The 72,089-nt window shown below is 42.8% G+C and overlaps 1 protein-coding gene and 1 long non-coding RNA gene across 9 annotated transcripts; one reads left to right on the top strand and one right to left on the bottom strand.

Annotated features, from left to right (window-relative positions):
• Nucleotides 1–28,226: 28,226 nt before the first annotated feature.
• LOC121280413 lies at nt 28,227–51,961 on the bottom strand. Its single transcript, XR_005943612.1, has 4 exons — nt 51,759–51,961; nt 49,384–49,505; nt 31,026–31,171; nt 28,227–29,511 (listed from the first exon to the last, which is right to left on the bottom strand). It is a non-coding gene; the product is annotated as an uncharacterized LOC121280413 (long non-coding RNA).
• On the top strand, nt 38,725–48,646 carry irx6a (iroquois homeobox 6a). 8 transcript variants are annotated; one of them, XM_041192379.1, is made up of 10 exons: nt 38,725–38,930; nt 39,455–39,525; nt 41,932–41,973; nt 42,896–43,075; nt 44,864–45,127; nt 45,294–45,403; nt 45,595–45,905; nt 46,276–46,857; nt 47,376–47,484; nt 47,939–48,646. In XM_041192379.1, exons 5-10 carry the CDS (start codon nt 45,032–45,034, stop codon nt 47,946–47,948), a joined length of 1,218 nt encoding a protein of 405 aa, XP_041048313.1. In that variant the 5' UTR covers nt 38,725–38,930; nt 39,455–39,525; nt 41,932–41,973; nt 42,896–43,075; nt 44,864–45,031; the 3' UTR covers nt 47,949–48,646. The 8 variants fall into 8 exon arrangements, with proteins under 8 accessions (XP_041048313.1, XP_041048311.1, XP_041048309.1 ...); XM_041192377.1 differs by lacking the exons at nt 38,725–38,930; nt 39,455–39,525 and adding an exon at nt 41,239–41,835; XM_041192375.1 differs by lacking the exons at nt 38,725–38,930; nt 39,455–39,525 and adding an exon at nt 41,239–41,835 and having other exon boundaries at nt 41,932–41,979.
• Nucleotides 51,962–72,089: the final 20,128 nt, after the last annotated feature.

The raw sequence follows: 72,089 nt of genomic DNA, 5'->3' as shown, positions 1-72,089 counted from the left end.
AGACCTCCCCGCCAGAACAGGCAAACTTAGATGGAGGCGGCAGAGGGAGTCAGTGACTGTGGGGGTCATCCAAAAGACCTGCTGCCACAAGAGGCTTAAATGCTCTGTCCTGCAAAGATGAGTAACAAACCTAACTCTCAATGTGGACACAAACCTATGGGAGGGTATGCGGGTGGTATACATGGGAAGTGGATGCCATGGAAATGGGTGAGCAATTGTGCGTAGCCAGAGTGTGTACTCAAGGAGCCTCAGCACCCTACCTGGATTTGTGGGAGGGATTGGGTTGTTGGGGTTGGAAAGGTAAGGTGGCATGCAAGGAACACTGCCATGCAGAAGAGTGAGGCACTATAGGTTGCAGGCCCTAACCTGAAGGTTTGGTCGCTCCAGGTATGAAACTCATCATTGTTACATTGTCTTCACAAGAGAAGAGGACACATGTTAATCAGGATAGGATGAGGACTGGTGGGGGAGTCCCCAACATGACAGTGATCTCAGATGGAGGGGACATCCTGCAACTGTCCTGAGAGACGGGGTGCAGGTCCACTGGCTATGGGGAGGCTGGAGTTCATGTGGAGAAAGTGAGAATCTGAGGCACCATTCCTCGGACCATTGGGGTGGGAGTGGCGGGTGCAGGGGGTTAACTATGTTGCTTTGGCAGTGGAAGGGATGAATGAGTTTAGACTAAATACCCTTGGGGACAGCGACCTTTCACTTCCTAGTTTGACCCTCCCCTTTTAAGGATAGTCTGTGTCTTTAGGCCCCCTGAACTATGACTCTCTTCTAAATCCTCCTATGCAGTGTAGCGCATTGGAAAGTTGCCCCAAGATCCAAAAAGCAAAAGCCCCTCACCTCTAGCAGCAAGCTCAGCTGCTGCCTTTACCTTCTCAGGGTGAGTTCTTCTCCAGCCCTTATATCATGCCAGTTTGCCACCCATGCAAACCTGTCAAGATTTATTCCCCATGTTTGATGTGTGCACTTATTGAAAAATTGCATGGCCCACATAAAATTTCAGCCCATTGGCACTTTAAGGAGCAATGGAGATGGCGCAATGCTGGGCAATACCAGATGATCATTATGGATGCTGAAATAGCTGAAGGCCCAATGACATCTTTCTTGGCCTGGGGTTTCCAACTCCACCTGAATAAAGCAGGAAAACCTTGCCTGTATCTCGCAATTAGGCATGGGTCAGATAACTATAAAATTTTTCAGTTCAGAAGGGGGTCATTTGGTCCATCATGCCTGTACCGACACTTTGAAGAAGCTGTTAAATTTTGTTCCACACCCCAGCTTCTCCCCCTGTAACCCTGTAAATTATTCCTCATCAAGTACCTGACCTTCTAAAAGTTTTTTATGAGATCTGATTCTACCATCCTTTCAGGTAATGCCAACCTGAATAACAACTCTCCGTGCAAAGAAATTTCTCCTTGTTTCTCTTCTAGTTCTCCTTTGTGCACAACATGCAATAAAATCATAAAAATACTCTTCATAATCTGGATTATAATTTTGTTACACAAAAGCCCAGTTTTATGGTCCTGACAAAAATTGAGGCTGCACATGCCCATAGCTCAGACACACCTCTATCCTTAGCATCAGCAGGTACATAGCACTGAAACTTGCAGACTTAAACCCACTTTCCAATTTGAATAAGCTTCAGGACCAGGAAAATCTTCCTGAGGACAGTTAGGGCTGCTGCATATACTTGACTGAGGAGTCCACAATCCAGTAAAGGAGCAGTTCTTAAAGCTCTGGAGCTTGTCATAAAAAGAAAAATTGTGGTGGTGGCAGAAAAGAGGAGCAATTGATTACAATGACGTTGCAGAGGTATGTAGGAAATACCATGCTGAACAATTAGAGGTTCTTTTGCAGGAGGTGCACCAAGGCCCGTCTGATATGTAGTGACAGGCGTGATCAAACTATATCAGAAGTCATTACAATTGAATTCATTGGCCCTTCACACACTCAGCTTCTTCACCTCAGAAACACACCACCTTCAAAACACCCAATGGAATGTCCGTCTTCAGTGCCTTCTACAACGTAACATCAAAGTGAACAGGGACCAAAAACAGTAAAGTAGCAGATAAACTGGCAGATAGAGAAAAACAAAAAACATCAAAAAGACAGTACTACCTGCCAAAAACAATTAACACATGGAGAAAAATGCAGCAAAGGAATAATGTAAGCTCACAACAATTAGAAACTCATCTTCTCCACTTGAGAAAATAGCTTCAGCAAATGAGGTCCTGGGTTTCCTGTTGAAAATCCAGCCTCGAAAACAGAAGGTGCTCAATTTTCTGACCTGCACCTATTGTACATGAGATCCTGCGCAGCCGAGAGGGCCTTACAAAATTTACAGTACGTTACACAGAAAAATAAATCTTCTGTTATGGCCTGTATAATGTACAAGGTCACCCTGGATATTAGCCCTTATCTGAAAATCTAATTATTGAGAGCTCCTAATTAGCAAAGATAACTGGCCATCTAGACAGATTTAGACTCCGAGCGAGTCACAGGCATCAGAAATCCTAAACGTTGGCAGAAATCATGGTGCCTTACAAGACAAACACAGTAAGAATGTACTAACTTGAGTTTCCTCATTGACTGGTATTTAATCTGGTTACAATAACATTCATATTTACTATAGGATATTAAATGGGGTGCCTACTTCATACGACTTGCCCATTTTATAAAAGAGCACTAATTATAACCATCTCCAATTTAAGGTTAACCCAGGGAAGGAAGAATTTTCTCATTTTATAAGAACTTCTAAGCCAGGTCACTGAGGAAAGCAGTGAGATCCCAGAAAATGTAAAGTAAGCCACCAGAGGAAGGTGAAAGGAAATGAGGGCAATGATAATGAATCATGTGTTGAAACAGAGAAAATAGATTGACGAAAGGTTTAACTGAAACTCACTGTTCTGTAACAGCTTCAATATTTCTTATCTTCTGAACTGCTTTTTCTTTGCAGTAATATATTCAGTGGCATGGTTGAGATAGTTTTCTTCAATTACCAATCCACAAAGATTTTAAGTCTGATTTTAAATCTGGTGAATTCTTAAAGGCAGGAATTTTGGACTATATCTAGCTGGATTACAGTAGCACTTCTTATTATCTCATGTGACAGCTGTACTTGATATAAAGTAGCTGAGTTGCTGTTAAATCCCTTCAATTTTTCAAATATTTTCACAATGTTGTTCAAATAGGATAATACTTATTGACAAAATATTAGATAAGTTATCCAACTAAAGTCATCTCTTAAAGCTTTTCCTCCCAATCCAGTTTTTATTCTTTTTGGGAATTTTATAAAAATTCATTTACAAGATGTGGTCATCACTGGCTAGGCCAGCATTTATTGCCCATCATTAACTGCCCTTGAGAAAGTGGTGGTGAGCTGCCTTATTGAACAGCTGCAGTCCCTGTGCGGTGTAGGCACACCCACAGGGCTGTGGGCATACTAGTTCATCTTGTTTCTGGGAAAGGTGTTTTCTTTTACCCTTTAAATATTATCCTATTGTCTTTATGTTATTGTTGAAAATTCTGGCCTTGGGAAATTATTTTGTTGTTTTGAATATCTCCCAAGTCTTTGTCAGAACTAACACCCTAATATTCTAAACAAATCCAACATTATGTACTTTCCCATTAAACCATTTTGTTGGCCATCTAGTCTTCGCTCAGGTTATTCTGCTGTCATTGATGTCTCATGATTTGGTTCTTTTTCCATCACCTCAGACATTTCCCATGGCTCTGTACTCTTTCCCAGTTGGTTCCTTCTTCAACCAGTGATGTTCTGCACTCATCAGCTGATCCAATTCACTCTTTGTTGATTCTGTTTGAGATTGATTGACCTCCTTCAGGTCACCTTCTCTCAGAGTTCACAACAGCAATCGGTGGCTCCTTTGATCATGATCTCCTCTCTGTCCTTCAACAAGGCTATGAAAACTTTTTTTTCCTTTAATTTTTTCTGAAACATATTTTATAACATCTCTTTCACAACTAATCAACAGTTGCCACCTCTTAACTTTACTGGCTCTGCCATTCCTCTCTTATTTATCCACATTCTTCATCTCGTTGTCACTTCTAATCTAAAATGAATGAAACTCCCACATCTCTATGAACAGTACTTCTCAACTCCATTCCATTGCTTATCATTGCAGCTTTTCTTGCCATTCACTTTTTTTATTGATACTATTCTCATGAGTGCTGCAATGAAATTTTATCAATTCATCTTTCTAGGATCTCTCCAAAGATATGATTCCTCCTTGTTGCATTCCCACCACATTGAAATCAAGTCTCTGCCTCTAATTAATTCATTTCAAAGGCCTCAAAACCATGGAACTCCTAATCTTGCACACTTTCTTTCAGTGAAATCTTCAGAGGGATGACTTTCAGTCGCAGCACAGAGTGGTGGGTAGTGAGTGAAACAATTGCCTGTCAATTGAGAAAAAAGCTCAAACCATTTTCACAGCTGGGCCTTAATGTAATTGCCAAGTTTCCAGCTCTCAGCAAATATTGACTGGATCACTGATTAGGGGAGGTGACGGAGTGAGATTGGCTTATCAACAGATTTGAGGTGGAATTAATGGCTTAAGGCAGTAGGAGGGAGGAGCACACTCAAGCAAATTGCATTGGAATAAAAACAATGATGAAAGGTCACAGACCTGAAGCTTTAACTCTGTTTCTCTCTTTCTCCACAGATGCTTCCAGACCTGCTGAGTGTTTCCAGTATTTTCTGTTTTTATTTCAGATTTCCAGCATCCTCAGTATTCTGCTCTTGTAAATTGCATTGTAGTTCTAAAAATCCAGGTCATATGCTGGTTAAATTTTTTAATAAGACTCCTTTAATAATTGTAAAATACTGGCTTGACATTCAATGGTATTACCATTACTGCATCCCCCACCATTTACATCCTGGAGGTTACTACTAGCCAGAAAGTGAACTGGTCCAGCCATATAAACATTGTGCTACATGAGCAGGTCAGAGGGTAGGAAATCTGTGAAGAGTAACTCACCTACTGACTCTCCAAAGTCTGTCCACCATCTCCAATGCGCAAGTCAGGAGTGTGATGGAATACTCCCCACTTACCTGCATGAGTGCAGCTCCAAGAAGATTCAAGAAGCTCGACAACATCCAGGACAAAGCAGCTTGCTTGATTGACACTCATCCACCATCTTAAGCATTCCCTGCATCACCAATGCACAGCAGCAGCAGCGTGTACCATCTACAATGAACTTGTCCAACTGCGGACCGGATTGTGGGCCTATCAGCAGAAAATGTGGGAGAAAAAGAGTTTGTGATTGGAGAAGCAGTGAACACCGGTTGCAGTCAGTGAGTTTATTGTGGAGAAAGAGTTTTTCTTTCGGGAGAGTGTGAGGGAACCAGAGTGCTGGGTGCTGGGATTGGTGGAGGCAGGGAAATGAAACTACCGGGGCCTGTGGGCTAGAGTGCCAGGGCCCGGGGTTAGGACCAGACTGCTGGGGACTGGGGGGTGGGGGGGTTGTGGGCGGTGGGGTGACAATATGGGAACCAGAGTGCCGGGGTCCAGTGGGGGGACCACAGTGCCAGGGCCTGGGGGCAGACAAGGCTACCAGCTGCCCCAGGGTGGAGAGGCTTCTGAGGCCCTGGGAAGGAGTGGCTGGCTGTGAAGCCTGGGACTGAGACAGCACGGAGCCTGGGGTCAGAGGAGGGGAGTGGGGAAGAAGCTCGCTGTCATGTGTGAGAAACTGAGTGAGTGATTGAGTGAGTGAATGAATGACTGTGAGACAGAGTGATGGAGTGAGAATATGAATGTGTGTGTGTGTGTGTGTGTGTGAGTGTGTGTGTAAGTGTGTGGGAGTGAGAGAGCAAGTGAGTGTGTGTGTGTGTGTGTGTGTGTGTGTGTGGGGTTAAGTCAGTGCATATGTATGTGAGGCTGAGTGAGTGAGTGTGCGTGTGTGTGTGTGTGCCTTGGGTGGGAGTGAGAGAGTATGTGGGAGTGAGAGAATGAGTGAGTGTGTGTGGTGTGGGAGTGAGGGAGTTAGTATGTGTAGGTGTCTTGGGTGGGAATGAGAAAGTGTGTGTGTGTGGCAGTGAGAGGGTGAGTGAATGTATGTGTGGGGGTGGAGCGAGAGAATTTGTGTGTGTGTGTGGGGCGGGTGCGGGTGGTGTGAGTGTCTGAGTGTATGTGAAAGTGAAAGAGTGAATGTGTATGCGTGTGTGGGACTGAGAGAGTGAGTGTACGTGGGGGTGAGAATATGTGTGTGTTGGAGTGGGAGAGTGAGTGAGTGTGCGTGTTGTGTGTGGGATTAAGAGAGTGAGTGGGCAGAATATTTCCCTTGGCGGGCGGGCTTGGCAGGGGCGGGCGGGGGTGGTCAGGAAGCCAATTAAGTTTCACCTAGTATGAAAGGCGGCTGGGGAATCTGCGAGAAGTGGCGGGCGTGGACGGAGCATGATGCTCACCAGGTCCAAAGGCAACCCGGCGGCCAATTCAAAAGCGGCCCAGGCAGCCTCTGGGGCAGTTGGCCCCCGCATTTCTCGGACTGGCTGCAATGGCACTGCAGGTAGAGAGTGGACTACTCAACGCTCCTTTACCCTTTCAGGAGAAGACATCCCATAACAAAGTAGAGAGGTCGTGGACTGGTGGGGGCCCTCACACCTCCTTATCCTCATGAGTTATGATCTGGAGAGGTGCCATGTACCTCGGTCAATCGGCTGCGGTGAGGTTGGGGTGCCAGAGGGAGGTAAGAGTGCAGTGCACTGAGGTGAGAATGTCAGTTATTGCAACCTTTCCAGTGTTGTCTCTATATTGATGTGAGCCTCGAACCTGGAATCCCCATCGAAAATGGAAAGATGTGGGCACCATGATGTCTCACTAGGGTGCCTGGCATGCACAGTGACAGTGTCATGACTTAAACTAATGACATGTCCTTCTTCTCCCTTTTAGGCTCACCAGCGGGCACTCGCAATGAGGAGCCTGAAGGCCCACCCCTGACCCCAGAGACCACCAAGCTCACCATGCACCTGTGTCACGCCCTCTCTGTCAAGCAGGCACCAGCACCTCATTGGACATAAGATTGCTGTGTAGTATCTCGGTGCACATTGGCGAGGACATTTCACACTCGCTTGAGGTGCAGGCGGAGGCAGAGAGTGCCCAGGGCGCTGACAGTCAGAGAACTGCTGGGGACCAGGACAATGCTCAATCAGTGGCTGATGATGGGCCTCTGGAGTCATCCATTAGGTGGCAGATGCTGGAAGTCCAGTGGGGTGTGCGGGAGGATCTGGTCTCCATTGTGGAGGAATCCCTGTGGAGCATGACCACTGCATTAGCCGAGTGTAATGCCTCCTCCGTGGAGGGAGTGGTGACTCTAAAAGAGAGGCTACTCCAGAGACTCAATCAGGGGTTCTTGGGGATGCGCTCGGACCTGTAAGCCCTCACACCGGCAATTACCCCAGCTGATCAGTGTCAGTGTGGGAGATGGATTGGGTACCCAGTATCCCAGCTAGGTGCCCATCCATCAATGGTGAGCAGGGAGGTCCAATGCGACCTCACGTTGGCGCACAAGCTGCACGTCCTCCCTGTGGGCCCTTCTCAGAGCACTCTGGAAGACAGCAGCAGCTCATCCGCCCCTCTGCCAGTGACTGTGGCATCTGATGAGGCTGCAGCAACTGGGGAGATGGCCGCTCCCTCCCAGGCAGGTTCCACGGGCCAGAGAATGACTGCCAAGGTCATCAAGGCCAACAAGTCAGCAGAGTGAGCAGGCTGCCTCCAATTCCAGTGCCAGTGACAGGAGAGCAACTTGACATAGCACTCGCAAGCGTAAATGTAAAGGACCTTAAGCACAAGACAGCCTTATCACGGGTGATATTTTGTTCCCCCATTTTGCTTTAAATTTTTTAATGCTGATATTAAAAACACTGGTTAATGTTTATTTCAGCTATGTTTCATGTTCACAATTAAATGAGATGTTATTTTGTACTCTTGGAGTCTGTACATTTTATTTGTTCTGTAGGTGCAGGGAAGGCCATTATGCAATGATGGATCTGTGTCTCCTGAAACTTTATTGCACAGGCACACGTGTTGGCCAAGGAAATGGTCCTGTCAGGGATTGAGTATGGAGCCTGCAGCCCTGGCATGTGTTGGTCGTTCTTACTTGGTAGCCTAGCTGAAGGAGCATTAGATCAAAGTGTCCTGGGTGTCCCTGCCTCCCTGGAGGTTACCCAGGTCTGCCTCCATGCCCTCAGCATTCTCCTCACCTTGCTCGTCCTCAGACTCGCTACTGAACCCATCATCTGTTGCCTGTGCAGCTGCATCAACATCCTTTTCATCCACTGGGCCCCCCTTGCCAATACCAGATTGTGGAGGGCGCAGTGACACACAATCTGGGGGGTATTGTAGTGCCCCCCTGAATGATCCAGGCATCAGAAGCACATCTTGAGTAGATCTATGGTTCTCTCTACCACCACCCTTGTTGAGGCATGACTCCTATTGTAATGCTGCTCAGCCTCTGTCCTTGGGTGGCAGAGAGGCATCATAAGCCACCTTTTCAACGGATAGCCCTTGTCACCCAGTAGCCATCCATTCAGTCGGGCTGGAGCACTGAAGAGCCTAGGCACCTGGGAGTGTCTCAGGATGTAAGCATCATGGGAGCTGCCAGGGTACCTTGCACAGACTTGCACAATCTGCATCTTGTGATCACACATTATCTGCACGTTCATGGAGTGGAAGCCCTTCCTGTTGACAAAGGCACTGGGCTCACCCTCTGGCGTCTTGATGGCCACACGTGTGCAGTCAATTGCATCCTGGATGCGGGGAAAGCCAGCAATCACTGCAAAGCCTCTGGCTCGCTCTGCCTGACTGGCCTCGTCCACACGGTAATGAATGCAAGTTAATACCATCTCAACAGACCATCTGTCACCAGCTTGATACAACTGTAGACAACTGATTGGGAAACTCCACAAAGATCCCCCACTGAGCCCTGGAAAGAGCCAGAGTTAGGGAAGTTGAGGGCCACTGTGACCTTCAGAGCCACTGGCATGGGGTGTCCACCCACATAGCCGGAGCTGATCTCAGGCCCAATGGAGGTCACTGTCTTCCTTAAGAGACGGACCCTCCTTCGGCATTGCACGTCATACATATTGAGGTAGCTGCATCGCTGCCTGTAAACCCTGGCAGCAGGATAGTGGTGTCTTCTGCGGCACCTTCCACCTTGGCCTTCCTGTTGGCCCTGCGCCCCTTGTGCCTGTGCCTCTCCTCTCACAGGTGTCTCCCCTGAAGCTGCACAAGGACACCTCTCCCTTCTGCTCCTCTCTTCCTCCTCAGAGGAGGTGCCTCCAGCAGAGACCACCATCCCCATTACCAGGGTTATGGAACGCTGTCTGATACCTGGAAGGGCCCACATGGTCTGAATTCTCCGGGGGCCTGGAAGGCATCAGTGAGTCCTGAAATGAAGCCTAGAAATGCTCTTTAGAAATTACTCTCAGTCTCAGGTTTCCCACACACTCATCATCACACATCAACACAATACACACACCCACTCATAGAGGGTGAGGGTGAGTGAGTGAGCACACTGAGACTGGGAGTGAACCTGGCACACACACTCTAACCCTCTCAAAACCTGGTCATTTTTATTAATTACTGTTTTTTTTAGCTTAACAATTTATTGCTATGACATTGCTTTAGTTTTGCTCATCAGTTGTTTCTTTTCTTAATACCTCAACTTTTTTTTTTGAAATTCAGTTTAAAATTGTAGCAAACTTTATCTTTCCCTAAATTTTCTCATGGGCCCCTTGAGTGAGAAAAATAATGGGAACATGACCCCCTGCCCCAAGCAAGAAGGTTGATCTACAAAATGCACTGCAGCAACTCACCAAGTCTCTTTTTGAGAGCACTTCCAAATGACTGACCTCTATCACCTAGAAGAACAAGGCCAGTAGATGCATGGGAACACCACCACCTGCTAGTTTCCCCACAAGTCACACACCATTCTGACTTGAAAATATATTGCTGTCCCTTCATTGTCGCTGCATCAGAATCACGGAACTCTCTCCCTAACAGCACTGTGAGTGTACCTACACCACATGGACTGCAGCCGTTCAAGAAGGCAGCTCACCACCACCTTCTCAAGACCAGCATTTATTGTCAATTTGGTGGTCCAGCCAGCAGTGGCCATATCCTGTGAATAATAATTTAAATATAAATATTTATATTTATATATCATATATATGTATGTTGGAAATTTGAAATCAAAACAGAAAGTGCTGGAAATACTCAGCAAGTCTGGCAGCACCTGTGGAGATAGAAACAAGAGTCAGCATTTTGAGTCAAACATGACTCTTCTTTGGAAACTTACTAAGGTTTAATAAATCTTAATAAAGCTTCTGCCTGTCTTAGGCATGTTCTCAGGCTGCCTATTTCAAGGAAAGCTCAAAAGTCGAGTAGGGTGGGCTTCAGGTGACCACATACAGGAAAAACATTCTTATTTCCCTCTCGTTCCAATTTACAATGTGAATGGGGCAATTAGCAGAAGAAAATAAATCCACCAGCCCCTACCCCACAACACCTTAAAACTCAAGTTAGTAATACTAGTCACTACTTCCTGACTTCGCTCAAATCTTTCACGCTTTTTAGCCACAGCCCTTCACTTTGGGTTTTCAGTTAAAACAAAATAACAAAATAAAGAAACCAAAAGAGAAGCAATGTTAAATTTACAAGATGGTTCCAGTAAAACTGAAAGGAAAACAAGATAGAACACTTCAAAAAGTACACTTATTAGCAGTCCACATTTTAATAAATGACATAGAAATTTTGAATCAATGCTTAATTTTCACAGTGAAATACCAAACAAATTTGACAAGAAACAGCAGCTGCTTCATGGATCAGGCTACCTTATACTTGCATTTCTATGATGACCTTACATCTGTTTTTTTTTCCAAATAAAACAAAACCGTAACATTTATAAAGTGTACCGCAAATTATGCTGTGATTTGACCAGGAGGTTTTACACAGTATAATTGAGCTGATCAATTTTATGCTACTACAATTCTGTAAATGCTCATGTAATGTATTTTATGCTTGCTAGTTCAATATTCCAGAGCATTATGTCGTGGTTGTTGAGTATCCATAAATTTGACGAATTATCTAAAGTACGCAGTATGCTTTGTAATTGTAAATTTTGGTGGAATTCTTGAAGCTACATGTAGAGATGGTATTTTTCTCATTTAACAATTCAAATCAAACTCTACTATAAAATTCTGAATTTTGATTTTTAAATTATTAAAAAAAGATAAGTTTTTTGTGACTTTTGCACTTGACAATTTTGTTTCCCACTTCTAGGGGAATATAACTATTTTCTATTGGCAGCCAATATCCACATTAAGCACTTCATTATTAGATCCAGTGACAAAAATTACAGAGTAAACCAACTTTTAATGTCAGCCTTGATTCAGTGGTGACACTCTTGCCTCTGAGTCAGAAGGTTTTTACTTCAAGCTGCACTCCAGTGTTTGAGCACATAATCTAAGCTGACACTTCAATGCGGTGCAGAGATGGTGATTTTTGGATGAGATGGTAAATTATGGCCCCATGTGCATGTTGAGGTAGACATGAAAGATTCCATGGCACTATATGAAAAACAGGAGAGTTCTGCTGCCATCTTGGTCAAAATGTTTCCCTCAACTAATATGTTAGAACAGATCATCCAGTCATTTATCTCATTGCAGTTTGTGGGACCTTGCTGTGTTTCTCCACATTAAAACAATGATTGCACTTCGCAAATAGCTAATAGGTTGTGAACTGCTTTGAGATAGCCTGAAGTGTTACATAAATGCATGCTTTTCCTTTCTACACAGCCCAGCCATATACTAGAAATACAGTTTTGAAAAACATTTACAGCATTATCAATCTAAGTAAGAATGCTAAGTTGCACTAAATTGTGGGTAGTCATGCTGTGGAGTAATTCCAAATAGGAACTGGATTGCAATTGCCTGATCTAATTTCACTTGGAAGCTTTATAGTCAGCAGAGAGAGCCTTTTAATCTATCAATCTCACTGGGATTTGATCCCAGGACCCAGAGGTGAAAGGACATTTCACTGTCTAGTCTTCAACATTTCTGGGCAAAAAAAACTTATAGGAAAAGTTGGAGAAAATGAACTTTCTTTCATATAAAAAAATAAAATATTTATTATGTATGGATTAAGCTTGCATTTTCCCACATTGTTACAGTAATATACTGTCAAGAAAAACAGTAATACATTATTTATCACTCCATTATTTTCTCTGTACTGTAGTAGTTTTACATGCTTAATTTAGTCAGCAAAACTTTAAATAAAACATGAAATAAATAGACAGTAATATGGAAATTATTGAGGTTCTTTCAATAAAACATGCAAGCATAAATATCTGACTTTTTAAATCTCATCTTAGAGTGCAATTCGTTAAAAGTCGACTGGACAGCTTTAATTTATCTATTAAGGATGAAGAATTTCCCACTGAATCGTCCTAAAATCTCTAAATGTTATAGTGGGATATATTTGCACATTTCCTAATGCATCTCAGTTGTCCCCTGTTCTTGTACGAACTACTGGGCAAAAGGTATCCTGAGAGGAAATATTCTGTGCAAAATTCCCAGGTGTGAAATCATGAATAGGAAAAGTGGTTGTGGTAACACTCTTGTCACTGGAGCAGAACTTAATGATAAAGAAAGAGCTCTATATAAAATCTCCAAGGCTTTCTCTAACCAGCAGCTCTCTACTGTAAGATGCTGTAACAGAAAACAACTGAACAATATCAGTAAGTGTGGTGAATCATCAGGGAGCAAATATGAATGACAATTTGAGTTCTTAATTTCTCTTCTCTTTAGTCATTCTCAATATAGTGCAATGCAATATGCTTTTTTAGTATCTATCTATTTGGTGAAGCAATGTGTTTTATTTGATTGGATTTCTAATAGGACCTTTTGAAAGTTGATGTAATTGAAGTGTTAGTCCTAAATTCCTAAGAGAAATACACATCAAGCAACCTTGTGAACAATATGACCCTACATCCATGTATCAATCTCCTTTGACAACATCCAATGTTATTGTAGACCAGTGGCATGAATATTAAGTGAAAACTTTGCATTATGTAGATGTAACCTTCAATTAAGAAAGAAGTGCAGCATCTTCTTGTATCATTCTAAAATGTCAGTGCAGCAATGGAGAAAGATTTACTTCAAAGGTCTTGTCAACTGCAATGGACATGATACTGCATCATCAAACAGTCACCACGACCTGCTATTTGGCCAAAATTTAGTATCAGAATCACCAGAATTTTCCCCACTGTTACATTGATATGATCTGTAAGCTGTGTGTTGCTCTCAATTGTCAGTTAAAAAGTTACAGCAATAATCCTCAATGAATCAAGAGTCTCTGATAGGGAATAACATCTTGGTGTCATTGAAGACTCAGCTCTGAGCTATATCTGATGAGTTGCCACCCCAAATTTAAAATTTCTATCCATTATTCTTTGGAAACTGTGAAAATTGTCCTGGCCCAATTTTGTCTTCATGTCATTTGTCCTCCAACTCACACTGCCGCAATATCATCTACTTCTAAAAGAAGAATTAGAATAATTTCCTTAATTATGTTGATCTTTGCAAGCAGTCTGAAGGACAGCAGTCCACTAAAGTAAATCAATTTATCTAGAAGAAAGTATTATTAATTCTAAGAATAAAAATGTTTGTCTTGCAGAATGATTTGCCAAGAATTATCAGAATTTTTTAGCTCAGTATACTTTATATGGCTTTATTTGTTCACTGTAAAGTCATCTAATATTAAATAAATATCAAGTTGTATTTACAACTGCAAATATTAAGATGATTGCTTTCTAAGTAGCTGTTATATGGGCACATCATTACACAGTAATGGCACAACATGTTGGATACTGTGCAATTGAATTATTTTCATTTTCAAAATAAATATTCGAAGTGATACTCGGACAGACCCATTACCGTCCGTTACTGCTCTTCTGACTGAAACAACCTGTTTTAATCCTGTACTACATCCACAGCATGTGAAAACTGGAGGAGAGTTTTAGTTTAATGACAGCTAGGAGTAATGAGGTACAATAGCATGCACAGAAACTGAAACTAATGCAGTACATCTAACAGTAACTTTTTAACCCAGCCAATACATTTGCATTGGTCAGTTTCCCAGAATCACAGAATTGTTACAGTGCAGAAGGAGGCCATTCGGCCCATTGTATCTGCGCCAGCTCTCTGTATGAGCAATTCCCCTAGTTCCATTCGCCTGCCTTTTCCCCATAACCCTGCATATTCTTCCTTTTCGGATAAGGGTTTAATTCCCTTTGAATGCTATGATTGAATCTGCCTCCACCACACTGTCTGGCAGTGCTTTCCAATCACCTAACTACTCGCTGCGTGAAAACGTTTTTTTCACATATCGCTCTTTTGCCAATTATTTTAAATCTGTGCCCTCTTGTTCTCGATCCTTTCACAAGTGGATACGGTTTCCCTCTATCTACTCTGTCTAGACCCCTCATGATTTTGAATACCTCTATCAAATCTCTTCTCAGCCTTCTTTTCTCCAAGGAAAACAGGCCTAACTTCTCCAATCTATCTTCATACCTGAAGTTTCTCATCCCTAGATCTATTCTCGTGAATCTTTTCTGCACTCTCTCTACTGCCTCCAGGCTCTTCCCAAACTGTGGCACCCAGAACTGGATGCAATACCCCAGCTGAGGCCGAACTGGTATTTTACACAGGTTCAATATAACTTCCTCTCTCTTGTACTCAACGCCCCTATTAATGATGCTTAGGATACTGCATGCTTTTTTAACCGCTCTCATAACCCGTCTTGTCACTTTCAATGACCTATGCACATATACATCCAGGTCCCTCTGCTCTTGCGCCCTTTTAGACTTGTACCCTTTATTTTATATCACCTCTCCATGTTCTTCCTACCAAAATGAATCACATCCCGTTCTCCACACTGAACTTCATCTGCCATCTGCCTGTCCATTCCACCACCTTGTCTATGCCCTTTTGAGGTTCTACATTATCCTCCTCACAGTTCACAATGCTTCCAAATTTTGCATCATCTGCAAACTTTGAAATTGTGTCCTGTACACCAAGGTCTATGTCATTAATATATATCAGGAAAAGCAGGAGTCCCGACACTGACCCCTGAGGGACTCCACTACAAACCTTGTACCCGTCCAAAAACATCATTAACCACTGCTTACTGTTTCCTGTCATTCAACCAATTTTGTATCCATGTTGCCACTGTCCCTTTTTTGCATGAGCTTTGCTTACAAGTCTGTTGTGTGGCACTGTATCAAATGCCTTTTAGAAGTCCATGTACACCACATGAACAGCATTGCCCTCACCAACCCTTTCTGTTAGCTCTTCAAAAAACTCCAGCACGCTCGTTACACATGATTTCCCCTTACGAAATCCATGCTGGCTTTCCTTAATTAATCCACATTTGTCCATGTGACTACTAATTTTGACCTGGATTATTGGGCCATAATTTCTGAGCTCCCCAGCATCATATTGGGGGGTTCCCAAAAGAAGCCTGAAGAATCCCCTTCAGAGGTTCCCAAGTAAGGTTTGTACAACAATTGCCCGGAAGTGCAAACTTAACCTGGGCAATTGCCCTGCACGGAGCACCAACCAAAAATGCAACTTAAGTTGCAAACTTTGGACTGTTCCAACTATCTTACAGCAATAGTTACTCAGGAAAAGTTAGGAGAATTAACATCACTTGTAAATATTGTACAGACCCAGACTGACGACCCACGGGACTCCCCACACACCCCCAGCCCCTTCAAGGGGATTCCCCCACCCTCTGACTATCCCACCCAATGGACTACCCCCACACCAGTGACACCCCCAGGGGATTCCCCCCATTCCCCAACTACCGACCCACAGGAGTACCCAGTTGCATGGGACTCCTCTCCCCCGCTCTGCAGCCCAGCTCTCAACCCCATCCCCCCACCAGGCCCGACCAGACTGAATCCAAGGCCTGGTGTCCCGCACCCCACTCCCCTTGACATCCTCTCCCCCACACCCACAGATCAGACTACACCCGACCCGAGGCATTCCCCCCCAACCAAGGCCCAACGCCCTCAACCCACATTGGCCTGACCCAACCGAGGCCCCCATACCTCCCCCCCTCCCCCACTGAAGGCCCGACCTCCAGACATGACCTGATGCAACCTGAGGACCAACCCCCATGATTTCTAACCCCTCTACATCTGACCCTACCCCCCCAACCTCCAATGCCCCCGACTTCCTACCACCCCCCCTGACCTTCCCCCATATCCCTCTGACCAACCCCCTGCCCCGACCCCCGCAACATTTCTCCAAGCCTCCCACCACCCAAATCCTTTTCACTTACCATGTGTTCCCTGGCATGTCAAGGAGCTTGAAATTTTATTGGATCTTTAAACTTACCTGGCTTAGGGCAGCTAGTGCCATAAAAATGGGTGTGTCCTCCTTCACTTCGACTGAGCTGGACTTTGATGCTGGGCCCTGCCTGGATCTCTCCCGGCCTGAGTCCGGAATGTGTTGGGCGAGATAGGATCAGAAACAAATTAAGATAAGAAATTGGGCACAGAGTGGCAATCCGACGCTGACTGTCACTCTGAGGAGGTTCAGGCCCATTGTTTCTAATTTGCAATTCTCCAGTCCTCTGGCACCACCCCTGAATGGTAGACTGAAAAGTTATGACCAGTGCCTTCAAAATTTCCGCTATCATTCCCTCATTACCCTTGGGTGCATCTCATCCAGTCCTGGTGCTTATTGACTTTAAGTACAGGCAGCCTACCCAGTACCTCCTCCTTATTAAATTTAAAACTTTATAGTGTCTGACTACCCCCTTTATCAGCATGGCCTGGTTAGTACTCCTTCTTTTGTAAAGACAGATGCAAATTGTTCATTTATTACCTCGGCTATGCTCTCTGCCTCCATGTGTGAATCCACCTTTTGGTCCCTAATCAGCCCCAGTAAACCCGTTTACTATGTATATGTCTATAGAAAGCTTTGGGATTCCCTTTCATGTTGGCTGTCAGTCTATTTTCATTCTCCCTTTTGCTTCACTTATTTGCTTTTATGCCTCCCCTCTGAGCCTTCTATATTCACCCTGGTTCTCAACTGTATTTTCTACCTGACATCTGACATAAGTACACTTTTTCTTTTTTTAATCTTAATTTCTATCTCTTTTGTTATCCAGGGAGCTCTGGCTTTGTTTGCCCTACTTTTCCCTTTCGAGGGAATCTGACTGTGCCCAAACTATCTCTTCCTTTAAGGTAGCCCATTGTTTAGCTACCATTTTTCCTGCCAACTTTTGACCCCAATTTATTTGGCCCAGATCTGTACTTACCCCACTGAAGCTGGCTTTTCCCCAGTTAATTATTCTTACTCTGGATTGTTCTTTGTCATTTTCCATAGTCAGTCTAGTCCTTATGATATAATGATCACTGTCCCCTTAATAGTCTCCTACTGACATTTGATCCACTTGGTCCACCTCATTACCAAGAACCAGGTCTAGCAGTACCTTCTTTCCCAATGGACTGGAAACATACTGCTGTAGAAATGTTTCCTAAACACACTCTAGGAGCTCTTGCTCCCCTTTGCCCTTTACACCGCTATTATCCTGGTCTATATTCAGATAAAGTCCCCCATTATAACACACTAAAATATTTGCACCTCTGTCATTTCCTTGCAAAATTTGTTCCTCTGCATCCTTCCCACTAATCGATGGCCTATTGACTACATGAGGCACTGTAATTGCACCTCTTTTTGTTCCTTAGCTCTAGCCAAATAGATTCTGTCATTGACCTCTCTGGGGCATCCTCTTTCTCCAGTACTGCAATCTCTCCTTAACTAATACTGTCACTCCTCCTTTTCTTCCTTTCCTATCTTACCTGAATACCTTGTATCCAGAAATATTTAACACACAGTCCTGCCTTCTTTGACCCAGGTCTCTGTTATAGCTACAGCATCGTATTTCCACATGGCAACCTGTGCCTGTAACTCACTAATCTTATTTAACACACTCCATGCATTCACATCCATGCACAGTAACCCTGATTTAGACTTTATTACTGCTGCCTTACTCTGACCTTAATTTACTTTGCCTTATTTTAGTGTTATCTATCTTTACCAATAATCTGTGCAATTTGGTATTCCTCTCTGAGATTATCACCTGGTTCCCATACCTCTCGAGTTAGTTTAAACCCTTCCCAATAGCAACAGCAAACTGCCCTGCAAGGAATTCAGTCCCGGCTCTATTTAGGTGCAAGCCATCCAGCCTGTACTGGCCCCATCTCTCCCAGAGCTGGTCCCAATTCCCCAAGAATCTAAAGCCCTCCCTCCTGCACCATCTTTGCAGCCATGCACTCATCTGCTTTACCCTCCAATTTCTGTACTCACGTGTGTGTGATACTGGGAGTAATCTGGAGATTACTACTTTTGAGGTCATGTTAGCTAATTTCCTACCTAGCTCCCTAACTTCTGAATGCAAAGATTTAGAATTTATGGAGAAAATTAGCAAACTACTGATCTTTCAATGTGATAACAATTTGCATGAGTTGATATGTAGGATAAAAGTAAGTTTTGTCAGGGAGTTCCAATGCACCAGTCTGTGTCTTGCTTCACTGAATGATCCCTGGACTTAAGAATGCAGCCTGTAAAGGCCTGCAGGAAGAAATTCTCCCCCTGCTGACAGGAGAATGAGTCCTGCCGTTAAAAGCAATAATTTGTATCTGGTAATTGATCAGACAATGAACAGCAGAGGGGTGAGATTCAGTGCTCTTGGACACAGCGCCAGAAGTGTTTTACTGACACAAGCAGGACAGGAAAAGTGAGAACAACAGCACATTCAACTGCATCCTGATGTGTGTTATCTCCCTCACTCTGCCATTCCAAACCTACTCCAGCACATCACTCCACAGACCAACCTACCTTACAGGTGTATCATTTCCTCTCTATCCATGCACTTCCTTATATTCCCATCTGTCCATCCATCACTGAAGCTTACCCTCATCTCTATGCAATGTCATGCCTCATGATGTCCATTAATCTTCTCAATGCATTCCATTCCTCTCTCTCATAGCCTCCAAAGCACAGAACATCCAGGAAAGACAGAGAACTGGAGGCAATCCTCCAACAGTCCCATTTGTGACATCTGCAGAAGTTGAGGCACTGGAAATCAATGATCAGGATGCCTGCATCAGAGATAGGGAGCTCCCATATATCTGGTGACAAAACTAAATATCAAACAGCCACAGGGCAAACAAGAATCACTCACGTTGATTTGATGAATATGTAATTTCATGATTCATATAACTTAGGAATATGACTTCTTGTTTGGGGGTTAGCATTTTTTTGAACATAGGATAAATGGAAAAACCTGGGTTGACAAGCTGGCAAACAGACCAAAGATAATTACAATTCAATGAATGGTCAAGGTTTACTTAATGGGTTAGAGTTAGTGGTGTGAAAACAATAAAAACAGATGGTCCTCTTTTAGCTTCATGATAGAGCCAGAGAATCTGGTAAGATTGCAGTTTCCCCATTAGAGATATAAATTATATGTGTGGGTCCCAGAATCAAAGAGATGCTTTGGAAAGTAAAGCTAATTAGTTTAGATATCTATCTCAGACATCCCAGGTGTCCTTCCCACCACCCCCATTGCAATAGAGATAAATGATACAGGGTGAGACCCTTTGGAGTTTGGGGATTGTCTCTGTGATGTCTCACAGAAAGGTAGTTGAAGTCAGCTCTGAGACAAGCAGAGAGAGAATCTGCCAGGAGCTGTAGACCAGTAGCAGAGGACCATCAGAAACCAAGTGTGTTTTCAGATTTGGAGTCACTAAACAAGAATGCAGTGAGGTGCATGCTTGAGCTGAGGGAGTCCACAATTGTGAGTTGCTTATGGAGAGTTGGAGGGTTACCTAGCCAGATGCTAGTGAAAGGGCCCCAAGAAATCTCATATCTCGGAGAGTGGGGGGGGACGACTGAGGAGAATCAAAGTGAATTCCTGGAAGCTGTGGCACACCTTAATTTGGTTGCAGGAGAAGCGATGCGATCCTCAAGATCAGAGAGATCAGGAGAACTCTTGGGTGGAAATAAAAGTAGAATGGAGGGTGTCCTGTTGGGGCATTCACACTTAAAGAATTGGGTGGAATTTTCCATCCCGATGATGTTGGGCATACTTGGTGGCGTGAGCAGACAACATGATGAGAAGGCCAGAAATTGGTCTCACAACGTCATGAAACCAGTTTGCGATTGTCTACTCAGCCTGTCGTTGGCAGGCCACATTTTCCACCATCAGACATCGGGAGCCTCATTGTAATATATTTGCATGTCATTATAAGGCCAGTCCACCAGAATCTATTCCCCCCAATCAACTGGATTGTCTGCCCACATCAATGAGATTGCATGACAGTCCAGAACATGTCTTGACAAGTGTGACATGCAGAAGTCAGGTCATACCACCAGGACCTTGCCCACATCGCAGATATCCGTGGAGCCAAAGATATTGGAGCCCTACAGCAATGGCACACTAGAGGAACATCCATGGCATGCTGGGTGGATCCTCATGGACATGGCTTTGCTGTGAAGCAGCTCAGGGAAGGTGGAAAGTTATCATTGAGGGTCTGCTCACAACAGATGATGTTCAAAGGAGTGGAGAGGAAGATCCAGCTGTATTTGGAAGAGGATGATATAGCGGGAGGTGGGAAAGGAAGGCTAGGATTGACTGGGAGAAGAAGTAGTGTCAGAGGTGAGGGTGAGGTTGGAGGGAGACAAAGGTGTTGGGGGGGCAAGGTTGGGAGGGGGAAGGGACTATGGGGGAGGAGGAGGTAATGGGGGAGAAGACGACAACTGTGGGGGTAGGTGTAAGGGGGGGTTGGAAGGTATGAGGGGAGGTGTTTGGAGGGTGGAAGGAGTGCTGAAAGGGGAGGGAATCCAGGGGGAAGAAGGAGCGCGAAGAGGGGAGGGAGCAAGGCTGGAGGAAAGTGTTGGGAGGGAGGGTGTCTAAGATTGGCAGAGTGGCAGAAGAAGTAAAAGTGTTTGAAGGAGTCAGGAAAGGGGAAGGACTAACCGGGGCAGGACTAAGGGCAGGGAGTCCGGGGGTGAAGGGATTCCAAGTAGGGAAGGGGTTCTAAGAGGGGAAAGGATTCAGGGGGGTGGGTGGCGATGTCCAGGTGAACATGCAAGGGAGGGCTTTGGTGAGTGCGTGACTACCTCCTAGGGAGCGAACTAAGGGCAGTTGTGGTACAATGGAATAGTGAGAATGACCAAGGGCAGAGTGAGGCAGTAGGGTCGGAGGGTGAGGATATGACGGTAGTGGTAGAAGGGATGAAAGGGTGGTTGGTGGGGACTCGGAGGCAGGGACAGACCCTGGGATGGGAAGGAGGAGGTCAGGGAGGTGAATGTGGACGGGGGTGGGATTTTTAGGAAGCAAGATAACATGCACTTTCACTTGGACATCCCCGAAGGAAAAGTGTTGTGGCTGGTAGGTCACAGAAGGGAGGTGGAAGGAGATGCTGGGGGTTCAACAGTGATGGGGGAAAGGAAATAAATGGGTGATTGGGGGAGGGGAAAGGATGGGGGAGTGAATGAAAAACGGAATCACTGCCAAACTGCCGAAATGGAAAGTGAAATGAGAGTCTTAGTGGACAAGATCAGGTGCTGCATGGGAATGTGATCAGTGGGTGGGCAGAGATGCAGGTCAGCTCAGATGGACAACTGAAAGCGAACCCCAGCAGGCAGCATTGCTTAGGACATTGCAGTGAGTGTGATAGGTGAAGGATCTGTGTAAGTGGGAGAACGCTTGCACGAGGCTCCGAAAGGCCCTGCCACACAAACACTTCCCCCTCCAGAATCACTTGTTAGCCAGCTGATCCCTCTGCGGTGATAGAAGACAAGGTTGAGAGGCTTACAGGCAAAGGGGACTCGGAGGCAGTGGGCAGCCTCTGAGATTCCTGAATGGATGACCCAGGGCTGTCCAGCTGCTGCTCCTCCCCCATTTGGATGCCAGGGGGCCCTGGCCTGACTCCTTGAGTGGAAGTAGCACCTGCAGGGACATCGAGGTGCCCCGTTTCCCTCTCGTGTTGCAACCGCAAGAACTCACCCGTGGCTCCCGCAATGGAGTGCAGGCTTTGCACACATCTCTGTGTTCTGCTGGACCAGGGTCTCCATGACATCTACCATCCTTCCCATGGAGACCTCCATATTTGCACATCTTGACACCACTTCATCAGAGAGCAGGCTGAAGTACTCCGATTCACCAGCCACTCTGTTGAGGGCTTCCAAAAGCTCTGTGTGATATTCCCCCACCTTCTGCTGACTCTCCAGGATGAGTTGGGAGGCCAAATCCAGAGGCTCATCATCTGACTCGGACCTCATAGGTGCCTCTTCCCCAACAGTCCTCCGATTGCCGGGGAGCTCGGCTGAACCTGCCTCCTCCTGCTGCAGACATGTGTCAGTGCAGTGACCACCAGGTTGTGAGCCCGAGCCTGCCCTAGATGTAGGCCCCACCAAGGAGTGTGTCTGCGCTGGTGCAAGGTGTGGGTAAGCGCTGTGACGAGTCTTCCAGGCTGCTTATTTCCAGCTCTTCAATGGAAGAGGAGTCCCCTTATCTAGAGATGAGGATCTGAATGGAGTTGAGTGACTGGCTGGCTGAGGGTGTCGGTCACTTGGCAGAGGTCCCTGTGAATCAAAGTAGAGATGATTAGTGCATGGCAGCAGTGTCAAAAGCGGGAGAGGGAGCACTCAACTTTGTGTTGAGAGAGGGATGATGTGGCACAGGATCCTCACCAGGGTGTTTGCCACCGACCTCACCGTCACCACAGGCACAGTCCATGCCCTCACCAGTCAGCGTGATGGCCCGCTCCCCAAAGTGAGTGAGGGGCCTGAAGTGGGCTGCTCCACCCCCCCAGTCTGGGACCTTTCCCTGCTGATATGAGCCAGCTTCTCCTGTATGAAAACAGGTGGGGAGAGTGTGAGCAGGACACATGGCACTGCCTGGAATGTTTATGTGGTAAGAGGAGCCATGGACAGAGTGAGGACATGAGCTTGAGAGAATATGAACCCAATGGAGATGTGAGGGTGTGTGTGAGAGTTAGTGATGTTCTCCCTTGAGCTATGAGATCCCTGTGGATATGTGATGTGTTTGGGAGTGTGTGAGTTGAGAGTGATGAGGAGAGTGACTTATCCTGGCAGAACTGATGAGACCATTCAACCTGTTGTGGCACTGGGTGGCTGTCCTCTTTTGCAGGGCATTGGCACTGACCATCGTTGCCACCACCTTCCTTGCTGGATTGGTGATGTTGCTGCCCCTCCTGTGGCCAGAGTGGGAGTAGAGGACATCACAACGGGTCTCCATGGCATCCAAAAAGTGCTCAAGGGTTGTGTCACTAAACTGGCAGGGACTGCAGTCTTTTTGCCTTTTGGGGCCATCCTGTCTTCCACGCAGCAGCCGTGGGCTGAAAGCACTGGGAGGTATGTGTGCGGCTGCACATTAAATGTGGCGCCCGGCATGACAAAGCGGCGAGGTGATGGCATGGCGGGTGAATGAGAGCCTGCCCACCATTGAAACAGCATGTTTCCCAGTAATGCATGGTTAATGTGGTGGGTTTAGGACAATATGGCGTGAAAAGTGGACATTGCGGCCGGTGATTAAAACGTTGCTTTCCCTGCCCATTGCTGCACTTAGTGCAAACCTGGGATGATCCTGCCCTTTGCTTACAAAGTATAGCGTTAAATTCATAGTACTTGCTTTGTTTAACTCTTGTGCAGGAAAGGTTTTTGTTTAAAACACAAAATCTTGCGGTGTAATTCTTTCAGTTGATAATTGGGAGTTTGAACTTATTTTTAAAAGTTACTGGTCGCCACTAAGATCATAGCAATGTAAGCAGTGAGTGAAATGTGATGATGCACATAATGATCGCATATAACGCTCTCATCTTGACAGCTCTAGTGTGTGTCTTTAATGTCCCATCAGAGTCTGCAGGCATCCAACAGGAGATGGTGAAAAAGGACGGCAATGAATCTTCAGGAGAGGTCATGTCTTCTGTGGACGGGCCATCACAGGACTCATGCAGGCCATGAGGCAGCTCAGACTTTCGGTGGGTTTAGCCAGGAAGATAGTTTGGTTTGCACCTAGTGTCTCACACATCACAAGTGAGCAAGAGTAGATGGTGGGAACAGGGGCAGTAGAGGAGAGTCTGTGTCAGATGGCAGATGACACTCCAAGCTCTGCATAGCTAGATGCAGATGCCGAACCTCAGGGGCTGTCGATGAATAGGATATTTCTGGACCAGCAGTAAAGAATGTATGATATACCAGCAGGCATTTCAGCCACACCATGCATGCTAGCAGAGAGGCTTGAGGAGTGGCATGATGTCACAGGCCTTTGTGATGATGCCATTGTCCATGAAAGAAATAGCCAACTGCATAAACGCAGCAACCAAATAAGTGCATGCAGTCCTTCACCAATGGTTGTACACTATGAATCTCACCTTGAATAGGAGTGATAAAACCTGAGCCTTTGCCATTCATCGCCCCATTGATCTGCATCAAAGCGCTCTCCAACTCATTGCTGGTAGCAAATGTCCACGACAGGAACAGTGGTGAATGAGGACATGGAATCATGGAATTGGGAACTCTGCTCAATACACTGGTACCTTCCCCCCTCGTCCCCCACCTGAGTCAGAACTTTACGCGCTGCCTCATCTCCTGATAATTGAATCTGTCCCTCATATGTGCAGGTAGAGCAATCTTTGGTGCAGCCCTTATGGGCTTCTAGAGGACATCAGCCAAGAGCATCTCAGCAGTCAGAGCAGGGAGTTGAGCAACCTGTTTCTCTGTTTCTGCTGATGCCACAGGAATTGTACCATGTTGAAGAGCTAGAAAATGAAAGGGAAAGATTTGTTGTTGCACAAGGGTATGCACATGCATATGTTATACAACGTTACATTGTTAAGTTTCTGTTTCATTTTTCAGGCCACATTAATATTATTTGTTTGCACCACTTTCTCCTCTTTCTCACTGCTGCTTGCAAAGTGACCTTTTCACTTGTGATGAGTGGTAAGACAATTAATGGCAAGAAATGGGCAACTGTGAAAGGGATGCTTAGTCGATTACAGGACTGCTTTGTACTGGGGGCAGGTGGGGGGAGTAGTTCAGCAAGCGGCTGCCAAATGGTCCAACCTAAATAAACCTCAGCATTATGAGGGCAGCCCAGGCAGCAACATGTACTGCTGCTGGTGCACTGGCTGCTTGATGATCCTCCCCCTCCTCCTCCCCCTATTCCTCCTCCTCCTCCATAGAAGGTCTATGCTCTGTGCCTTGCTCCTCCTAATGGTCCAAACCTCGCTGCTGTGCAATGTTATGCAGAGCACAGAACACCACAACCATTCTGTAGACTCTGGCTGACACTTATTGAGGGGGCCTCCAGCTGTTGAGGCACCTGAAGTGCAGCTTCAGCATGCTAACAGCCAATGGCACATCTAGTTGTTATATGGGCTTTCATTGTATTGCTCCTGGACCTCATTGCTTGGGTTCCTTACAGGTATCATCAGCCACATTTTAATGCATTCCCTTTGACTCCAAGAAACCAGCCAGTAAGCCTGCTTCAAGCTATGAAGAGATGAGAAAGGACTGGACAGTACAAAAGAATATTGAGCACACCTGCAGAATCATCTTTTTATCATATCAGTAGCACATTGGTGGAGTGGAAGCCTGTAGTTGATGAATACTCCTGGTTAATCTGGGGGTGTCTTGGTCACTGCATGTGTGCAATCAATAATGCTCTGCACCTGTGGGAAGCCAGCCAGAGCCGCAAACCTGAGCACCCACTCATTCTGACTGGAGTCATCAGTGGCAAAATTGATGTAATTGCCTGTCCTGGCAGAAATTGTTCTCTCCCAGACAACCAATGGGTGATTATTGGAAATGGAGCCAATCTTTACAAACTTTTAAATATATTTGCAGAGTTACATATTACAAGCATATACCTCCTAATCCAACAATCAGAATTTTAGCCTGTGTCTAATTATAGGGGCTCAAGTGAATTCCCAGTTAATGTTTTTTTTTATTTGTTCATGGGATGTGGGTATCATTTATTGCCCATCCCTAATTGCCCTCATTCAGAGGGCATTTAAGAGTCAACCACATTGCTTTGGGTCTGGAGTCACATTTAGGTAAGGCCAGGTAAGGTTGGCAGATTTCCCTCCTTAAAGGACATAAGTGAACCAGATGGGTTTTTTTTTATGACAATTGGCAATGGTTTTGAGGTTATCATCAGACTTTTAACTCCAGGTTTTTTTTACTGAATTCAAATTTTGCCATTTGTTATGGTGGGATTCTAGCCCAGGTCCCCTGAGCATTAATCTGGGTCTCTGCTAGTCTAGTGATAATACCACTACGCCACCACCCTGTGTGCAATTAAACACAATTAATATACAATTAAAACACTGGCATCAGTCACCTGTGTTTCACTTCTGGTAGATATCTCCAAAATTCTCCAAATGCCACTAGCTGATCATTGGAAGGAGCCTGAAGCAAAACGGTTGAGAGTGATTAATGGCTTTGATAGCCATTGGTAAAGTTTAGCTACCAGGTTCATTTGGCAACAAGACATTTTCCAGAAGGCTACAAATGCCTGACATGACTTGACATGAGTTCCTGGGCCTTCTGAGATATCAGACATGTTCAGGAACTGGTCCTCTGCCAGTATATACTGTGTGGCATGGATATCATCTCCTGCAAATCGAACTTCTCTGCTTATCCCCTCTCTCCCGTCGAGTGGCAGATCTGTGAGGAAAATGCTGTTGCTGCTCCTGCTGGTGTCTCCCTGAAGGTGCTTCTGAGCTGTTGGCCACTTTGCCCTCGTCTGAAGTCCAAGCTCAAACAGCATACATAGGTCCCATGCTGATCCTCCAGGTCACCGATGCAATGTGAAGACCAGATGCGCAAACCCCCTAAATAGTGGAAGTCACCTCTAAAGTAGCAGAAATCACTGTAAAGCAGTGAGAGTCAACACTCAGAACAAGTTGTGTGTGAGAAAAAAAAGACTTTCTTTCACTGCATTAGACAAAGAAGAAGCTTCAGTGAGGTTGCAGTTCTTTTGGGAACTTTTGCCTGCCATTTATTCAGTCCCCTGAATTGCTATTGTGCTCTTGCCTTGCTTTCACTGGCAGGTTCTAGGAAGCCCAGGAAACAATACACCCACAGTTAAATCCCAAAACCCCTGTTAAAAGGGAGCTGATTGATCTACTATTGCATTTAAACTGTCAACTCACTTCTCCTGAGAGGGTGGCTTGCATGCAGCCTAACATGCTAGTGGGTAGGAGCCAACACTGGGCTTTAATAACATCTCCTCTCCCTGTTCCCCAAACCTATTCACTCTTGGATGTTAAAACTCCCCCTGCGGTTCCAAAATGGAATGTAACAATCGAGTCTTATTCCAGTGAAGCCCAACGCAAACTGGAGGAACAGCAACTCATCTTCCGACTAGGCACTTTACAGCCTTCCAGACTGAATATTGAATTCAACAACTTTAGATCTTGAACTCCCTCCTCCATCCCCACCCCCTTTCCATTTCTTCCCCCTTCCTTTTGTTTTTTCCAATAATTTATATAGATTTTTCTTTTCCCACCTATTTCCATTATTTTTAAATCTTGTATGCCCTGCTAGTCTTTCCATCCCACCCCCACTAGAATTGTACCTTGAGTGCCCTGCCATCCATTCTTAATTAGCACATTCGTTTAGATAATATCACCACTTTCAACACCTCTTTGTTCCTTTGTCTATGACATCTTTTGATTATCTGCTCCTATCACTGCTTGCTTATCCCTACAACCACACCACCACCGCCCCCCCAACCTTAAACCAGCTTATATTTCACCCCTCTCCTAATATTCACTCAGTTCTGTTGAAGGGTCATAAGGACTCGAAATGTCAACTCTTTTCTTCTCTGCTGATGCTGCCTGATCTGCTGAGTTTTTCCAAGTAATTCTGTTTTTGTTTTGGATTTCCAGCATCCGCAGTTTTTTGTTTTTTATCTTTGAGTCACGTTATTTTCTGTGTAATAGTGGATAAAAATACAATTTAAAAATTGGTATTTATAATCATTGACAATCCAAACATACATACACTTGAAAAGGAGGTGCTCAAATCGCATTAAAGTTTCTCTTTTTGGCTTACTTCTCTTTTTATCACAGCAAGGTAAATAAATCATGAATACCATGATACTTTATTTAATAGGTGAAGTTTTGAAATTGAATGTGTACCTATACACAATAGTTACAAGAATAAAATTCTTACAGGCTAATAGATATCCATATCAGATGCTCTGTTAAAGACTAAAACTTGATAACGTTAACTTTGAGATAACAGAAGTGTAGATAACAAGTCGGTACAATAGATATAGTTAACAAATGCCCTATTTGATTTTTCACTCCTCCCCAACTTAACTCACTTGAACAGTTCTTCTCAACACAGAAGTTTGTGAAAATATCAGCATGACAAAGTACAGAACAGGAAAGGAGTTCACTCAGGCACAAAACATTGAAGCACTTTTATAATCATGCCATTACTGCTAGATCATCAGATTCCTACACTCTGACATTCAGATAAAATCTTGTCTTGTCAGCAAATGACCAACTTCTAACACTTCCTGCAGGCTTGAAAACCTCATTAGTCCATGAAATATAACTAGCCAGAACAAAGGTGATAGTTCTACTCAGTTTCAAAACCCTAAGTAGAATTCTAGCATCATAATCTGAGCATTTGTTTACACAAGTACATATGAATCATAGCATAAAAACTGTACTCAATTTAACAATATGGGTATTCCAGCATTGATTGCAGAGTCTTAGTGTGAACTTTTTCTGCACTTGGCTATCCATAACACTATCAGTGCAAAGGTCAGTTTGAGGCTCTTCGATTAAGCAGTGCCCAGATATCAACAATTGCACAAATATGTTTAGGCATCCTTGGTATGGACAGGGGGAGGTGATGGGATAACATTTCCCCTTTTTCCTTATCTCTTGGTTGCCCGCAAGTCTTTTAAACCTTTATCTTTAGTGTTGTGATTTTCAATAATAAACATGAATCAGGCATTTGAGTAAGTTTAAATCAAAAGAACGGTTGATGTTTATTCACACAACACCCCGAAATATGGATGCAATGAAATACACTCACTCCCTCATGCACACAGATAGATACACAAGTAAAGAAGGATTCTCAAATACAAGGCCTGTGTTTAGGCTATTAGCAAAGAAAAGCTAGAAGTAAATCACATGGATGAACAATCCTTTAGGATGGGAAGTATTACAGGCCTTATGAGTTCTTCCCTTGGTTCTCTGAAGACAAAATGGAGGTTAAAACCTCTGTGGTCAAGTTTCTGTAGAGATGAATCTTGCAAATGGAAACAAATTAGCCTCCTCTCTCACTGCCTGGGTTGGCTGACTGTTCAGGTGGGATTCTATTCTTCTTGCTGGAGGATGGTCCCCTTGCCCTGTTGGCTTTTTATCACAGCAAGGTAAATAAATCATGAATACCATGATACTTTATTTAATAGGTGAAGTTTTGAAATTGAATGTGTACCTATACACAATAGTTACAAGAATAAAATTCTTACAGGCTAATAGATATCCATATCAGATGCTCTGTTAAAGACTAAAACTTGATAACGTTAACTTTGAGATAACAGAAGTGTAGATAACAAGTCGGTACAATAGATATAGTTAACAAATGCCCTATTTGATTTTTCACTCCTCCCCAACTTAACTCACTTGAACAGTTGGCTTGCAGACTGATCCGTCCCTACTTGGTTCTGGGAGTAAAAGAATTTATGATCTGAAGTTGGTTACAGCATGTGAACCCCATCCACCCAACCTCAATACAACCCCCAAAATCAAACATAGGAAGAGAAGTAGGCCATTCAGCCCATCAAGCCTGCTCCACCATTCAAACAGATCATGACTGATTATCTACCTCTATGCCATTTCCCCTCATTATCTCTATATCCCGTGATGTCATTAGTATCCAGAAATCTATTGATTTCTGTCTTGGGCATGTTCAATGATTGAGCTTCCACAACTCTTTGGGGTAGAGAATTCCAACGATTCACTACCTCTGAGTGAAGAAATTCTTCCTCATCTCAGTCTTAAATGGCCTGCTCCTTATTCTGAGACTGTGTCCCCTGGTTCTAGACTCACCAGCAAGGGGAAACATCCTATCCGCAATACCTCAATGCCTCCATAGTCCACATAGCTGATTCGAGGTTAGAAGCCACTGCTACACAGTGGTGTTTTAATGATGACTGTTCACACTTGTTTGAGATGAATTGGTTTCTCTGCATATTTCTTTGCAAACAGTATTGACAGGTAATGCCACTTGATGTGGTTTCTTTTGACTTGATCTTAGGATGTTGGTGAGATAGACAAGGCTATATATTGCTCATATCTAGTTGCTCTGAGAATGTGGTGATGGATCTTTGTCCTTGAACCACTGCAGACCTTTGGTGATGGTGCTCCCACAATGATGTTAGTGTAGAGTATTCCAAGATAATGAAATGATCATGCTGAATGAACAGTTATTTTTATTAATTCACAGGATGTGGATGCTACTGGCAAGGCCAGAATTTATTGCCAAATCTATTTACTCTTGAGAAGCTGGTGGTGAACTACTTTCTTAAGCACCATTGAATGGTTTGTTCATCCATTTCAGAGGGCACAGTCAACCACATCATTATAGGTCTGAATCACTTATAGACCTGACTAGGTAACAATGGCGGATTTCCTTCCCTATAGGACATTAGTGAATCAGATCATTTTTCATACACTGGCTTTTTTCAAAAGTTCTAATTGTTTTCTCATTAACTGAATTCAAACTCCCAGATGCTATAGTGGGATCTTAACACATGTCTCCAGATCATTAGACCAAACATTTGAATTACTCATCCAGTAACATGACCACAATGCTACTGTACTCCAATACATGTCCCAATCAGCATCAAATGGTACTCATCACTCACCTCAAAGAAAGCTGCCCACCAAATCTTGTGAACTCTGCAGCACTGAGTCCCCTTTCTCATCATCAGTTTGAATCTGGTGCCAAGTCATGGGAATCTCCAGGCACCCAGCAACAGTATAGTCATCAAGCAGAGTAAGCGTTTAATTCCTTTGAAGTACAGACAGAAAACCAGGAAGTAAAAACACTAAATTCCTATACTTTTTCTTTTTAAATTTTACAAATAGCAAAATAAATGTTGTAACATACAAATGGATTTAGGGTAGAAGCTAAAATATTGTAAAGAAACTTTTAAAATAATAATTATTTGAAATATATGGAAAACTTTTGATCATAATGAAGAAATTTGACATTCAACAAATATAAAAGTACTCTTACAGGACCAGAGGTTTATTGGCAATTATGCATTTAGTACGCTGTTAAAATCCTAATCCCATCTCATTCTACAAGGTATAACACTTTCAAATGGTTAACAGCATGACTAAGAGCCTAACAGTAGATGTTCTCATCAATTTAATGTTTTTGAATTGATTGCATTCTAGAGGGGACCTCAGGAATACACTCTCTGGAGAAACAGAATCACTGACAGCAACTTCTGGAGTTCTGCATTTATCTGCACATGTGCAGACCCCAGACATTGCTGTCAGTTTCAGAGGAGTAATGACTGTGAACATTGACCATTTGGCTGTCATTAATACCAGAAAATCCAGGTCTTATTGTGGGACTTGAATTGCTCGCAGAGTAACCTTGATGAGTTGCTACAATACGCTCTGCAGATAATATATACTATAGCCCCTGGTACACTGGTGGTGGAGGGGTTAAATGTTGAGCGAAAAAGTAGAGGCAGAAATCAAGCTGACAGCTATCTCCTGGATGCTGTTAACATTCTTCAGTGTCTGGTAGTAGCTGAGTGGATTTTGGATTGTTTTAAATACCTGCACAGTAATTGTTTAAATTGAAGAAATTTAACATGCTAATATTTAAAGTGGCCTAAATGTATCACATTTTGTGTTAAAATCATTTCATATATTTTCTGAAATATGGTGTGATGGCATGTATATTGACATATAATGTTTTACTCAAGTTCTTTGGTCCACATGTTCATGCTGTATTCTTCTTCACTCTCTTCTCATGCCTAAGAGATGCACTAGGCAGGCAAATCACATGCTGTTTTCAAAGCTAGTTTTTCCTAGAAAAGGTCACCTGCTTGAGGGGCACCAGTCCACATCAAGCATGGCTGTCCAGGAGACTCTCACACAGGAAGGATTTAAAGTTGAAAATTAGCATGCTTGACCACATTATGAATACACCACCCATAGCCATTAATTGCTGAAGTGGGACTCAAACCCAGAGCTTCTGGCTCAGAGGCAGGGATGCTACCCACTGTGCTACAAAGCCTGCCTGTAGAGTGGCTAGCAAGATGGGAATGAACAGGCCTTACATTTTGCTGTGAAGTTAGCCCCTTGCTCTGATGGGCACAGCCTCCAGTACACAGCTGTTTTGATTCTAGTACACATTATCAGGATGCCTATTTGTTTCAACTTCATCATTGTTACTAATCAGTTTATGTCACACAATAACAATGGCAATATAACTCCAGATGAGGTTCACAAACTGAATCCAGAAATAAGCAGTATGAGAAGATGTGGAGTTGGGTTTGATACCATGTGGAGTTTTGCTCCATCTAGTTTTACCAAGTTGGGTGTTAATCCCCTGAGCACTTTTTAAAATCTATCCACTTCTTATTCAAGTGCATTGATAAATGTGTGGAGGACATTTGGTCCATCTGTTCTGGTTCTTTGAAAGAGCTATCCAACTAACCTCACTCCACTACTCTTTCCCATAGCCTGCAATATTTTTCTTTTCAAATATTTATCCAATTCCATTTTGAAAGTTACGATTGAATCTACTTTCATCTCCATTTCAGCCAATGCATTGTGGATCATAACAACAACTTGCATTTATATACCACCATTACCATAGTAAAAAGTCACAAGGCACTTTACAAGAGCAATTATCAAACAAAATTTGGCACTGAACAACATAAAGAGATGTTAGGACAAAGGTGACAAAGGCATGAATGAGAGTTTCAGTACCAGGTGAGCTGAGGCAGGGGTGGAGACGGACAATGCTGTGAAGGTGGAATTATGCAGTCTTACTGACAGGGAAGATATAGGGTTGGAGCGCAGTTCAGGGTCAAAAAGAATGTCAAGATTGTGAACAGTCTGGTTCAGCCTCAGTCAGTGGCCTGCGAGAAGGATGGTGTTGGCAGCAAATGAACAGACTTTGTGGTAGGGACCATTGACAGTCTCCAGCTCTGGTGTTTGGCAGAGTCTCCAGCTATGGTGTCTCATGTACTGTGTCTGGAGAATGCCAATTGAATAGGCCATCGTAGCCCTTTCACCTCCTTAATTTGATGAGAGTGATGAGCATCCTGGAAGTTATGCCTTTGGACATTCACAGGGCTTTGGGTGGGAAGCTGGCCAGACTGATGGAAATGAGAGAATCAGGAAAGAAAATCTAAGAAGAATTTCTAGACTAAAGTGAAGAAACTCTATGGCTTGAGTGGTCCCATTGCTGTCCTGCCAAATTAGGGGTTATGTGAGGACCATAAATCTTATATAAAATTATGATGCAACATTTAGAATGACATAATTGACTTAAGTCTTATTTCCTGGAACTTCTGAGCTAGAATAATGGCACATACCATTGATGTGCCATTAATGTGCTGCAAGTTTCCAGGAAAATTCAAAGCCAGTGAAATAGATTACGCAACAAAAACAAAAATACCTGGAAAAACTCAGCAGGCCTGACAGAATCTGCGGAGAGGAATACAATTAACATTTCGAGTCTGTATGACTCTTTACAGACTCGAAACGTTAACTGTATTCCTCTCCGCAGATGCTGTCAGACCTGCTGAGTTTTTCCAGGTATATTTGTTTTTGTTTCGGATTTCCAGCATCCACAGTTTTTGCTTTTATCTAAGTAGATTACAAAATTGAGTTGGTTTAGATAAGAACAATGAAAGTGACAGGTCCACCAGGAATATGCTAAAATCTTAGCTCACCCATGAGAAAGTGGCTCTGTGTACCCATGCCACTACAGAAAAGGGCAAAGAGAATGGGATTATTAACCTGTCGTCTATGAGTTAGATGGATTCCATAGTAGAAGATATTAGTTCAGTTATCTCCACAACAGAAACAATAAACCAAGAAAAGATCAGCAACTTTGGGGGAACCAGGCTTTGCAAAATGGTTTGTGCATGAGGCGTGCAGAAGCATCTCAAATCCAATGTGCCAACATATGTATCTCATACCACTTAATGTGCAGGAACACATAGTTGAAGAAGTGCAGAAAATGATAGACCTGGAGGTAATACAGGGAATTAGGGAATACATGAGCATCACAAAGTGATGCCTCGTTCAGTCATGAGCTAATTGAACAGGCTGAATAGCCTACTCCAGTTCCCATGCTTCCACATATGTGCTTATGTTCTACCAGTTGAGAATTATTTTAGAATATGCTTACTGTAACAATTACAATGCCATTGCCAGTGCTCACATATCCATTAACTCAGGCTTGTCCAACATGTAGCCTGCTGGCTGGATGTGGGCCGTGAAGTCCCCCAATGTGGCTCCCAGGTACAGTTTTCAAAATGCTTGTAAGCGGAGTGGAAGATTCTGAAAGCAACTATTCCTCCAGTCACGGGCATTCCTCTCCCACGTTTGCGGCTGATAGGCTCACTGGTGGGAAATGTGGAGGGAAGTAGCCTGTGATTAGAGAAGCAGCAACACTGGCAGCAGTGAGTATGCTCTGGAAAAATAGATCTTAAATGGCTTACCCCTGATCCTGAGATTATGTCCCCTAGTTTTAGACTCACCAGCCAGGGAAAGATCTTATCTACATTCACCCTTTAAGGTTGTCTTATCCACAGACTCAGGCACTAACAATTAGCGTAATTTCCTTCTCCCTCTGAGGATACACATTGAAGGAGCACACAGTTAAGAAAATACATGCATTTGCCACCACAGCAGGTCACAGCCCTGAATTACTTGAGGGCACATTGAATTTTTTAAAGGAACATAGGTGCTTTTTTTAAAGAGAAGACATAGATGCAAAAGCTGGCTGAGAATGTAAAGTAACCACTTGCTGGAAAATTCCTATGTGGATTACGCTTGATGACTACTTCAGAAAGAACATGGAATGTCACATCTGAAAAGGTGTCAAGGCCTATTTCAGAGACACTTGAAAGGAAGAGGTGAAGTGCAAAATGCTGAACTTTAATCTCCTGTGGTTCTGGAGACAATGGAGACTAATTACCACATCTCAGCAGAAACCATCTCCTGTTTAGGTATACTTCAGAATGTGGAAATGGCCTGAGTTGAAAGAAAGCAGATTCTGGGCGAAAGACATGTTTGTTTTTCCCCTTCCAGAAATGGGTTAAAAAGCCAGCTGCAAACCTGATCTGTGTGTTCCAGTTCTAGTGCGCTAGTGTGTGGGCTGTGAGGATCACAGCAGAAGAACATCAACTGGGCATTCCTGCAGCTTGCAGGTAAAAGTTTCTATCTCTTTCTCTCATTCTCTGTGGCTGGAGGCAAGTCAGTAAAGACACAGTCAAGAAAGAAACAGGACAGCTCCTTCAGCTATCCTGCAGAACCAAGTGTCTCCAAACCAACTTTTCAACTGCCAAAGTCAACTCTACCCAACCACCCAACTTAACGGCTGCAACGTTTTGCCATCTGCTCCTCACAGACAAGCCAAAGACTGATTCATATATCATTTTCTATTTTTTATTTTTGAACTCAACTTCTCATTTCTGATCTGTGTGTGTGTTGCAAGTTTATTATTTTTTTCTTGGGTTTTTAGTAACTAATAAACTTACTCTTTCTTTTACTCAAGAAAGCCTGGTTAAATTGGCTCCTTCTAAAACATAAATACATTTGAACTTGGAAAAGGTATCCACGAGGTCCTTCTAAATTAACCTTCTTGCAGCCACCTAAGGAGGTTGAATAATGAAGTGGGGAGGGGGGGGGGGGTGGTGGCAGCTCATTCCTCCTCACCCTGGAGCATAACAAAATTGGGGTCCCTTTTGGGAAGTTAACAATTCGGGGTATCTCATCCAGAATCATAACAAATTGGGGGACCTTACTCAGGGACCAACCACAACGCAGTATACATGCTTGCACAAGGAATACATTGGAGTGAAATATATAATCACCTGCAACATACGCTGTTAGGGTAAATAATTGGAGCTGTAATCAATCCTATCTATGGGTTAGAACATGGCAGATGGAACATAATGTGAATTAACATGAAGTTATTCACCTTGGTAGAAAAGACAGAAAGATAGGCTATTTCTTAAATGGTGAGAGGTTGAGAAATACAGGTGTCCCAAGTGACCTGTGTGTCCTTGTCCATGAGTCACTAAAAGTTTCCAAGCAGGTGTAGCAAGCAATTAAGAAGGCAAATGGTATGTTGGCTTTCATCGCAAGGGGATTTGAGTACAGGAATAAAGATGTCTTGCTGCAGTTGTATTGAGCCTTGGTGAGACCTTACCTGGAGTATTGTGTATAGTTTTGGTCCTGTTATCTAAGGAAGGATACACTTGCCATTGTAGGAGTGCGATGGAGGTTCACCAGATTAATCCCTGGGATGGTGGGATTGTTTTATGAGGAGAGATTGAGGAGACTGAGTCTGTATTCCCTAAAGTTTCGAAGAATGAGGGGTAACATCATTGAAACTTACAAAATTCTTACGGGGTATGACAGGGTGGATGGAAACAAGATGCTTCTCCTGGCTGGTGAGTGTAAAACAAGGGGTCATAATCTTAGGGTAAGGGGTAGGCCATTTGAGATTGAGATGAGTAGGAATTTCTTTATTCAGAGGTTGGTGAACCTTTGAAATTCTCTACCCCAGAGGGCTGTGGAAGCCCAATCATTGAACATGCTCAAAACAGAAATTGATAGATTATTGGAGACTAAAGACATCAGGGAATATGGAGATGGTGCAGGAAAGTGGCACTGAGGTAGATGATCAGCATTGATCTAATTGAATGGTGGAGCAGGTTAGATGGGCTGAATGCCTACTCCCATTTCTTTGTTCCTATGTACAAGGGCTCATTGGGGATATGGTAGAATAAGATAGTTGGTACTCATGGATCCCCCTTGCATGGAGATGACTTTTGCCCCTGGATGTTTCAGATACTAAAATGAATGGGTTGACTACTTTGGCCTGTTTTCATAGTGACTCGTTGATAGTGGAAATATCTACTCTTGGTCAAGGTTCTGCCACAGTGCCTGCCTTCTTCGGCTGCCCCACGGCAAATCTCTTGGCGTGGTAAAATCACCTTGCTTTGCTTTTTCCACGCACGAGGATTGAATAACTCATGCAAAAAAAAACTCCGACCTTCAGAATGTTACCGTGCACAACGGGTTGTGAGACTTGGCACACCTGCTGTTGTTTTTCTATGGACTCAATATTTAAGACGGCAGTTACCTTACCGCTTCTGACAAATTCCCGATGCACAAGAAAACTTCCTACCATCTTACACTTACACAACAGTCTTAGCGTAAGTGTGATCCTTTCCATTGTTAGATCTCACGCAGCACAATTGTTCTCAGTAATTGCTTTATACGGCTTTGAACGACACCGATATAACTGTAGATTAATGGAGTATGTCACGTGCTCTTCTCAATACTTTTCCCCTGCTTATATTTAATGAACAAGAGAAGCACTCATCGCAAATAGTAAAATTAGAGAAAAATATATTTTTATTAGAAAGCTTAAAAATGAAAGTTAAATACCATAGATGCACAGTTAAATATCAATGAGCCATTACACACTGCAATCTCTGCACCTTTCTTGTGGAGCTTAATAGAGTGCCACAAAAGACGTACTCTTCATTTTTGACAATGAACAAGAAATTCGTCCACCTGTGAAACGCACACATAAATAAGCCAAGGTATAGTATTGTAGTTAAATGATACAAACGGGGATCCCCTTGCTTCGTTTAGAACATCCATCTGCATTTGACCTATAGAGCTACAATACGGAATTTATAATCTTAGCGAAGTTTTCTTCCGATAATTTTCTCAACGAAATATATTTTCACTTTGTTTTCTTATTTAGTGCACAATATAAAGTACAGGTCTGCACGCAGCAAACCCAATGTGAATTATCGCTGATACTGAGCAAGGAATGAATTCTTTGTTATCTGCAGCACAGTCCAGGAACTGCCTGGAAAGAATCCTAAATCTGTCATAAATCATCTTCCAATCTTTAGTGCATTATATACAAGAACTGAAAACGTGTATATCTTAACCTTGCAACTTGGATCTATTGGGATCTTAATTTGTAAAAAAAAATGGCCAAGCATATGTGGTCAGATATTGCACCAATCAGGTAATAGGTATTTTTTTGAATAAACCAGGCTACAATTCTTGCTTGTCGCGAAGTGATGCTTTCATTTGTTCGCAAACACAATTCCAGGCGCAGAGTGCTCTCTGCGCGGAGTGCAGTTTTACTGCAGCGTGTGCCGAGCCAATGGGACGTAAGACATAGTGCACTTGCCAGAGCTCCTTGCACTTCTGTTTAATGGCACCATTCTTCAGTTACTGCATTGCTGCTATAGCCTCCACTTGATCACAAAGGCTGCAGCATACAGTCATTGCTCTATTTATTCGCAGCTGGCGCTTCACATATGACGCTGCACGCAAATAAACAGTCTCAGGGAAGATAATTTGGAGGCATGCACAAACTGGGTTCCTAACTTGCAAGGTTTCTTTTAATAATTACTTGGAGAAGGCTTGGATTGTAAATAAAGATAGGGAAACGGTTCTTACACACTGTAGCTTTACATATCTATATGTATAGTTGAAGAAATAATAGCAACCTGTTCGGGTAAATGAAGGTAATTAACCAAGTCATACAACATGTTTTTTTTTAAAAAATGTATTAAAGTTATCGGATCTCAGTACAATTTATGGAAGCTTACTGTGTTGCTGGCAGGAACAGAGTACTTCAATGTTGATTTTTAAAATAAAAATAAAAACACAGCTGCTAATTCTGAACCTAAGATTAGCCAATCGTTCTCTCCTAGGCAGTCTTCAGCCCGTGCCGATCCGGATGGTTTCCCGGATTTTTTAGTTTCATGTTGTAACTCACATATTCACCTTAGGGAGGTTACACGCGCGGTGTTATGAGACATATTACAATTACATATGTGTCCTAAAGCACACTCCACTGATCTGGTTGTGTTCGGGTACCGCACCAATAAAATGAGCCCCCAATTCTGGAAATCTGAACTAAATCAGAAAACCCTGGAAATGCGCTGTTTTCATATTCGCACGAGGGATCGCGATTCAAACTTGTCTTTGTGTTTCCCGGTGGATCAGCTATACGTATCCTTGATTTTCTGTTTTTTCTTTATTATAGCACTATAAAATCTCTTTGTGGCATTCTCTGCAGGAAAATCTGTGGCGCACAGAGGAACATTATACATAGAGGTAAATAGCCAACTCTACCCAAAACTCTTCGCTTGATCTGGCACTCATGTACTGATTAGAATGCAACTATTTCCCAGTAAAGACACACGTTGGCTCACTTCTTCACCGTTGCAGAGAGCTCTATTATTGAAATATAACCTTGTGAGTGTTCAGAAGAGACAGCGTGTTAAAAGGCTAATAACATGGAATCCAAATCTTGCTTACCTACTTGAAACTCTAAGTTACAATTCCTAAATATAACAATGATTATAATCGAGGAGTTTTTTTGGACATTCTTACTGATGACCTTCATCACTGTAGGACTCCCAAGTGCTTAGTGCGTTATGATTCCAATTGGTTTGTCACATAGAAACGGGCATTGAACAACATGATATTTCACAGGTATGGGTGGGCACCTCTGCTATCTAGACTTATATAGGTAACAGAGATGAAGGCTAATTGATGGAGCCAATTGACACACAGTCAACAGATCACAATGTGACGAAAATTCAAAGTGGAGTTGTAAAAACTGGCATTCATTTCCCTTTTGAAATATTTGTGTTCACTCCTCCTACTGTATGGCAACTGGTCGGGCATAAATTATGCAAGCCCTGTCCAGTTGCACTTGTGCATTCAATCGCTACCTCCAAGGCAAGCAGCAGCATCATAGAGTGACATTAACATGGACAACACCTTCAGGTAATGTACGCAGCATGTCGATTACCAACCAATAAAGCACCAGCAATGCTCGTGTTGTTGTGTCCTCACCCCCATTGTGCTGCTGGCCAGAATTGGTTCAAGTATTGCCACAAAATGGTGGGATTCATTCAATTTAGTAACGATTTGTTTCCCTGAATTTATCAATTCAACCTATAAATAAAGCTCTTTTTGAAGTAATTTTATTGATGTTTGTCACAAATATTAAGAGATAAAAGAAGCATTTATTATTTTGAAAGTAGTATTTGCGTCAGGAAGTGGAGTTTAAAGAGGATCGCCATAGAATAGGGATAAAATAACAATAATAATAATATAACAACAGTAATAATAATCAACAAACCATTGAACAATTGAACAACTCCAAGCCTGGCAGTATCTGTGGAGAGAGAAACAGAGTTCATGTCGAATATGACTCTTCTTTAGGAAAAGTAGAACTGATATTCGACTCGAAACGTTAACCCTGTTTCTCTCTTCACAAATGCTGCCGGACCTGCTGAGTTTTTCCAGCAGGTTCCGTTTTTATTTCAGGTTTCCAGCATCCGCAGTATTTTGCCTTTATTTGCTTCAACAACTGCATCTGCCTGCTTGACCTGCTCTGTTTTGCTCATCCCACTTTTGATCGAAGGACAAGTTAAAACAAACGGCTATAGTCTTAATCCGTGTCCACATGGAATACCGTGTGCACGGACTCCAGGCTGTGTTATGACAAAACGATCGTCCCAAAATGAAACCTGTGCACATCTCTTCACTATTTATTTCTAGATGTTTACGATGTCCATCACCACTGTTCACAAAGCTCGTTTTCGCTCCGCCTCCGCACCTCTTGCTCCTCCTTGGATACTCGGCTTAACACTCTTTGACCTCTTTGGTCATCTATCCTAATATCTCCTTTGCTTTGGTGTCAGATGATATCTAATTATGTGTTTTTTGGGGGGTGCATTGGAACATTTTATTACATTGAAGGTGCTAGCTAAATGGAAGTTGTTGTTGACTGATATATTTGGGGAACACCCAATAAATAGCTTTAACAGGTGATTTATTTTGAAGAACAGAAAAGACAAAAGTTTGCAAATATTCCTTTCACAGAAGCATTGAAATCCCTAGGTTAGCATTTTAATGGCTTAAAACCCACTGGACCATAATTTTGTTTTGTTAAATTTGCAGCGGTCCACTGGCGAATCTGATTTATTGCAATTATCAAAGACACTATAAAGAGCTGACTGTGGTGCCATGATATTTCTAGGGCAATTAATTGGCGCTTGATCTACTTTTAAACCCTGTGAAAGAGCTCTGCTGTAGTTACCACCCTCCTGCTCTTTGATCGGATCACACGTCTGGCCGCTTTATTGTTGTACAGCAGCAGCTCTCTAGCGCCGCTGTTAGAGCAAGCTGGTAATTACCGCGAGTTGCGCTCCACAAGGACCGTGAATCACGAAGGAGACACGGAAGGGGTGGGGGCGACTCCTTTCCAAGCTCCCAGCCCGGCCCACCGAGTGATAAACAGCGTTGAACAGATTTTAACCGCATCTGGAGAAGTGCAAAAGAACAAAAACACGACCTATCACCGCCCAAGTGCCAGTGACTTCTTTGCTCAGAAATAAATAGCTGAGACGTGTATGTTATGTATTTACTGCAGAAGTGCTCCATTTAGCTGGTGAAGTTTTGTAACAAGTCTAATAATCAATAATGAGCATTACGTGTTAATTGCAGGTGGATTAAACTGGAGGGACGGACTGGCTTAAAAGTAAAACGGTTCAGGTAGAGTTTGGTGTTTGTTAAAGAGGGAAAACTTGCGGGGGGCGGGGGGGGGGGGGGGTGCGGTAGGGGGATAGATTAACCCATCGATCGCTGAAAGCTTTTACGCGATAATCCCCAGAAATTCCTTACAAGTCGCGGGAACTCCGAAAATACAATTCTGCAGATAAAGAGCGAAGAAAATACAAGAACGGGAGAGGAGGAGCCACTGCTGCTGTTTGTGATGTGGTTTGGTAGCTTTTGTTCATTTCAAAAGAAATTGTCCCCGAAATAGACGTATTTTAAGGGTCGCTAGTCTGTGTAAAAGTTTGAAGATGATGGATATCCAAGCGACCTTACACCTCACGTAAAAGCCTACAGCACTTCCATTAATTGAAACATTTTCCAAGTCGTTATTCTCGCCGGCCATAATTAGACCAGAACAGATAGCTCCGAGTGACGAGCAAAAACTTTGTCTGGTGGATCGGAGCCGAAAGGCTGATTTTTTTTCCCGGTGTAAGTCGTTGGTTAAATAAGTCCCCAATTTCCATTTGTTAATTGATGCAATTACGCACTGCTCGTAATGGGCACGCCAGTCTCAAGGCAGCCATCAATCACCCACCATTGACCTGTCAAAGCCATATATTCATTTCTTTGGGGAGCATTCTGGCTCTAATAGAGAAAAATGGATACATCATCATCATTAATTAGTGACTGGCCCTTTGGCCATGCATCGGACGGTTTGAGAGAGAAGGAGTCTGCTCTAGGACACCCAAAAGCTCCGCTTCCATTTTTTTTGATTATTAACTGGCGGCTGTTGAAAGAGGTTAAACAATTGTCTCTCCTGGGTGCCGCACACCTCCCTCGCCTGTTCTGTGTCAGTTTGCACTTTAATTTATTGCATCTCCGCTCTGATTTTCATTTTGTTTGACGTCTTTAGAACTTTGCCTCTCAGTTCGCCGGGAACAGAAGAGAAAGATGTGCTGTGATCTGTCACCAAAAATATCCATTAAGACGAAAATGGTCAAAATTAGGAGTCCACGAGAAACAGCGTGTGACCCACATTCTACAACACACAAGCCGGACTGTATATATTCATCCCGATTCAAACTAATACTCAGTAAGATTAATTTTTTCTTTAGGGGAGTTATATTTTTTTTTAAAGATAGTGACACCCCCCCCCCCACTACGAATTTCATTGCATTAAAAATAAGAGATTGGGAGTGATCAGAAACTTAGTGGTGAAATGACAGTGAAAACACCAAATTTGAAGACGTGCCAATATGATGCGCTGAAGAGATGTTTTAAGTAGTTCTATTGTAATGAAGTTAAAATGAATGATGTTCAGATTTACTCTGCTCCCGGATGTTGAGTTAAAGAGCGAGGACCTTTTCCTAATACCTGAACCTTTGAAGTCTGTAACAACCTTTCAATTCACCGAGGTTCCCCCGACATTGTTGTCGCTGTGACCTTTAAATTGCTGTATATTTTGGAATGTTGTAAAGTGACAATAGGACTTCCAAGTACTTGAGCAGCCGTCGGTGTACATCAGAAAACAACCTGAAAACATTAGAACAAGTGTTGGATGCATCTAAGAATATTAGATGTTAAATATGATTGGCAAAGACACTGTTATATCCTTTCTGTCATGTCGGTTCGGGATTAATGTGACGTCACTTTGATACACTTCCATGGATGAATGCTGTAGAGCAGCAAATAATACAAGCAGCAGACTCTATATCTGGCAGCACTTCCGTTATGTCTTTTTAACCCTCTTCAGCTAAATTTAATCGATAATTATGCCTTAAGATGAGCGCCCATAAGCTCTGAACTGGCAGCTGACGGCGCCTTCCCATTTCCAAGTGGAATCATTTATTATTAAGCTCAAGGCCATGCAGGTAAATTTCTCTGCGAGAAGGTACAATTTGAACTAGGTTTGGTCATAATCAATCAGAAAGAAATATTTCCTATGGTAACAAAACGAGCGGGGATGTCGTTCTCACAATTCGGATACCCTTACAGCACAACTTCACAGGTAAGAGCGGACAGCCATGAGCATTCGTTAAACCTGCACTCTGCGTTGTCCTGTATTCTTTTGCGCGTTAGTATTTTGGGGAACTATTTCACGTTCACTTTATAATACGTTATACCAGTCCCCTCCCCCCTTTATTGGAGTCGCAATTTTCACACTTTATTATTTATCTCGTGCTTGTCTGGCTGAACATGCCAATTTTCTCGATACTTGCAAAGAAAAGTATTTTTAATGCCACACCTACAATAAGTTCCACTATTTCTGTCCTGTGTGAGGTTACTTACATATTTTACTATTCCCTGGCCATGCTGAAACATTATTCATTTGGCTTTCATAGTATTGATAACATCGTTTCCTCCAAGTGGTTATCTGTGTGCTCATTATTTCTAGTGAGTTTGATTGCGTTTTGCATTTGCAGTTTATTATATACTACTCGCTTCCTCTCACCACTCCAATTCTCCAAACTGCATTGCTACTTGTATATTCGCACGATAATTATTTCACTATTCTTATTGCTTTCCCCGTATTTTCTTACACGTGCATGTGCCTTTAAGCATGTATATCTTCCGCCTAAGCGTGAATCGCAAGGCATTCTACACTTAAGCTTTTCTGTCTTGCTCCCTTAATTATTTACATTTTTATTTCAACAGTTCCACCGCATAACGGTGCCACGTAAACTCTTCTCCTGCTATACGTTTGCTCTGCTGGAATCCCACTTTATGTTGCTTTTGTCATCTATTTTGAATGTATTTGGCTTCAAGGCATATCGACTGCTGCATCCATCTCTGCATTTTCCTACTCTTTACAATGTTTGATCTGCTGATCCGTGTTCTGCTCAAATGACGGTTCCTCCCTTCATTCTTTTTTTCCGTCCAGTTTTTCGTGTCAGCCAGTCCCAGCACGACGTGTTGTGAAGCCGGCTCCAGGTCTGTGTCTGAGGGCTCCGCCGGGCCGGCCCAGGCTGCTATTTGTTGCCCTTCCTATGATAACAGACTGCTGGCCAACGCCAGGACCGAGATTAACGCAGCTGCCGCGGCGCTGGGCATGTACAGCAGCTCTCCCTATGCAAGTGCAGCCAGCCAAGGCTATGGGAACTACCTTACATACAGCACAGATCCTCCTGCTCTGTACTCCTCACTGGTGAGTAACGGCCAAGGAGACAACTCGTACCTTCAGTCCAGCACCGTTCCTTTATAGCGTTTGATCTGCTGAAGCCACGTTTGAACTATGGTGAAAAAAAAACTTCTGACTATTTTGTATGGTCTTGTCTCTCCCCATCTACCCCCACCCCACCCCCGCCCCGCAGAATTCGCAATACGAAATTAAAGATGGCACTGGAAGTTTACACTCAGGAATTGCTCCGCCAACTGCCTACTACCCGTACGATCACTCCTTGGGGCAATACCAGTATGACAGGTAAGTTCCCTGATCAAAACAAATATTAGCAATCAAACCCCAGGTCAGAAAATGTGGCTGAGGAAAATGTTTTGTTTTATTGCGATGACGACCTGGAGTTACACATATTGTGTTCGCCGCCCCCCTCCCTGCTATAAGCCTTTTGTTTCAATGTGAGGGATAATTGGGCTTGATCTTCTCCGTATTTGCAGATGCGGCACCATGGACTTCAACAGCAGTACCCGACGTAAAAATGCGACCCGAGAAACCACAAGCACTCTGAAGACCTGGCTGTTCGAGCACAGGAAGAACCCTTACCCCACCAAGGGTGAGAAGATCATGCTGGCTATCATCACCAAAATGACTCTGACTCAAGTGTCCACCTGGTTTGCAAACGCAAGGAGGAGATTGAAGAAAGAGAATAAAATGACCTGGTCACCCAGAAACAAAGGAGGGGATGAGAAGAAAGAGGAGGGCGAGAAGAAGGACGGGGAGGAATATGGCGCGGATAGTACGCGTAAAGGTGGGACTCGTCACATACACACTGGAATGCCCTCTTTCAACATAACCTGAAACAACGTGTACGCGCAGAATGTCTGCAGTAAATGTAATTATTCTGTTAAATAACTGAGTCGAAGGTGGAAAGTTTGAAGGGGTTGGGGCATCTAACAGAAAACACGAACCTATATTAGAATACGAGCAAAGTTGAAATCCTTTAGATACCAGATCCCGATGACCCCATGTAGACCTCTTACCGCATTGTGGGGATAAGGATTATTCAGCTTAGTTCTCCCAGTGGTAATTGAAAGGGGTGCTTCAAAAGTTTGATAGTTGCAAATAGTAAAATAAATTACAAGAATGAAGGAATGCTAATATCTTTAATGTGCACACAGATGAGAAAGAATACAGAGATGACAAAGAGTTGAGGCTGAGTGATCTGGACGATTTGGAAGATGATGAGTCGGGGAAGCTTGAAAGCGACCAAGAAAAGGCATCAAGTGAGATCACCCCAAGGCGAAGTCTGGTGGAGGCTGAGGAAAGTAACTGCAATGTGTCGCCTCAAAGCAGTCAGCACACCTTCTCCTGCCCGACAAACAACTCCACCCTTAGGCCAGACTTTCTCGAAACGAGAACGAATAAGCCATCTGTTTCAGTAGCGAGCAACAATCTCCCGCAGCGCTTTGGGGCAGCAGAGAAGCCGAGGATTTGGTCTCTGGCGCACACGGCAGCCTCCAGTACTCTGACGGGCTGTCAGAGTGGCCAGTCCCGGACAGTGAGGTACTGCGCCGAGGTGAGGCCGTCCCAAGGCACGGTGAACCAAGTAGATGATATCATTTCTCTCCGAGACTCTTCACAGGCAGCCCGCATTCTGAGAACTTCTGCGTTCAATTTGCAAACGCTTGTAGCCACTGGTCAGCTGCACTGTGCTTCTTATCCTGCACTAGACAACTGCCAGTATACATCAGGGACTGAAGGTACCTGAACATTCACTGTGTCCCCCAGTCGCATCAGCTGTGTCTTAACATGTTCAGAATGGCCGGAAATGCAGCTGCAAGGCCATATAGTAACAATCCAACACCCCCTTTCCCTCAACGTATGTGTTATTTTCAAGATGTAACTGAAGGAATTCCTTAATTACACCGAACATTTAGCTTCTCGTCTACCTGGTGACGTAGCTGTAGCATGGAATAAGCTTCGATATCGCACGTCAATAAAAGATAATACCGATTTTAATCTAAACTTTGTGGCACTATTTTACAAACTGTGCTTTATTACTTAATACTTGTCGTCACATTATCCTAGTCTAACTAAAAACAGAGAACATCCTGTTCCAGAATATACTAGTTAGTCACAAAATGTGCATCGATCTACATTACTGTGTGTCTGCAATCTTCAATATGAAAGAAGGATTGGCCACTTTAAGTTGTTTCTTACTCCTGAACAAAGCATCAATTGAACGTAAACGTATTGTAAAACGGATTGTGTTTTTCAGGATTTTTGAGAAACGTGAAACCTGATATGGGAGCGGCAGATATCGCCGAAACGTGTCTACTTCACCAAGAAGAGAAAGTGAGGACAGCCTTCAGACCTGTGCTGAAGAGGTGAGGTAAGTGAAAGTTAATATTCTCCAGTGCCCACACCTCCAAACTTCCCAATTCAACAACATCACTTGGAACTTTGCGCTGATGTAGAGTTCTCTGGTAAAATGTACAGGAGGCTCCACTGAAATATTTCAAATTGTTCCAGTGCGAATAGAAGCAGGCCTAGTGCCGAGGAGCTTTCCTGAGTTTGAAAGTTGCTTCAAAGTCACTGGCTTCGGATCTTGGGAAAATAGCTGTGTTCCTCATTAGATGCTTACACTGCTGTTAAAAAAAAGCCTAACCGTTGTTTCGAACTATATTTTTCATCTATAATTCGATATGTAAGCATAGTCTACTGACATATTTGTTGAAAATCATTAGGGTGAATTCAGGCTTTTCATAAATGGCTCGGGTCATTGATGATTTGTTGTACCTTTAATTGTGTCGTATTCTTTTTGTTTAAAAAAACAATCAGGTTTGTTTAAGACAATACGACGTAAACCAAGGGGATGCTGCACAACTCCTCTATTTTCTGCACTAGTGATTTGACAATACACTGGAGATGTATCCGTTTCTTCCCGAGCACTGGCATTGACTTTAAAACGGATGCGCTTTCGACTTCACCAGCGGTCAACGATGCTTTTCAAAAATCAGAAACGCCGCTTCCAATCGTTTTCCCTTGCACGAACTTATTTGTCCTCACTTGGGAGACAAGAAATGTACAAGAATCAGGGGAGGCCGTTGGGCTGTTATACGAAATATACCTTATAATAAATATTAAAGCACTCCACATCCTGCCACACATTGCTCCCCACGCCCCCATTTTATACAGTTTTAATTGGAGTGCGGTCTGGTTGCAGTTTACTCTTTGATTCAAAACTATTTTGCGTTTTACACAGATCCTTCTACTTGTTTACATTGCAGTTCTCTCCACCCCACCCCACACCCCCACCCGTTCGCTTTATTTTGTTCGTGCTGTGAAATGTGAATAAATTACACTTGTCAAACCCATGTAACGTGATGATTGTGAAAACTGCAGACTCACGGTGACCTATTTAAAACGAAGGTATGTTTTATGCAATTAAATCAATCATATAAATCGCTGAAGCGCTACATAGATATTTTGTTCTTGTAAGAGATGTTTTCAGAGTTCAAAATTAAAAAGTTCCATTTGAAAAAAAAATTCTAACGACTTAGAAATGCCTGACATTTTTGACATTTTCCCCTGAATCCTCGGGCAAGGAATAAGTACAGTAGAAGCAATTTTGGAATTTGTGAACACCTCAAGTCAAGGATCATAAAGCTGCCCAGCCCCAGATGAAAGACATGCATACTTTGCAATTGTGATTTCTTTGAGCATTTACCAATATGCGCTTTATCCAAGCTTGGAGCCAGCATTTCCAAGAGTTTTTAAACATGTTGCGATGCTGTAGAATGTTCCTAATTGGCGTAATGCCGAGCGAATTATTCATAGCAGGTTAAAGCTCAATGAACGTTCATTGTGCACTTATATACAGGAGAAGCAAGCGACAACTTTCCCTGTTGTTGGCTTCTAATTAGGACTGACAGTACTGCTTGTATACTGTTCATTAGAATAAAACAGGCAAGACAGAATTAGGAGAAGACTTCCCCTTTGTTCCTGCATGCAAAGAAAGTTGTGCTGTAGGGCTAACGCGTGCATTCATGATAAGATTCTGCAAGGATTACATTTTCTGCTGGTCAACTTAAAGGACTCACACAGGTCTGCTTTTGAGATTTAACGCCAAAGCGTAAAACACACACACATACACACACACACATATATATAATATGTATATATCTAAAAATAGTCGTGATGAACTAACGCTGCAGTAGCGGTGCATTCTTAGTACAATCTTCTGTTCTGGAATAAAAAAAACTACAACACAAATCACAACTTACAAATCGAGCCACGTTCCTGTCACTTATCCCAAAGTTTCGTCAATTAATTGTGCAACATCTTTGCTAGTTCCAGCTGGACCTTTTTTGAATTGTCCTTTTAACAGAATCAAGTTTGGAATTAGCTGTAAAAAAAAGGACATTTCATCAACTGTTATCCTTTGCAGAAAAAAAATAATCCTTATCTACTTTACAATTAAAGAGGGCGTCTAAATCACCAGAGAACATTCAAAATAAATAATGTAAGACATTGCAGCATTGTATTATTCTGGTGTACTTCCTTTGTGCAACCTTCTGCATTCTATCTTTTCAAGTTTCGGGGTTTACACAATAAACTATATGTCGCGATCCGTGGGCCAAGGTGGGAATTGTGTATCGATACATTGCGGAATAAAACCATACTAGAACAAATGTTTTTTCTAGCTTTACTATCGTCACTTCCCATTTTGTAATCATGCCAGTCTCTCAGCAATATGCTGCTGAGGTGAATGGCACAAGAGCTAAAGAATCAATTTAATGAGACACCAAAGCGAACCTTACAAAGCGGAATGCTACAGGGTCCAAATTCTAGAGCAGTGTTAGCAAAAAAAGACCAGTGTGTGGCAGGGAAAATTTAATTATACAGAACTAGCCCCATTCCCGGTACCTTAATAGATACAGCCATTAGAAGAGTGCGGGGTTTCCCACATTATGTGAGTAATCCCAAATAGACAATACTCTACTTTCAAGACTCCAGATCCTCCTGTTGTGACACTTGAGGGTTTGAAGTGTTTTTTTTAAATTAGAATGCGCTTTAATTTTTCGTCACAGGTTTTGTTCTATAATTCTTCTTAATTTGCACTGAAATGTTCGACATTGTAATATTACAACATACTTATTTCAAACAAAACTCCCGAAGCCAACATTCATTTAAGTCCACGTTTAATTTTGTTTGATAGCAACACACATAATCATAAACAATTATCACCGTTACTTTAAAATCCAAATATTTGAGCAAAAACTAATGGGCGCAGATTTGATCAAGATTTGAAAGATGAAATAAAACTCTAGTTTTATTGCGTTTGACTTTCTTCCCAGTAATAAAGTCACCAAGCGCGTTTCCCGTAACCTTAGTGACTATATGTTCACTGATCTATAGCCTAGAGTTGTGATTTCACATCACTTCTTTCCAATTTAAAGTCTACATAGAAAAAGAAATTCGCACATTTTCCTGGAGTATAGCATTTGAGTTTTCTCTGTTTCTTACAGGTTTCCATGTAATAAGTTTCGGGTTTGCTGTAATTTGGGTAAGGGCAGCTATCTTTAAAAGAGGATGTCGAAATGGCACAATATCTGAAGCTGGGACTGACCCAGGGATTTCAGGCTGGGAAATTAAGCTGGCAAAAGATAAACATTATTTCAAGTCGGATTTGAAGGGGATTAGTTCATGTAATAAAGAGTATTAGTCTGATTTCGGGGCTTCTTGCAAGTTCTTGCGTGGTTTTGACACAGTGGGACGTGTACGGAATGAATATAACAAAGAACTTGCATCCCCCCCCCCCCCCCCCCACCACCGTGTTTGCAGTGGGATTTAGTTATGTAAAACTACTCCCAAGAAACTCCCAACAATGCGACATTTTACACATATTTGTTTGCTTTTGGACACAAAATGATTTCAGTTACAGGAATGCTTAATCTTATTTGAAGGTTTCAGCACCATCGACACACCTTGCTCCTTAACACATCAACAACAGTTGGGCAAGAGCATTTGTGAACCAGATGGGTAAATTGCAAGACTCCGATTTTCTCTTTTCTTGCGAGCTATTTTCGTTCAGCCTATACTTGCCTGTGGTTAGTTCAGTCTTTGCCCCCGTTTGCAGCCATTCTATTTGTGCATAGCTTTAATTAACAGTTGCACTAAATTATTCGTGGCCTTGTAGACTCAAGGAACTTGTCTGCAGCAATTTTAGTCAGGATCAAAATCTCCCATCTCCAGAGTACAGATTTAAATTTAGCTAATGCTCCATTTATACTGCCAAGTTCATGTTAATATGAATCAGCGCAGCCCTTATTCCACCATGTACACTTCATTTTTAGAGGGATATGATTGCATTACAGGCCACCTATTTATTTTAGGGTCCCTGTAAAGATGGACAACATCAGCTAAAAATGAAAAATATTGCAACATAACTACAGCACTCATCAAAAAGGCGTTTTCAGGAATTGTCAGGTTGCTGAGTCCTATGAGTAGATTATGACTTCTACTGAACAAGAAATAATAAGTTAATCTACATGCAAAGAAACTATTGCATGTAGGCCCACACATACTTCCTTGAAAAGGGTCCCATTAATTCTGGGACCAGCCTTCACTGCAACTCCCAATTTTGCAAAAGACTCACCTTTCTGACTGTTGGTTTCATGTTGCAACATTGAACAGTGTTTGGTCTCACTTTAGAAGGAGTCTCGACCTCCTATCTTGTTTCCAGAGTTTAAAAAAAACACCAGCGTTGTCAACTCTCACCACATGCATAATTAAGTTTAAAAACTGAGAGGTCTGTAGCAGTGTAAATACCACTGACCCTGGACTGCTGCCCAGTGATTTCCTACTGAGGTAACTGTGGATTCCAACATAAATACCTAAGTTTATATTACAACAGTAGTCTGATCCACTCAAACCAAATCAGGATTGCCTGAACTGAATTGTAATCTCACAGCATTTAAACTAACGTGTAGCTGGTGTGCTCAGAATTAGTTTATACATCAAATGCAAATTAGATCATCATTTGAAACTTCATGCCAGACAAAATGGAAGCAGGTTTTGATGAAGAATTTTAAACTGTTTGTAACTGTTTTACGGGAATAGTAACAACTATGTAAAATAGAATCATAGAATAGTTACAGCACAGAAAGAGGCCATTTGGTCCATTGTGTCCCTGCCAGCTCTCTGTTAAAGCAACTCAGGTAATCCCATTTCTCCACCTTTTCCTGTCACCTTACAAATTTTCTCTTTTCTGAGAATTATCTAATTCTCTTTTGAAAGCCATGATTGAAACTGCCACCACCACACTCTCAGGAAGTGCATTCCAGATCCTAACTACTCGCTCATGAACTACTTTCCTCATATCACCTCTGGTTCTTTTGCAATCACTTTAAATCAGTGACCTCTGCTTCTCCACTTTGCCACCAATGGGAACAGTTTCTCCCTTTCTACTCTATCCAGACCACTCAAAATTTTGAACACTCTTATCAAATCTCTTCTCAACCTTCCCGTAAAACAGCCCCAGCTTCACCAATTTATGCACATAGCTGAAGTCTCTCATCCCCGGAACCATTCTCATAAACCTTTTCTGAATCTTTTCCAATGCCTTTACATCTTTCCCAAAGAGTGGTGCTCAGAATTGGGCACAATGCTCCAGTTGAATCCACCTTCACCATAACTTCCTTGCTTGTGTACTCTAGACCTCTGCTTATAAAGCCTAGGATGCTTTTTGCTTTATCAACCACTTTCCCAACTTGCCCTACCAGCTTCAACAATTTATGCACATATACCCCCAGGTCCATCTGCCCTGCAGCCTCTTTAGAATTGTATCCTTTATTTTATACTACTTGTCCTCATTTTGTTGACCGGAATGTGTCACTTCATGGTACTCTGCATTAAATTTCAACTGCCACATGTCTGCTGATTCCTCTAGCCTTATGTTATCAACATGGCTTTCACTATTCTAACTTTTTGTCATTTGCAAATTTTGAATTTATGCCCTGTACACCACACTCTGTTTCCTGCCACTCAGCAAACCTAATATCCATGCTGCCACTGCCCCTTTTATTCTATAGGCTTCAACTTTGCTGATAAACCTATTGTTTGGCACTTTGTCAAATGTCTTTTGGAAGTCCATGTACACCACATCAATTTCATTAACATCATCAACCCTTTCTGTTACCTCATTCAAAGCTCAATCAAATGAGTTAAATGCAACTTATCCTTAACAAATTTGTGTTGGCTTTCCTTAATTAATCTACATTTATCCAAGTGACAGTTAATTTTGTTCTGGCCTATCATTTTCAAAAGTTTTCCCATCACCGAGGTTAAACTGACTGGCCTGTAGTTGCTGGGTTAATCTGAACACCCTTTTTAAAATATTTCAGTCCTCTGGCATCACTTCATAACTGAGGAGATGGGGAATATTATGGCCAGTACCGCCACAATTTCCACCCTTACTTCTCTCAGCATCCTCAGATGCATCTGGTCCTGCTGTCTTATTTAAGCACAGCCAGCCTTTCTAATAGCTCTTCTTTATCAATTTGTAGCCCATCCTGTGTCTCAACCATCTCCTCTTTTACAATGACTTTGGCAACATCTCCTTCCTTGATAAAGACAGATGCAGAGTACTCTTTGGCACCTTAGCTATGCCCTCTGCCTCAAAACATAAATCTCCCTTTTGGTCTCTAATCAGCCCCACTCATCCATTTATTACCCTTTACCTATTTACATGGCTATAGAAAACTTTTCGATTCCCTTTCACCTTGGCTGCTAGTCATAGTCATACTCGCTTTGTTGCTCTTATTTCTTTTTTCACTTCCCCTCTTAATTTTCTATATTCAGCCTGGTTCTTACTTATATTATCAATTTGACATCTGTCCTGTACAGGCAGTCGATTGTTTAATTACAGTTTTGCCTGCCAGTCTTTGATTCCAATTTACCTGGGCTAGATCCGTTCTCACCCCATTGAAATTGGCCCTCCACAAATTAATTATTTTTACAATTGATTGCACCTTGTCCTTTTCCACTGCTAACCCAAACCTTATAATACTATGGGCCAGGTTTTCCCAGTCGGCGAGCCAGGGGTGGGGCCCACTCGCCAACGCGTAAAATGACACGGGATGATGTTGGACGGAGCTCCTGACATCACCCTGCCCCATTTAAATTTTCAGTTGGCGGGGTGCCGCCGAATCAGCTGTGCACCCGCCGACCTGTCAATAGCCAATTAAGGCCATTGACAGAGTCATTAAAATAATTAATGGACCTGCTCGTCCAACCTTAAGGTTGGCGGGCAGGCCAGGAGCCCTGGCATGAAACCTCATCTACAGATGGGATGAGGTTTCATGTAGGTTTTTAAAAATGTAATTAAAGTGTATTTGAAAGTGATGGACAGTGTCATGTGAGGGGACATGTCAGGGAATTTTTTTTTTTCTATTTTTAAGATTTTTTTATTGTGGAGCACTGAGCCTCAGGGAGATGAGTGTGTTCTTCCATGCACATGCACAAAACAGCACACTCTCAGCTCAGGGAATCCCCCCCCTCCAACCCCGCCTGCACAGGGAGTGTATAGCACTTCTTTGCGGACGTCATGCTGGACGGGCCTTAATTGGCCCTCCCACATAAAATGGTGGCTGTTCGGAGGCGCGCCCGCTCATAAACTCCCCCCCACAACATGGGGAAAATTCTGCCCATGGTGACTAATGTCAAATAACCCCCTCCTGACACTTGATCCACTTGTCCCACCTCATTCCCTGGAACCAGATCGAGCAATGCCTACATCCACTTTGGACTGGAAACATACTGATGCAAAAAATCCCCCTGAACACACTTTAGAAACTCTCTCTGCTCTTTACACGATTACTATCCATGTCTATATTAGAATAATTGTGAGAGGGCAGGATAGCTCTGATGGCCAAGGTATGGTACAGATTAGCACCAACAGTGCAGGTTTGATTCCCATTCTGGCTGAGGTAGACTTGGGACTTGCCTCTTCTCTCTGCGCCTGAGAGCAGAAGGCAACGGCGAAGCACTACTGACAAAAACTGCCAAAAATTAGCTCAGGATGAAGCATCAGCAGACAATGATCCAAGAACCTGCCTTCAGACAGAGTGCACATGAAGGAATAGTATAATTAAAGTACCCTGTTACAACTTCCCCAAAGCTTTCGCATCTTTGCAAAATTTTAGATTGTACAGATATATAAAACACCTAAAATTACAGAGAAAAATCTTAAAGTCCAAACAGGATCCTGTCAAACCTTTAACAGTCAGCAATAAACAACCAAGGTGCAAGCACTAATTTATCAAAATATTCGTCGGATCCATCTGGAACATCCTGGGGAAATGGGGAATATTATCAAGCACAGCAGACAGAAGGAAAGCTATAAGAAATTTAAGGAAAAACTTGAAAGTGTAAAAAAAAAACAGTTGCTGAATAGTCTTTGTGAATTTTCTACATTTGTAGTGAATAACAATTAGACAAACAAGTAGTGGGAGTTCTTGCTCCAAAATGTAATTAGTAAACAGTTCTGCATTGTTTACACTTCTTATGTGTCAATCAAAATGAATATACAACAACTGCAGTGTAACCAGAACAAACAGGACTTCTGTTCTGCAGAAAGGCAAAGCAATTTATGGATGTCTCAATAACCTGGTGTCACTGAATCAAATTTTCACCTCAAATTGTGATGGACTAGACTTTGCATTGTTTGAGGTAGATGACAAAAGGGCTCTTTCTGCAATAATCCTTTCAAACCTTGTAAAGTACACAATAGCTGACAACCTTTGATATTGAAACTGAGGTAGATTGACATGAAAAACAAAATTGGTTTCACACAGTCTGAGAACTAATTTCACATTTACTGAAGCACAAGGAATTAGGAAAGAATGCTGAGCATGGAACTTTAAGACAAGGCATAGGCAGATTTGCAGTGACCTATCTGTTTTTCATATATGCTATTAAAATCACACACCATCTATGTGTTATTTGCAAACAAGGAACAGGGCAGTAAACTACACACTGGCATCATGTCATCTTTTATGTATGGTCAAACTACTAAAATTCAAAGACCGACAAACAGGTATTCATAGTTGAATAACACTGTCTGTGAGGACATTAAAAATGGGTGTCTTTTCATCTACCAGTTGATGCAATTAAAACCATTATTTGAAGGTAAAGATGGATACGAAGCAGGAATAAAGTGACAATTCTTTGTAAGTCTTTCTCTTTCTAAAACTATAAAAATTTGCAAGCAATGGCCATCCTTGTTTTTCTCAGTCAGTTTAAACTAACAGAAGTATGAACATGAACGTTTCAGGACACAAACTAGGCTGTTGCAAGTAGTGCGAAAATTCACTAGGCTATTCCATAAAATGAAATACTCTGTAAAACACATAAAAAAAAACAAGGCAAAGAACATTTAGGGTATTCATCGCTTTAGCAAACTGCAGTCAGAATTAAGAGGCTGGATAACACTATCATTTTTACTTAGTTCTGTTGAAGGGTCATACAGACTCGAAACGTTAACTGTGCTCCTCTCCACAGATGCTGCCAGACCTGCTGAGTTTTTCCAGGTATTTTTGTTTTTGTTTAACACTATCATTGTTGCCTTTCTTCATCACAATGGAAGTTTGAGGCCAGAGTTTTATGGTTGTGGGCAGGCGTGTGCCCGACCCGAATGGATGTGAAATGGCGTGAGATGGCGTTGGGTGAGCATTCCAACATCACAGTGCACTCACGCGATATTTCGCTTGGCAGGTGTGCACAGCAGTGGGAAGCGTGCCTGCCAACAATTAAGTAGGTAATTAAGTCCGTTAACAATGCAATTAACAGCGATTTTGTATGGCCCATCCACATTTACGGTTGGCAGACGGGGATTCTCCCAGGCGGCATTCACATTTTTGCTCAAACCTCAGTCCAGGGCGGGATGCAATCTCCGTGGGGAAATAAAATAAAAAGCTATATCTGGGGACTGGTTTCTTATGAAATATGCTTTCAGGTGCTTGACTGTGCTGCATGGGCAAATTTTGCAGCATTTTGTCATTTCCTTTATTCTGTGGGGGTCTGCAGCTCTCTGGGGCAGCTTTCAGGGAGCTCACTAGAAGCACTCATCCGCACCCCCAGTTACATCGGCGCCCATCCTCGTGCCCCTACCCCGGTAACACTAAGCATTTTAGTATGCATTTCATGCTGGCTGGCCGCTAATTGGCCAACTAGCGTGAAATCAAGGTCAGGGGCCAATTGAGGCAGAAGGCCCTTTCCCATCTGCTTCCGGGCCCACCGATCGCGCTTACCCAATGAAAGAAAAATTCAGGCTAAGTGTTAGGTTAGGTTTTGTAACAGAACGAGTTAAATAGGTGGCATGGAAGTCCGAGCATAAGCATCACTGAGGTAAGACAGGTATTTGCATCTGTGATTCCAATATGCCAAGTTAATGATTTGTATCTTAGGCAGTTAGAGGCAAAACCTCCCATAAAAATGAGTGGATGGGTGCATGAACTCATTGGATGAAACACTGGGGGCCATCTTTAATAGGTTCTCAGAGTCAGCTCAGGATCTGTGCTGAGAAAAGCCTGACAGTAGGTAACATGCTTGGCTGACTTCTAGGCAAGAGAACTGTGCTGAACTGACAGAGTTCTAAAGGTGCAGGGAACAATTAAACTAAAGAGAAGTTTTCATTCAAGTATTTTTTTAAGATTATTTTAATTTCCCTTAATCATTTCTATTCTACTTCCTGATTTTAACCTGCAGTCAGGTTATGTTCCTATATATTTTTAATCCACCTCAAGTACAAAGGGCCGCACTGAGACAACTCACTTTTCATTTTTTTTTCTCAACTTCCTTTCTTACGTTTAAGCATTCTGCCCAATTTCATGCTTCTCCTATTTGCTATTCCATGCCCCAGCGCTATTTGTTAATTAGAAATATATTGACTGAGAAAGATCTAAAATGAAACTAGTGTCTTTATGAAACAATGCATTGCAACCCAATGTGTTGCACCAGTGGCATGTTGTCCAAATTGCTTCCTCATAGATCTATTAATTTTAAATTCCGCTATTTAATACCAATATGCTACAGTGAGAGACTTATAACTGTACTATGTTCCTCAAATAGGTCAGAATAATTTCTTGTAAAGCAATTATGACCCCCAATACAGTAGATACAGGAATTCAGTAAAACATGTTCTTCAATGGATTCTCAAAGTTAGAACTTTCATAGAACCATAGAAAAGTTACAGTACAGAAGAAGGCGATTCAGCCCATCTTGTCCATGCCAGCCCAAGAACACCCAGGTACCCTTTCTAATCCCACCTTCCTGCACCTGGCCCATAGCCCTGCACCTTACAGCACTTAAGGTGCAGATCCAGGTACTTTTTAAAAGAATTTAGAGTTTCTGCCTCTACCACCAACTTGAGCAGCGAATTCCAGACACCCACTACCCTCTGCATAAAAAAGTTCTTTCTCATGTCCCCCCTACACCTTCTACCACTTAACTTGAATCTATGTCCCCTGGTTCTAGAATTCTTCACCAAGGGAAACAATTTTATCCTGTCCACTCTACCTAGTCCCCTCATAATTTGATACACCTCAATCAAGTCACCCCTCAGCCTTCTTTGTTCGAAGGAAAACAACCCCAACTTATCCAATCTCTCCTTGTAGATACACTTTTCTAAACCTGGCAACATTCTTGCAAACCTCCTCTGCATTCTCTCCAGAGCTATTATGTCCTTCCTGTAATGTGGTGACCAGAACTGCACACAATACTCCAGTTGTGGCCTCACCAGTGTTTGATACAATTCCAACATTATATCCTTACTTTTACATTCTATACCTCTGCCAGTGAAGGACAGCATTCCATATACCTTCTTTACAACCTCGTCTACTTGAACTGCTGCCTTCAGGGACCTGTGTACTTGTACACCAAGATCTCTCACTTCATCTACCCCTCTTAGTATATTCCCATTTATTGTGTAACCTCTGTAACTGTTTGACATTCCTAAATGTATGACCTCACACTTCTTTATGTTAAAATCCATCTGCCACTTTACCGCCCACTCCACCAACCCATCTATATTGTTTTGGAGATTATGGCTATCCTCTACACTATCCACTACACGGCCAATCTTTGTTTCATCTGCAAATTTCCCAATTGTGCCCCCCACATTCACATCCAAATCATTTATATATAACACAAACAGCAAGGGTCCCAACACCGAGCCCTGTGGAACACCACTTGAGACAACTTTCCATTCACAAGGGCATCCATCGACCATTACCCTTTGTTTCCCGTTACAAGGCCAACCTTTTATCCAGTTTGCCACATTACCCTGAATCCCATGGGCTTGTACTTTCCTGACCAATCTGCTATCTGGGACCTTGTCAAATGCCTTGCTAAAATCCATGTACACAACATCCACTGCGCTACCTTCATCAACCCTTCTTGTCACTTCCTCAAAGAATTCAATCAAATTTGTGAGGCAAGACCTTCCTTTAACAAATCTATGCTGACCATCCCTGAATAATCCATGCCTTTCCACATGACAGTTAATCCTATCTCTCAGGATTGATTCTACTAATTTGCTCACCACTGATGTAAGACTAACTGGCCCATAATTGTTTGGCATTTCCTTCGATCCCTTTTTAAACAATACAGCTACGTTTGCATTTCCTCAGTCCTTTGGTACCTCCCCTGTATCTAATGAAGATTGGAAAATCATCCTCAAAGCATCTGCTATCTCCTCCCTGACTTCCTTCAGCAGCCTTGGAAACAATCCATCTGGCCCTGGTGACTTATCAACTTTCAAGGATTTCAACCCGTCGAGTACTTCTTCTCTCTTTATCGAAGTTGTAAAAAAAACTCAGTCTGGCTTGCTTATCAGGTAGCATGATTGTATCTTCATGGAAACTTTCTGTGTAAAAGCAAGAAGAATGGATTCACAAAACCTTTCGGTGTCACTGAGTGATAACATCAGTTGGGGATCAGTTTCTGGACCTTAGGACATAAATAAATTAACAGTAGCTTGATTCAATTCACTTCATCAGTTTAAAGAACGCTTTAAGGAGAACCTTCAAGGAGCAGGTGGAGATGGAGAGGTTGAGGGGTGACCAAAGTGCAGGCTTAGATGTCTGCAGGCATCATCACCTATAGTGAGATGAAGGGAGGGTGAAATGCTCAGGAAGCTAGAGTTGGACAAATGCCGAGTTCGCAGAATGTTCCCATGACCATGGAGCGGTTTAAGCAGAAAGACAAGGATTTTAAATTGGAGGCATTGAGGGTCCAGGAGCTAACATTGATCAACAAGGACACACGTGTTGGGTGAGTGAGACTTAGTGCAGAGATTGATATGAGTAGTAAACTTTTGGATGAATTAAATTTCATGGAGGGTTGAGTAAATCAACAGCTACAGAAGTATCAAGGCAAATAGACACCAAAGACTGAACAGTTAAGAGCTTGAAAAGTATTGTTTTAAATGACATGGAGGAAACCTCTTTTCAGGGTGGACATGGAATGAACTGGGTTTGGAGGGAGTTGGGGATAGTGGTTGTTGAGGAAAACAAGGCCAAGATTGGAGAGTGGAGGCTTGAGTGGAGGTGGCAAAAGCAGAAGCAGCAGGAGCATAAACAGAGCAAGAGAGAAGGCCCAGAACTGAACACAGACCCAGGAGGAGGCAGCAATATATCTTTGGAAACCTAAAAGCAATAGAACAAAATCAATGCAGGACATCACAGGACAGTAGGTAGGTGATTGGTTGATGAATATTGCTATTGTCATTTTCTCATCTCTAAGTTAGGGTAGTGGGTTAAACTAAGACATTAGTTAGTAGGGGCGTGGTAGGGCACCCCAGCCCAGCCCATCAAATGCACATTCTGTATCTTGTGAGAACTCCAGGACGCTTGGAGTGCCATGACAGATATGTGTGCAGGAAATATTATCAACTGAAGGACCTTGAACCCTGGATTTCTCAGCTTGAGCAGCAGCTGGAGTCACTAAGTGTATCTATTACAGGGTGACCAACCATCGTGGATTTTCAGGGGTCATCCTGTATTCTTAGGCCTCTTGTCCCACGTCCTAGGTCAGGCTTTCCCGGGACACATTTTCTCCTGGATTTCTTCTGTCCTGGGTTCCTACTGCCAGCGTTATCACTGCATGTATGCCGGGCCCAGGCTGGATTCCCCCCAGACTTTTCTGGCGAAGGGGCAGGAGATGCTGCTATCTGGGGTCAATGTCCTGTGCCTGTAGGGAGCCAGTAGGCCCTCCAGACACACGCCCAGAAAGCAGTGGGAGCAGATAGCTATCATGGTAAACTCAGAGGTGAAACCCAGGGAATCTGAATGCAGTGCCACAAGAAATTTATTGACCTCACACGATTGATCAAGGTTAGTGAATCTTCAAATGCCATATCTTACCAGCTGCACCAGTAGCCTCAGGCATTCCTCAATTCACCACAGCCCCATACTCATCAACCAGCAACCTTTATTAATCAGGACTCATCCTTGACATTCATATGTTCCACCTTATCTTCACACACACTGCTGCAAGCCTCGCCTTGCCAGCAATTCAACCATGACAGACACATCACCCAAACATATTGCACCAAACTCACTGACATGCTGACAGATCATGGACATACTGAAATCACATTAATGATTTTTAAAGATATAGTGCACAACGAAATGTAACAATATTATCTGTTATAACTTTATTTGTTTGGAGATCTTAACAGTTTGGGCTGTCTTAATAATTGTAGCTGAAATATTCCATAAAGCCACTTCAATCTTATTTAGTTAAGCTGCATTAATAATTGTCTGAGGAAATGGAAATAACAGCATGCTCTCTGAACCTACAATTTAAACATGTTATTGAGTCAATGATCAAGTGACATCAAATTCCATCTAATACATTCCCGCCTATCTGAAAGCAAGCAAGCACAGGGGTAGAAGTAGTGGTAAAATGTTTATTTGGCAATACTGACCATTCATTATCTTACTGAGCATGAAATTCCCCTTCCGGTACCTCTCAAAATCTAAAATAGTAACGCAGATAAAAAGGAGGGGTTTAAGATTGTAATTTAATCTCGGACATAAAAATCACAAGGTTTGCTCTCAGTTTATGATGCAATTTGAACTGCCTCAATTGGATTATATCCTTCTGAATATTCTCTTTTATCCTTAATTGCATATTCAAACTATAAAAACAAATTATTTTAAATTTTGTGCAACTATCAATTACCCCTGTTTTGAAATAGTAAGACATATTTAACCTCAAGTTAAATAATTTACAAGGCTTTGATTAGAATTATTACATAAGCACAACATTGAGAATTTTAAACTTGAGCTGTTCTGGGACTAAATGCCAATGTAGAAATGTAGATCAGTGAGAACAAGGGTGATGGGCAGGTCAAGGTTGGTGTGGTATAGGATGTGGTCAACTCCATTTTGGATGAAATGCAGTTCAGACTGGGTGGAGGATGTGAGATAATCAGGAGAACATTGGAATCATTGGGCAGAATTTAATGAAGACTCTGGGAGCAGTAAATGTGGCAGGTGGGGTGAACTAATTATGCGGGAGCCAAATTGTAATGGCAGGTTCAGAAGCTGGTACCTTGGCAGTGGCAGGTTGGGCCATTCACCACGTGTGGAAGGTTCCTGCTTGCAGCACATTTGCATGGCATGAACACTCATTATCTTAAAAATTTTTGAAATTAAGCCCAACCTTCAAGGTCAAGTCAGCGATGCATGGGGCATTGTGGCACCCGTTTCACCTCCACTTGAAGGCTGCATGCTCCAGTTGGCTTTGTGTCGTTGTGTCTGAGGTGACCAGTTGTCTTTGTTCTGAACTCTGTGCTACAAGGGAGCGGAGCATGAGAATGGCAGCTTTGATGGGCCCGGTAAGGGTGAGTCAGGGAATTTGAAATTTGGGGGGCTGCGGATGGGGGGCGGCGGTGTTTCAGGCAGCAGCATGGAGGAAATCAAGAGAGAGGATAGCAGATGGAGTTGGGCATGGAGGAGTGGAAGTGGGCTTCGGGGGGGACAACAGGTGGGGTTAGAGAGTGAAAATGTGCACTGGGAAGGAACTAGCATCTTGGGTGTGGTGGGGAGGTAGATGCCTAAAGAGCAGGGTCAGTACTGTCCACATTGGGTCTTATGGGTCAAACTCAGCGTGCTGGTTGGCAGAGGGTGCATTCACAGTCGGGGGGATTTCGATTTAGTGGAGGGGTGCAGGTTTAAGTCTGAGGTAGGGAAGTTCAAAGGGCCTGTACGGCAGGTAACAGGATCTAATAGGGACTCTAAGAGTGAAGTAGGGTGGGTCTAGGATCAGAGAAGGCATCTTGACAGGTATGGGGATAGATGGCATTTCCACTTCCACGATGGCTAGGGAGGGTTGGAAGGGTAGCGGGTGGGGTGGTAAAGGGTGATGGGACAAAGTTGCTGGTGACAGAGGTAGGGTAGACTGATTGTTTTGATAAATTAACTTGTTGAATCCTATTGAAGAGGATCAGTGTAGTCGGCATCACTGTAACTGGCCATATATATAAACTTAACTGTAGTTGCCAGGAGTGCAGATCCAAATGGGAGGAGGCCAGTGTGGGTGCATGGAGTTTTGGGTGTGGACAATGGGCAGCGAGGGGGTGGGGGGTGGGGGCGGTGGTGGAATGGAAAATCTCACCGCTCAACAGCTGTATGGATGAAACCTATGGCCCTTTTCACTCAATTTGCTCGATGGAATATCTATGGGTCTCATACACCTAATATTCCAACCTCAGGAGCAGGAGAGAAGATATGATAAAGGGGTGTTCTAGCCAGTTGACAAGGCCATCAGTGGGCAGCACCAGAGTGGGTGGATAATCCAGAGGCAACCACCCAGGGAAGGCATTGGGGAGGAAGGTCACTGAGTGTTGAACTAACAGTCTACAGCAAGAGCAGGGGAGGGATTCGGAGAGGGGATGGAGAGGGAAAATTAGTTGTCATCAGCAGGGGATATCTTCTTGTGTCCTGACCAACATTTATCCCCTAATAAATATGACTAAAATAGATTATTTACCTCATTGCTGCTTGTTTTGAAAAAATGGCTGTTATATTTGACTGCACCTCAAAAGTAGTTTAATGACTGAGGAGGAGGACTTTTGGGAGTCCTGAAATTATTAAAAAAAGCTATCTAGGTGCAAGTTCTTTCTTTTCTCCTAAATGAAAACTGATCCCATGTTTCTGGATAATGCAATTAAGGAAGAAGGATCCTAGAGGGAATTTAGAGGTGATTGAGGATGGGTGGGTGGAATTGCTCTGGCTATAATTGGACAGGGAAGATTGGAGCCAAGCAAGGGCAGTCTCACTGAACTGGGCAATGAAACGGAGTCATTGGAGAAGGATCATGTGACATCTGTGTCCAATGCTGTAGAAATGTAGAAGATACCAAGGACAGCTAGTCACCATGGTCACAGTAATGCAAATGATTTCATTTATGACTTTTACGAGGGCCATCTTGGTGCTGTTAGAAGGGACAGAAACCTAATTAGATGAATTCAAATGGGGAGTTTCTGGAGAGCAGAGATCTGAGGTGTGACAACACATTGAAAGCCTTTGGAGAAAAAAGGGAGGTTAGGGATGAGGTGGCAGTTTGCAAGAGCAGAGAGATCAGGGATGAGCTTTTTGAGAAAACACCAGAAACTCCCCCAGTATTTTCTGGACATCCATTGCTACAGCCATATTAGGAGGTTAGCCATCACATATATTAAACCCACAAGTAGAATCTTAAGTGAGTTATGTTCAACACACTCCAATTATAAAAACCCCTCAATCCTGGAATGGGTCGTTTGATTAAAATCTTCTCTGCTCTTCAATAAAACTTTCTAACATTTAGAGACCAGGTAGCTTTCTCCATAAATATCATCTTGTCTCAAATGTTCTGGAAAAATAATGTGCTCTGAAAAAGATCACATTCACATTCCAAGTTAGGTTTTTACAAATTATCTTATCTGTTTAGAATACTGTTGGAATATTTCCTCAAGCAGCCCTCTGTACCAGATTAGCTTGACTTGAGAGGCTAACTGTGGGAGTTCAGAGACCAGTACTTTTGGGGTGTGATTTCATTTTTCATTCAAAATTACTCTTTTATTGGCCCTCTCTCTTCTTGTGAATTGCTTTGAACCTTATTGAACCTCAACAGAATTAACAAATCGTTGTGGGGGCAAAGTAGCACCAACCTAGAGTAGCAACACGCAACGTGGCCATATGACATCTGCTTCAGGGATCACTTATGTGTTTAATATTAACCCATATTTAATATCAACATAAAAAGAACCAAATAGCTTCTAGATATTAATTTAGTGGAATACTTAAAATTATAGCATCAATTTTAACTCAGGCGGCATTCGTGATGGTGGGGGCCAAGAGAGGCATTAAACCGTCCCAACCTCAACAGCCTAAGGCACAGAAAATTTTCAATTAAAGTAAAATTCTGATGTGTGCTTTTCTCTTTGCAGTTGTGGAGCTAGAAGGAAAGGAAGATTGAATTTATATAGCACCTTTCACAATCTTAGGGCATATGCCGTGGCACTTTGAAAGCAGTGAAGTACTTTTGAAGTGTGGTTGCCACTAATGCAGGAAACACAGCAGACAATGTGCACACAGCAAGCTCCCAAAACAGCAATGTGATATTGGCCAGATAATCTATTTTAGTGGTGTTGATTTAGATATAAATATTGGCCAGGACACTGGCGGGAGTTCCCCTCTTCTTCAAAATAGTGTTTTGGATCTTTCACACCTAACTGAAAGGGGAGATAGGCCTTGGCTGAACATCTTATCCAAAAGACAGCACTTCCAATAGTGCAGCACTCTCAGTGTCAATGCAGGTTTTGTGCACAAATCTTTGGAGTGAGACTTGAACTATTAGCCTTCTAACACAGAGGTGAGAGTGCTACCAACTGAGCCATGGCTGACACTTTAGTTAGCAGTAAATTGATGAAGGTGATATAAATATTACAGATACTGTGTAGTAAGGTAGGGGTGGAGAGGTGGAAGTAAGCAGGCTCGATGATGGATAGGATCTGTGCTGCTACTGATGCTACTTAGCCTGCATATTGATCCATTAATTCCTTTGAGATTCAGTCAGACTTTTACGGCTAATTTTACTGAGTTCGAAGTACTGCTTTGAAGCAATTCACTTCAGCGAGTCCTGCTTTATCATTCAATTTCAAAGCCCTGAATATCCCCATTACTACATCCTTATACTTTACAAATAGAACAGAAAATGGGTTACCCGTGAACATATATATGTTTTATTTTTTATTGTTTAAGATGTTTCATTTCTGAGAGAAGCTTGTTGCCAAATGAAAAAAAACATTATATATTGAAAGTTCCAGTTTCTGCATAGGCAGCAATCAGCTGGTGACAAAAAATGTCTCAATGAAAGGGATAAAAGCTGCTGTCAACAAACTTTTACTTTAAAAGATGATCTTACTATGTATCTGTAATCATTCAATTAAATTAATCAGTGCAGTAAATAAACTCGGCCAAGTATCCTGTGTCGTTATCATCAGATTCATCCTCAAACTTGCCTGCCTACTCAGGCTGAATTGGATTGTATTCTGTTCAGCCTAAGAGCTGTGCTTTAAATCCCTCATTCTATCCATCACCAAGCCTGTTTATTTCCACTTCTACGCTCTTACCCTATTTACAACACACCTTCTTCCATTCTACACTCAAATTTTCCAAAACCCTCCTTACTAGCTTCCTGACCATCACATTCTAAGAATTCCAAAAAATCCTTAACTTTCACCAGTCGCACTCTGTCCCATATTAAGCCACGCTTGTCCATCCCCCCATCCTCAATGGCCTACACTGGCTTTGCACCCAATCTTTCCACCCACACAGTTATTTCTTCATTTACAGATCCTTCCATGGCTCCAGCCCACTTTGCTTATGAGACCTTCTTAATGGCTTAAGTCTCCTCCTGCATCCTCCCTGTCCTTTGCTTCTGCCTTGCTTGTGCATCCCATTCACTCTCCCTACCCTTAAAAGCCTTCTCAACATACATATCTCAACCAAGCTCCAGCAGAGCTTGGCATTTGTCTCTATCCTTCACTTTGAAACACCTTGGGATGGTTTTCATTCCTATCGGCAAGTTATTCTCGATCTTCTCTGCTCTGCATTACAAGATACGCTGTTAGGAATCTGGAATTTTCCTTCCTCATTTAGTAAAAAACAGTTTTTCAGGTTCCAAATACCTCACCAAGTTTATTTAGAAAGTAGTTTAACCAGATTAGGAAGGTCATAACATGCTTAGTTAGCTGATCTGAACTTGAGCAGCTCTATGGGTGTTACAATTAGCCTCAAAGGCCTGAGCTATGTAAAGGTAAACGGCTGGAATTCCCTTTATTAATGCTTGGTGAAAATGTGCATGTGCAAGCAGCAGTTGAGGTTCGAGCACAGTTTTCTTGGTCTCCAAATTTGAAACGCCAATCGATGCTCACTGCCACGACCCACATAGGTCACTTGAGTGAGATACGAGTGAAGGATCTCCACCCATTGGAACTCTAACCGAAAAGCAAATCGGCAGAAAAGGGGAAAATGACTTAAATTCATGGCATTATCTCTGTACCCAAACTCTTTGAAGTTAGGAATTTTGCCGGTGTGATAGCACAGAATATTAGTGATCAGTATTGAAAAATGTAATCTGGTATAAAATATTTTTATAATTGTGGAGGAAATGACTACATGAAGAATAAACCATCTGTCTTGATGAATACTGGGCAATGAAAACATACTTTTCATTCGGTTAACACTTCCCTGTCTGAATTGCACACCATAATCAGATTGACATTACTGGAGCATAACAGTAATGCTTTCCTGTACTCGACTGTCTGTACACGTCTATGAATATAGTTGAGAGGTTTATACTTAATGATTTATATTTCCACAGATGCAGATTTATTATTTGAAAATAATAATTAAGATAAATCTATGGGTCCAGCCATTTCTAAGGAAGAGAACGTGACCGGTTTGCCATCTCTTAAGACATTTTATTATTTTCTTTTTATTAAAGGTCAACCAACAGTCATTCAGATTATCCAGACAGATCAGAAGTCTATGCAATCTGTCATACAGCGAAGATATGTATCACAAATCTCCAAAGATATAATCTTTTGAAATCATATTCTGAATACTGTTTTTGATTAAAATTGTAGCTGGGCTAGATGCAGAACTAATATGAAACATGAAAAAAATTGAAAAAGGTAGAATTAATACTTAATAAAAATGGCACGCCTTGATATAATGTTCTGCACCAAATATGAGCACCAGGAAATTAAAGTTGAGCAATGTACAATTCTTGGGATAATATAACTAATATAAAACCTTATGGATTTCAGATATTTTGTTTTATTTATTGTTTTTTATTGTTTCTGAATTGTTCACAATTCATAGCTGAAGTGCTCAATATATTGCACCTTTCCACTTTACTGCAAGAAATGCTGTTGAAGATCAGGATGATGATTTTATTTGACTGACTGCAGTGTTTAGGGTGAGGTATTTGGTCAGGCTTCATGTGTGCAGCTGCATCAATATTTTATTAAGGCATTTAGATTCTCTCCTCGAGACGTGACAGATTGCTGTCTGGGACTGAATTAGGCATCTTAAATTAAAAGACAAATCAAAAAAAGATGTATTTTAATTTGATATGTCTCTGCTATTTATCTGGTTTATAGTAACACACACCATATTGGAAACTTGAAGGGCTTGTGTGCCTCGAAAAAATTTTTCTGCAATTAAAACCTGTATTTCCTGCTGATTTGGTACAGTTCATTATGAAAAGAAAGACGTTTTTTTCCTAAGTCAAACCATACTACATTTTGGTTTTAAAGTAGACAAGATGCCATATGCTGTACGACAGGGATGTGAATCATCTTACTGTATTATCAGTAAAGAGGAAATATGAAATACTATCTCTGCGATATACATTTCAATTTTGAACAATCGTGATGATTTGAACAAGCTGCACATGGCAAATTAAAGTCCAAGGGCAGAATTTTCCATTCTGGAGACTAAGTGCCATGGCAGGTGGGAAAGTCAGCATGATTCCTGGATTTTTCTGCCCTATTATCCACATTTCAGTTTAATAATTATGCACCAATGAGGAGCTCGTTGAATATTGTGGTGGGGTGGGCAGGGATTTGTCTGCCCCGCCATTACCTCTTGGGGTCTAAGTACTGGCGCCATATTTAAAAGGCACGCACACAGATATTCACTCACTGCAGACCAGGTGTGTTGTGAACTTCTTCATCACCATGGTGGTGCCCAAATGTACCAAATTCTCAGCTCCATGGTTCAGCAAGGTCTTCCAGGGGAATCTCCTCCAGGTTTTTTAGTAAAGGTGAGAGGTCCTCTTTCTGAGGAATGGGAGCAGGAGGTCCTCCCCTCTGACCGTGCTGGCTTGGGAGGAGGTCGCCAGGGTGGGCAGTGCCTATGACCAGCAGAAAAGGACTGCCCTGAAGTGCAGGAAATGAATGAATGATCTGCTGCACTCCCCCAGGGTAAGTGAAACTTCTAGTCACTCCAAACTCACATTCACATAAGGGCATCAGGTAGTCCAAGAGTTAGAGTCCACAGGGATATCACACATGACCAGCAGATGGGACATCAGAACTTCATGTCTGCCAATCATTTAAGGTTACTATCTTGTGTAAGATCCTGCACAAATGTCACCTTAATCCCTTACTGGGGAAGCTCAGCAGACACAACAGGCATGCATGCTTCTGAAATACTCTTTCATCCATAGTGCTCACAGTCAACCTACTTGTCTTATGCAGAACAAGACCTCTCGCAACAGGCGGGAGAGAGTGAACACCAGAGGGGGCACCCCTGAGCTGAGGACACTCTGCTGTAATGAGGAGCAAAGGTCAGTGCTTGCTGGTGAGGACAGAGATTGCTCCTGTGCAGAAGGCGAGATCGGCCCTGCAAGCCAGTGAGGGGCCACCCAATTTAAATCACCAACAATGACTGTGAGTGACCTATTATTTTGGAGCCTGCCTAGTCAATCACTAATTATCTATTCTCTCTATTCCAGCCACCAGTAAGGAAAGATAGAGGGGGACAACAAGCAAATGCCTCAGCCCCAGCCCTCAGACCACCTCAGATGAGGAGGCAGAGGAAGCATCTGAGGAAGACCTGTCACTGCATTCACCTACATCCTCCACAAGTGCAGGTACATTCACCTTGGTAGGTCCTACTTCTAGAGCAGGCTCGTGGTCACAATCTGGGAGATGGGGTACCTCGACCTCCCTGCAGCTGCTCCTTCTTCTCAAGGAGTCAGAGGGGGGGCCCTTGGGCACCCAAAGGGAGGAGGAGCACCAGCTGGACAGCCCGGGTGCATCCACCCAGGAGATGCTAATGGTTTCCTGCCACTCCAAATCTCCTCTGCCCCTGACCCTAACAACTCCAGCAGGTCAGGCTGGGGAGGGTGCACCTTCCCCAGAGCAGGAGACCCTTAGAAGGCCAGACCTGGGGCCTCCAGAAAACACCCACCATCTCAGACAACAGGACATAGCAGTCAGCAAGCTGCCTCCACCACTGCTGCACCTACATGTAGTGGTAGAGTTAGGAAAATTAAGAAGTTTTGAATGCATAATGGTGGCATGGGTGTTCATTCACTGTATATAATCTGCACTATTGTAAATATATTTCATATTTATCCCTCTCCACATCTCAGGTATTGAATTGATATGATGCAAGGTCCCACCTTCATTGAAGGGACAAAATGAACCACCCCCACCCCCACCTCCCTGATTATCTCCCATCTTGTCCCTCAGTTCCATTAAGTCCCACTCAATCTCATCACAATGAATTGCCTTTAGTTCCACATCAGTGACATGAATAAAGGCACTTCCTATATGAAAATGAGGGCTGGACAATAAACATGTGACCCTTGCATTTCAGGCAGACATTATGAAACTTCATGAGAATTGTTCATTAGGTTTAGTGATTATCCTGATGCTATCACACTGAAGTCAGTAGTTTGTGGATGTTGTAAGTATTTGATGCAGCCAACATTGGAGTCTTATCACTCAAGTGCATTTTGTAATGGTGTTTATTTTATGACTGTTAGGTTTTGGAGATAATAATATTCATTGTCAAACACCATAGCCTTTCATGCCTCCCTGCAGCGATTTTCATTTCCACATTTAAGGCTGAACATTACTCCTTTATTAGTTCTCACTGTCCCCATGCATGATGCTGAACAATGGAAGTTCCATTCGGTGACATTTGAAATGTCTGCTAGGCAGGAACGGGTATGTGCTGTCAGAGGTGTGTGCTCATCCTGATGAACAGCCTACTTACCTGTGAGGATCTTACTTTGTTCTCAAACAGCTGACTAGAATGGTGCTTCATGGAATCCCTCAATGAAGTCCTAGAACTCAAATCAATATGGAATCGATTTCATGACTGTGCGCTCATTAACTTAGATAGAGTTCGTAGAAAGGCCTTTGTGAGATGGACAATGTCGAGGACTGTAATGGTACGAAAGTGATGCTCTGGCACATCTCCTGAGTGATCTTCAGTATATGTGAGGAGACTAAGTTACCATTGACTGATGTGCCAAAACTGACTGGGCAAAGTTTCTCCCAGATGCCAAGGTAAACTTGGTCGGTTTCTAACCAATGTAGGGTCATGAGTGTTTGGGGATATGGAGGCGTACTGTTATTGCCACTGGACTGGTAATCCAGAGACCCAGGGTAATGCTCTGGGGGACCCAGGGACCCGGGTTCGAATTGCAGCACGGCAGATGGTGGAATTTGAATTCAATGAATATCTGGAATTTAAAGTCTAATGATGACTATGAAACCATTGTCGATTGTCATAAAAGCCCAACTAGTTCACTAATGCCCTTTAAGGAAAGAGATCTGCTGTCCTCACCTGATCTGGCCTACATGTGACTCCAGACCCATCAAAATGCAGTTGCCCCCTGAACAAGGGCAATT

This window comes from Carcharodon carcharias, chromosome 7 (genome assembly GCF_017639515.1).
Source record: "Carcharodon carcharias isolate sCarCar2 chromosome 7, sCarCar2.pri, whole genome shotgun sequence".
NCBI classification, from domain to species: domain Eukaryota; kingdom Metazoa; phylum Chordata; class Chondrichthyes; order Lamniformes; family Lamnidae; genus Carcharodon; species Carcharodon carcharias.
Note: the sequence above shows the minus strand (reverse complement) of the source record. Positions and strands in the feature narration are given on the sequence as shown.

Bases quoted from the DNA above. Each gene is read 5' to 3' on its own strand.
- irx6a (XM_041192372.1), top strand. From the start codon at position 43,925: ATGGTAACAAAACGAGCGGGGATGTCGTTCTCACAATTCGGATACCCT. The intron at 45,906-46,275 runs GTGGGACTCGTC...ATGTGCACACAG, and splicing joins CGCGGATAGTACGCGTAAAG to ATGAGAAAGAATACAGAGAT. The intron at 46,858-47,375 runs GTACCTGAACAT...TGTGTTTTTCAG, and splicing joins GTATACATCAGGGACTGAAG to GATTTTTGAGAAACGTGAAA.